The following is a 72,089-nucleotide window of genomic DNA, read 5'->3' on the forward strand; positions in this document are numbered from 1 at the left end:
CATGGGTTTTTCATTACAAAGTTATGATCATAAAATTGATAAGCCATCATACCACATCATGTTAAACCCCCTAACTATTTACCTCTTGTCCGATTTTTTTCTCGGTTGTCACTTCCCTACAGTAGCATGTCTTGGGATGTGTCTCTTGACCAAGGTACTGACAAAAAATCAGACCAAAGGTAAATAGTTAGGACCACCATATGGTGTTTACCTTGACGTAGTATGGTGACCAATTTTATGATCATAACTTTGTAACTAAAAACCCTTGTTTTTAATATACATGCACTTGCATAGATACTAAATTACTAGTGAAACTGAGAACCAGGGAATGTGCATTGATTTTATTTAGCCTTAAAGTGTATCTACAATCCCTCAATTTTTTGTGTATTTTAGCAGAGTTCCTAGAGTTCTTCTGCAGGAAGAATGGCCAGACTTCCATTTGGTAGTAGCACACCCATCCCTTTAATGCTGGTCTAGCACCCTGCTCTCCTGCTCGTCTTTCTGACTACTTTGCTGAGTTGGTTGACTACTGTTACAGCCATCTGTCCTTAGCCTGCATCCTCCAAATCCCACAATTCCCTGCACATGTGATTTCAATAAGGAATGGATTGTGGGTTATGTAGTTCCTGCATTTTGTCAGTGTTTTAGTCCCTCCTTCCCTGCCAGGATTTCAAATGATGCAGAAAGAGAAGAACTGTTAAAAAGATGGATTTCAGCAAATTCATACTTTTGAAGAAACAGGTAACGGTGATGGATATATTAGGAGTTTCTGTGTTATGTGGGACTCTTTATCAAATTTTGGTTTGGAAGCCGGAGTTCCCCTTTAAAGCTGAATGTTCCTGTCACACATAGAAAATAGACAGTAATTGGAAAAAGTCTTTATTTATGGTGAACTAACTGAAACCAACTGAATTGAAAAAAAGTGTGGGAAGGTGAACAATCCCTTTAACTCCTGCTTATTACTTTTTAAACAATGTTGCAAAAGTCTTAGTTTCCCCGCAAAGACAGGTCTGTTAATCAGTTGCCTTGTCTTACATTGTATCAACAGTGTGAGCCACTAGAGCAGAGAATAGAAAGGGACAGTCAAACACTGCTTTCAATAGCAATCCATATACTGTACAAACAACTTAAAAACCATACAACATTGTTAAAGAATATATATTGCAAAGTTCCTCAGAATTATTTTTCCTGTTAGGCAAAATTTTATTTTGGGGTTGACTTGCCCTTTAACACATGCCCTGGAGTTTGTTAAATATTTTGAAGCAAAAAACAGTTTGCGATTGCAAAATTTTATTACACACACACTGCGCATGTTTGCAAAAGCTGTTTGTTCATAAAGTTTGCAAGGAAGTCATTGAGGTCTGAAATCAGTAAAAAAAAGGATGCAAACAATGAAAAGCTTGGTTGCCAATGTTTGCAATGGTCTTCACAAATGTTTTTTCTACTAACAATACATATTACATTCCCCATATATCGTTTATTACATATGAAGGTATATGTTAGGTTTATGGCTCTTATGCATGAGGAGTCATCTACAAAATTCAGGGGGAAGGGTGCAAAGTGCAAAAAAAGACACGCTGTATTGCTTTTTGTACTTTTTCACCCTTCTCCCACCATGAACATCTGTAGCACCTATTTGGCTGTATTTAGACCAATACCCACTAGTGTGATAGAGCATAGGCTACATGTGACCCTCTTTCACCAGTATGACCTTTCGCAATATGGAAAAACACGTGTTGAGGTTGTTGAACTACAACTCACTACTGCCAAAGATATAAAATAACAGATTTGTTGGACGCCAGGGGTTCTTTGCAAACAGATGAAACAGGCTTTATTCAATAGAAAGCGCCACAGGGTTGGTAATACTCACAACCGAGGTAGATTACAGCACATGCTAGGTACTTTCACAGATTAGCAGATACAAGCATAGAAGGCACCATAGTAGAGATAGCATGGAGAGTTGATAGGATCACCTTCCTGGGTTTCAATACCTCCTGTGGACTGGATATTTATATATATTCATATTAAAGATTCACAGTGATTTTTCTGTATGTGAAATGGACCTTAGATTGTAAACCACAATGGGGCAGGGAGTGATCAGAATGATGTATAATCTCGATGAAGCAACCATGGAATTTCTTGGAGCTACATAAATAAAAACTATAATAAATAATAATACATTTGTTAAAGATCCTGAACTTGCTGAAATATAACTGTAACAGCTGGAATATATATTATTGTGTATTTCTGAGTCATTAGCATGCCTACATTAGGTCTTTTGCATTAAGCACTAAACCTGAGGATAATCCCAGGCATTTTGCCATTGAATATTTCAATCACCCACTTGCCCAGTGATGCCAAGTATTTAATATAGTAACTAACTCTCTCTTACACAGCACTCTGTATCTGTAGTATTATATATGATATATATTTGCAAATTGTCATTATACTAAAGTAATTTTATGATGAACTGCTCCTTTAAAAGTAAAATGGACAATAAAGATTGAGCAGAAGTAACACGTATAATCAAACATGTTTTCGAAATTGAGAGTTGATTTACTCAGCATAAAAAGATGATTAGATGAATGTAAACCTTATTTACAAATTGGACATATTTCTCTTTAAAGGAGAACTAACCCCAAATGAATATAGCTAAAAGTGCCATATTTTATATACTGAACTTATTGCACCAGCCTAAGGTTTTGACTTCTCAATAGCAGCAATGATCCAGAACTTCAAACTTGTCACAGGGTGTTACGATCTTGGAAAGAGTCTGCGACACTCACATGCTCAGTGGGCTCTGAGCAGCTGTCGAGAAGCTAAGTTTAGGGGTTGTCACAAATTATCAAGCAGAAAATGAGGTTGGACAATAATATAAGCTGATGCTACAGGTCTGATCATTAAATTCTGATACTAGTTGCACTTATTTCTGTGTTGCCATGAAGTAATTATCTGTATTAATTACTGATCAGCCTTATATTGTGACATTAATATTCTATGTGTATTGTATATTGTGTGTCAGTCCCTAAGCTCAGTAACTGACAGCAGCACAGAGTGTGTGCAGTAAATCAGCAGAAAATAAGTTTGGGATCACCTGGGGCATCTTTGGAGACACAGATCTTCCCTGTTTAAAGGGCTGTAGTTTCCTAGGGCTGGCACAGAAGCCCAAAGCATGACAAACAACATTTCTAGCCTACTTCTTTGGTTAAGCTTTAGTTCTCCTTTATAATAACTAAAAACAGCATGTACTGTACTGTATTACTGTATCAGTGGCTGACACTAAATACTGCTATATGCTGTTATACATACCCTGATGTGATTTTGTGCCATTTCAGGAAGTGGGCATACATAGCTTTCTCTGTTAACATTATATTGGTAAAGTTCCAATATACAGAATAACTGGGGAATCCATGATGATTCAGTGAGCCAAGAACACGTTACTTTTTATTTTACACATTTCAAAAGTTATAAATGTCAGCAGACTCATGGTACTTTCCAGAATACGGCATTCAAAGGCTTTTCATGTCTCTTACTTAGCCTGTATAACTGTATATAATAATTACAAATAATAAATGCATTTTCCAATCTACTTACAAGTAAGAGCTCTCATTTTCTTGGGGGGAATTCCTGGTTGTTTATCCTGTCATTCAAGAATTAATGTGTTCTGTTAAATACAATTTACAACATATTCTGGGGTCATTGAGGGCTAGACACAAGTACAGGAACACCATACACAATGCAGTAGCACCATGGCTACTACCCGATTGAAAAAGTGGACAGTAAGGATCTTGAAGCCTTGAGGAAGTCCTGTCAGATGAAACGCGTCGGCTGTGATGTCATCCGGGTGAGCCCAGCATTGCGTGCCACACTTACAATGCCGACTATCACCATCTAATTTGGCCGAGCAAAATCTTGAGCTGAGAAACCTATGGACTGACTGTTTATATGCTAATCCAAAGTGTACATATGTGAGTGCAATTTTTACTTATGAAATATATATTAAAAAAGGTTTTTACACAATATTAAGCACATCTCTTTAGGGCCTATCGATGTCCTTCAAATGTGGAGCAACCACATTCATGTATCAATTCTAGCAACTCATAAACGTTTGTGAGTATTTACTCTTACCCCATAGAAGGCGACAGAGTTTTTTAATGGATTGATTAAAGTAGACCCTGAAGTGAAGGGAATTAAGCACTTCCCCAAATAAATCTAACCTCACGGAAAGGGTGTAATGTAATACAAGGAATACTACAATATATACTCTATATTTTTCTCTGTATATCCCCAAGCTTATTTAGCGCGGGTTCATCCACAACAAAAAAAAATAAAGAATAACTGTCACTCATCTAAAGGAGAACAGATTATTTGAACCGGGAATGAATTACAGAGTCCCTTGATATTTTTCATACAATGCGGTAGCACCAAGACCTTGTACTGTGCAAATGCAAGTTCTTGAAAATGGAGGACACCTTACACCACAGGTCTTTGCTGCAATTAGTATTTATTTGTTACGTTACTACATGAACGCCACATATAATGAACAAGCAAATAAATAGCTCCGAAACACAAGCCACCACCACTGTGCAACATGGCCTCTTCATGGTACTCTTCAAGTACTTGGCCTGCAGCCTTGTGAGTGTTCATGAAACCACTCTACTATATTAAATGGGGGGGCATTATTCTCTATATAAATACCAGTGAGTAACGAAAGGGAGGTTCCTTTCAAGAACTTACTTCCACATGTCTGAATTGATACAGCAAATCTCAAGAAGGAGGCTGAAGGTTAAGAGTTCTCAATGGAACTATTCAACCAATTTTATCCAATAATTTAGGACTAACACAATGGAAACTGCTAAACTATAAACAACAGTGGCTCCAAAAAGAGGGTCAGCTCAATAACTGGGAATCCTTAGGGGCATATTTATAAACCTCAAATTTTTCTGGTTGAGTTTTTAAAGGGGAAAACTCACATTTCTAGAGATTTAATATACCCCAAAGCTGTTAAAAATCCAAAAATACTCCATCTAAAACTTTTCGAGGTCATGTAGAAGTCAATTTGCAGATGTCCCTGAAGATGCTTCTTGTGATCCGCGCTGGTTTTTGACCGATAATCAAATAATTTTGAGTTGTCAGAGTGACAATTCAATAAAGTCAAGTTTTCGGAGCGCCAATTCGAAAAAGTAGTACAATTCGAATTGCTGCACTATTTTGTCACAACATTTTTTCGCACTGACTTTTTCGAGAAGAATTATTGGTACATGCGTTAAATTCATGGATGGGAGTTAGGTTGACTTTGTTTTAATAAAACAATTAGATAAATTCAGGTCTTAGTAAATACCCCCCCCCCTTAGAGATGAAATGACTATTTTCCTATTTGTGGTTAATCATAATATTAATTGTGTTATCATGAGAGGAACAGTACACTGTTTTGCAGATGAACAACATTACCAACATAGATAGAAAAATCATCATGCTAGCAACTGCCATAGTGGTGATGTAGTCAGAGTTTGAACACCCTGGCTTCCTATAACATTTATTTAAAAGTAATCATTTTGAAATTCTGGAGTTCTGGATTTATTCATTCACAAGTTTATTTACAAGAAGCAGCATATTAAGAATGGTTGCTCCATGACAGGTAATAGTCTGTTTACAAATCATTTTTTCTTATCAGATCTATTGCTGATATAATGGGTTAGATCCCAGTGCCTCTCGTTCTCATTTCCAAGAAATGTGAAGAACAGGCCAAAGCATTAATCTTTCGCTGACATTTTATGTTCCTTTACATGTATGTATAAGTTCCTATATATTTATATATATTGTCAACATTAATTCTACTTTATGTCCAAGTAGTGCCCTTTCCTTTAGGCAGGCCACATGTGCTCCAAATGTGTTTTATGAATCTTTATTTAAGATTACACTTTAATCTCCAGGTCCTGATAGCCTTTGCCTAACTTCTTATAATATGGTAGAATCTACCCAGAACATGAACTGTATTTATTTAGGGTGAAGGTATGTGCATGAATTACAGTATGTCTCCTACAGTCCAGTTTCATGAATTATGTGCCTCTCCAACTGCAGCAGAATGAATAATGCAGATTAAGTTTTTTTCCTTTTCAAATGTATGGTGTTCCATTGCAAGGCCTGTGCATGTAATTATTAAGTCTACTTCATCTACTTCAGCTATACAATTAAATATTTAGAAGTGACTACAATGAAATTATGAGGAAATGAAGATTGGGGTGGTTTTGTTCTGAAGAAAAGGAGCTTACAAGTGGACATTTACAGGTAATAGACAGGTCACGGGGTACCTTATTCAAACTGAAAAGAACAAAGAAACAGAAGCCACCTCTTTAGACTTGAGGAACTGAACCATCGCCTGAAGCAGCACAAATGGTTCTTGACGGAGAGGGTAGTAAAGTTAAGGAATACCCTGCTAAGTGATTATAATTGCTTGCACCGGCCCAGGGTAATTGTGCAAATATTATCTTAGTATGGATACAGCCTTCTCAAAAGTCCAAGGCACAGAAATAAAAAAAAGAAAAATAGTAGTTAGATAAGGCTGCAGTATAGAGTGTCCAGTAGCACCCAACTTGGCTATATTCAAAGCAAAGAAGTGAGCCAGAAGAAAGCACTGTGTGATCAAGGAAAGCCTTATCAGCTAAAATGACAGAGGTTTGTCCATTTTGGAGCATGTGCAAGGTGATCCTCAGAACACACTGAGCAGAAACTTTGATTTCAAAACCCAACGAGCATACATACAACTGGAAACAATTAAAACTCTTCTTTAGTTTACCAAGCATAGCACAGTTTAAAAGAATTTGGAGGACCTTCGATTAATTATACCAAGAAAGTGTTCCTTCTTGGTGAAAATTCAGAGGTTTACTCTGTTAATTGATTTTCTCCACCTGACAGTTTTACGTCTGCACAGTAATTCTAAGCCATTACACGGTGCTTCTCAAGACCTATTAAATGCAGTAATGCATGTTTTAAAATCCCACAAAGAAAATACATGTAACTGTATGGCTTATGGAAACCCTGTTAAAAATATAGCCATATCCTCTGTATGACAAAGTGTTTTACATTAAACGAAAAATACAGCATGCCTTTGCTCAGCACATTCATCAATTAGTAAAGGGTGAGTTCTTGACATCAGCTTGTATCTCTTCCTTAAGGGATACAATGAAAAAAACATCAGTTTTTTGTGCTTAATACAATTGAACCAATGATTACCTTAATATATATGTATTTAAACATTCTAGATTTATGTAAAATATGCAGCTATAATAGATCCATTGGTTGTCGGCACTCACCTGCGCCATTCAGCAATTTCACCGGGTGCTAACCAAATTCAATATTAAGTCCAGAAATGAAAGGAAACACTCACGGCATAAAGGTTATTAGAAGTCATTTACTGAATCATATAGACAGTGATGTAGCAGAGATGCATGCCACGCCAATTGCGGGGACACTCGCAGCCTTAGGTTGCTCTGTGTGCCGATGCGCGTTGTTCTTCTGTTTGGTCAGGCTCAGGGGCCAATTGTCTGTGCCCAACATAGAGGTATTTTCATAAGCTCGCTGTTTGTACCAAGTTGTTACTGATCCTGCCTGTCCCTGGTTTTCGTCCTGTTGGCTGCCTGTCCTGATTATTGTCTGTTACTACTCTATTTTATTTTCCCTGGTATTGCTTGTTCTCTGATCAGTTACTGATCAGTGTGGTTCCCGTGCTTGCATAGAACTATCCCCTTGGTTCTCTTGTATTAAGACCTGGTGGCATCCAAGTAGTGGAGGGCTCCCCGAAGTGAAAGGCGGCTGTTATAGGTGGAAGTCCGAGCTGTGCGCAAGACCTTGGGGTTAGTCCTGGGATTTGGGATTCCAATCGTAACAGTGCCCTTACTCATTGCTTTTATAAATAAATCAGTTTCAATAGCTGATAACATTCTTCTTTATGGTCATCTCTTCCACCCTCTATAAATACTTCTTTTAGTCCTTTACATAGGTGAATACAATGATTTCTAAATTTTCTGATGTTTGCTGGTTCATGCCAACCAAACAATACACGTTCAAATGTTCAAAAGGTTTGCAAAAGGTACAGGATAGCTAACACATGACTGCATAGCTAGACACAGCTCAAACCACATCATCCAGTTCACCGATGGCTCATCAGCCACAAAGACGAGTCAGCGTACAGAGATGAGGTTCAGCAGCTGGCGTTCTGGTGCAGTGAGAACAACCTGTCACTGAATGTGGATAAAACGAAAGAGATGATCGTCGACTTCAGGAGAACTCGCCCTGCTCACACACCACTCAACATCAATGGCTCCACGGTGGAGACAGTAAAGAACACCAAATTCCTGGGAGCCCACATCTCTGATGACCTCATCTGGACCACCAACACTGCCTCCATCACCAAAAAGGCTCAGCAGCGTCTTCACTTCCTAAGAAGACGCTGCTGAGCCTTCCCACCCTCACAGTGTTCTACAGGGACACCATAGTGAGCGTCCTGATGAGCTGCATCTTCATCTGGTACAGTAGTGCCAGCGCTGCTGACCGGAAAAGTCTACAGCGGACTGTCAAAGCAGCTGGCAATATCACTGGAGTGGCTCTTCCATCACTGCAGGACACCTTCCACAAGCGCTGTGCAAGAAAGGCCTCCTGCATTGCACTGGACGGCACACACCCCTCACATGGTCTGTTCACGCTGCTCCCATCCGGCAGACGCTTTCGCAGCATTAAAGCCTGTACAAATGGGCTGCGCAAAAGCTTTTTCCCACAATCGATCAGACTTCTCAACTCACTGCCTGCCCTCGCACTAAATTCCAGACACACCTGAACTGTGAACATAAATTTGTGAACTGTTAATTTATTTGCACAATTCTAAAGGTTTACATATGTATATATCCAATTTCTGCCAATATATTGCACATTTTAAATGTTTATATATTTTTTGTGTATTCTAAGTGCCTTTTCGTTATATGTACTAGCTGGAGCCACGTCATCTAGTCTCACTGTGTATTCGTATACTGCTGAGATGACAATAAAGTTTACTTTGATACCATGTCCTATTTAAGTAATTGTAGTAATAATAACCACAGATGAGGAGCAAGAGATTAGAGAGAATGGTAAAGTAATTATAATGGTATTCAGTCTACTCTGCTTCTGTTTCACATACAAAAATAGTGATTGGTTGATTGGTACCTTGTTTTATTTGTTCAGAATTTTATCCTTGCCTCTATAATATAGTAGAGGTCTAATTATGGTTGGTCATTTAAAATAGTATTCTTACATTCTAAAAAGAATTGAGAAAAAAAGACTTGGAAGAATTCTTGCCTAAACCATAATTTTAAGATTCTTGAATTGAATGTTTTCATTTTATTTTAGTATATGTTTCAGCACAATTATTGTTCTTGTTTTAGTATATTCAAGCCTTTGATTCAGTACCAGCTTTAATGAGTGAGTTGTACACACTTTAGTAAAACACCTTCAAGAATCTGGATTCCAAAATTATAAAATTAAAAATATCCAAATTCTCTTAATAATTTGACATTTGTACTGGTAGCCTGAGAGGATAAGATAGGTAAGTCTGGTAATAAAAAAAGTGTGCAAGAGGAAGTCAGCTTTGTCCATGCAAAATTAATTTTGATTGGGGGTCAATGGCACCTAGTCATATTTATTTTAAAATGTTACCCTTTTAAGGTAAAGGGTAGTTTTGCTTTTAAACATGGTGAACCTCAAAGGGAGGTATTTTCCTTCTTCAATTAAACTATTCAAATACATGAAGAAATCTTTATTATTGTCAGAGTCAGAGCAACAAAAATATATTGATATGCACTAATTTTAAAGCAAATATACTATACATACTGTTGTTGTTTCAAGTGGGATAAAACACAGAAATCTGAGAGGAAATCTCTTTTTATTTATTTATCTATTACTGTTCAAGATGAAATACAGTATAGCTTGTTAATGAAATTCCTTCCAGGATACCCGAGTCGCTTATCAAGATTAATGGCATGATAATTTATTTTCTAATATCAAACTAATAAAACAAGAAAAATAGCAGATTTTTCACCATGCTCTGAAGCCTCTGCTCGGTGTGCGTGTTACTGAATGTAGTGCATTCAGTAAATCAGTAAACAAACAAGAATGGCATGGCAATCTTCTCTGGTGTTGTTAATTTGTTTTATGATCAATCTGTGAACTTTCTCAAATAATTATGTTTGATTTAAACAAGGTCTACACTCACAAGTCAACGTCCACACTGAATTTAGCATATAAGGTATGGGATCTGTTATACTGAAACATGTTATCCAGAAAGCTCTGAATTACGGGAAGGCTGTCTCCCATAGACTCAATTTAATCCAAATAATTCTAATTTTTAAAAATCATTTCCTTTTCTCTGTAATAATAAAATAGTGTATTGTACTTGATCCCAACTACAATATAATTACTCCTTATTGGAAGCAAAACCAGCGTATTGGGTTTATTTTATGTTTAAATAATCTAGTATATTTAAGGTATGAAGATCCAGATTACAGAAAGATCTGTTATCCATAAACCCCAGGTCCCAAGCATTCTGGATAACAGGTCCCATACCTGTATAACTATCTAGGCTAACTGGTTTACTAGGTTATAGCATAGGCTATGGCTGGTTGCTAGACAAGAACTTGATCTGAGATCATCTGAAACACATTGTGAAAAGACCTAGCTTTTAGCAATGTAACATTGTGCAAGATTATGCAAAATCTCTGTATATACCATATAAAGCTCTGTATTTTATTTTTTCCACCCGCTTTAAAGAAAAGGTAACTATCAGTGGTGAAGTTATTTTTAAATGGAATTGCAATAAAAAGCAATTGAAATTGTGATACAACTGGCTCTGCCTTCTGAAAAAATAAAGTAGAAGCCAAAGCTCCTCCAGTCAAGACTCCACTTCTAACCATGCCTTGCATTCTCCTTTACAGTCAATGTACTGGCATACTGCATTCAATAGCCATTTCATTTACAATGATTTCTAAAACCATTATTTTTAGGGGGTATATATATATATATATATATATATATATATATATATATATATATATATATATATATATATATATATATATATATATAAAGTTCAAGAGGACCCGCACTCCTTGGTTAGTGAAACAAAAATGTCTTTATTTTTCAAACTTGTGCATCCAACGTTTTGACCCACATTAGGGCCTTTATCAAGTACACTAATGTGGGTCGAAACGTTGGATGCACAAGTTTGAAAAATAAAGAAATTTTTGGTTCACTAACCAAGGAGTGCGGGTCCTCTTGAACTTTACATAAATACTTTGACCCTGCAACCACGTTTATTGAAGACTGGTTCAGAGTACAAGCGTCTGAAAGCTTTAAGGGAGCAGCGTTGGATGACCAGATATAAAATAAAATTAAGCTCCACAAAAAATTCCACAGACTCCAGTTGGAGATTGCTTTAAATCATACAGTGGAGCTGGCACGGGAGGGGGTACCTAGTCTCAGGGCTATTGATGCTCCAAAGGGGGTGGCCTTTGAGAGTCCAGTGACTATGCTGGCAAAGACCATAAATACAGCCCTGGATCCGTGTAGGAATGTTGCCTAGAATTACAGTAATAACATATGGTAAGACTCCAGACCAAATCTGCCTAAGTATTTTTTTCAAACATGTGGAACTAGATTTAAAATTTAAAAAAAAAAAAATAATAGCAGGAAAAATATTCTACATCTGTTAAGCAAACTATTACTACATCTACAACACTTTCTTTATTCTAGAAAATCCTAATCCCCTAATGCTAAGAAAAAGTTAATATTTCCCTGCTGTCCATCAAGGGGTAACTTTGTACATTATGGTGGAATGGACATGACTTAGGCTTGTGCAAGCAATCAGTCTCACAGTTTAATAGGGAGTTCTTGTTAGTAAAAGGGTTTTGCTTTCCAGTCAATGAACAATTATGCTCATGTCATCCTGTTTCCTGTAACCACTTGATTCTGGACAACTCAGCAAGTTATGGTTATTTCATTTACAAGCAAAAGCAGGATCCTCAAGTCATAAGCTCACCATTTGTAATTCAATAAAACCCATTGTGTCCCAAAAAGCAGACTGAGCAGTATGTGGGTGATCACTGTACAGACCATGAACACTCCAGGCAAATCCTGTCCATTACGCATTCACTACTGACTGAGAGCAGCATTAATTAAAAAAACGAAGGTTTAGGCTTCAGGTAGCATTGGAGGGGTTGGAGCTAGCAGTGTTGGTAACATATACCTGAGAGTATTCAGATTCAATCACATTTATTTTGTCTCAGACTGTGCCTGATCAAGATGAAGCTGGCAGCTGCAGTGCCACTTTTAGACCACCAGAGTAGCCCAGGTGGCAGCAATAATGGTAATTCTACACAAGCCAACTTTTTAGCTTGAGTGGTTTAGTAATTGGAGTGACCGGCCTAAAATTGCAGGGTATCCCAAAGCCATATTTAAAGATTGTGTCTCAAACTAAATATATTTCTGTGTGATGTATAATAGGGTTTACTATGGATTTTGTATTATACATAAGGTTTGAAATAGAAATTAAAAATTAATGTTCACTGCTCACTGGTATTAAGATATTATAATATACCACAAGGGAGACATCAGTATGAGAGTTTCAAATTTCAAATACTCAATTTTAAGACAGACACCTTTATAGTAGGCATTACCTAGAACAATCTTTAGTCTACAATGCCATCTAGTGGTAGAACTTGGATTCATTTTATGAATGGTCATGAGCAGGGAAAACAGCTTTTTGAAATCATATATGAAATTTTAAAAAGAATTATACTAGGCTAGTATTATAAATATGTAGATTATAAATGTAATATAATATTAATATTAATATGTAATATTATATTAATTAATATGTAATATTAATATGTAATATTATAAATATAGTATTATAAATATGTATTATAAATATTTTATGTATTATAAAATACTAGGCTAGTATTTTAAATATGTAGGGTTTAGACATCTCTAGGAATTTGTCCTGTTGCTATGTTGAGTGTATGTGTGTTTGGAGTTCCTTTTAAAGGCATATCATTAATCTAAACAGGTACAACCAAAGATAAACATAGATTTTGTCAAAGACAACCGACCTGGCCAGATTCAAATAAATGAAAAATACTTTCCATTATTTATTTTTTACGTTTTTTCCAAAATCTAAGTGTAAAGTTGAATGTTTGTGTCTGTGGTGTTTGAGTCTGGCAGCTCAGTAATTCAGGTGCAGACTCTGAACTGTTACAATTTTGCAACATTGAGTTGATACATTTCTCAGCAGCATCTCTGGAGTATTAGCGACAATTGTATCAAGTCTAACAGCTGCCTGTAATGAAACCCAGAGATTCTGCTCAGCAGGGACCATAATAAGAAATGTATCAATTAAATGTATCCATTTAGAACAGTTTACAGGATCGGCGACCCCCCCTCCCAGAGCTGCTTCAGAAGGAGAGAAATGACAATTTACACTTCAATATTAGAAAAACCGTCACACATAGAAAATAGAAAGTCATTGGAAAAAGTAGTTATTTCTGGTGATCTATCTGAAACCAACTAGTTGTTTGAAGGTGAACAACCCCTTTAAAACATTCAAGATTTTCAGCCTCATTGAAAATGAACGGGACAATGAGATTTTCACTGGCATGCAACTTTTTTTCCACAAAAAAATTAGCTTGGGAATATCTTGTTGCGATTTTTCTTGAATAAGCTAGCACTCAAGCAAAAACTGCACAAGTTTTGTCAGCATTTTTTTTCACAAACTACGATTTTGACAAATCTGCCCCTAAATTATATTGAAGATACTGAGATAATTTTTTTCCCTGAATTGCAGCTGGGACAATATGAAATTGAATTAGGAGATAAGTCTTTCTCATATAATTGAATCAGGCCCAATGTTCCACCACTTAGTTGCATATAATGTCTTGCTGCGCATTTACGCAGGCTGAATTTGAGAGCTGGAAGTTGTTTCCTCTTTAGTTTGTGCAAAAAACTGGCATATATTGTTTGTAGCAGCTGGTTAACTCCTGGGCATTGGTTATTTTGGTTTTGCTGTAAAAAATAGCAGCTGCTCAACACTACTGCATGGGTTAGACGGAGTATTCCTAAATTTGTGTAAATATTATAGCTGAATATTGCCTTTAGCTGCCACTCAGCCTTTATGAAAAGCATTCAGGCACTGGTGTTTCTCAATTAATTATTTGGGAGTTAAAAGCTTCCTTTCTGGTCTCACTATAGTTTTTAGTAAAGGGTAAGTGAACATGGGTCCACCACTTTGTTGCACATAATGCATTGTGTTGGTGGGAGCTTAATGAGTGAAATTGCTCCTATAGATTTTAAGTACAAAGGGTAAATGAACACGAACACAGTACTACCACTCAGACACACATAATGTATATTGTTGTTGTTGTTGTAGGGGTATAATGGTTTTTAAATTCACCTATCATTAGGACATAAATATACCTTGTTGTCTAATAAGGCAAATGGAGGATCTGTTCAGAAGTTTCTACGGCCAAGATGGCTTTTTTAAATGGTAGAAAAGGCACTTGTAAAGTGTATATGACAACAGCATCATACACAATGCACAGCATACACAATGCACAGCAGTCAAATGATGCTTACAGGAAGCTGGCCTACAGAACACTCTGCTCTACGTGGCTAGGCTGTGGGTATCTGCTGGCTATGTCTTATTTGGAGTGGCTTATCTGTAAAAATAAAATGTTTTATTTACATTATTTAACTTCTGTTTATAAAAATTGTACCTTTCTAATGTGCTCTCTTTTCTGATGACTATAAAAAAAATCATCTTTAGGTTAGGCTGCAGGGTAGCTGGGAAGAATCTTTGTTCCAACAAACGTTCAAAAGAGGACATTCTATTACTTAGTTAACATCAATGCAAAAAAGGATGCATTAAATCAATTTAATTCAAGAGATTTTTGCACTATTGGAATCCTTGATGTTTAGCTGAACTGAATCCAATTCTCACATATTTATGTATGCTATGTTGCTATTGTAACATTTGGATAGGTCAGGGTCTTCCTAAACCTTCCCTTGGGTTACTATACACTGGTTTCAGTACATAGGCAAGGGTTCCAACTCCCAGCAACTCCCGGTAGGCATGATCTAATTAGACTCTTTCTTTAGGTGGGGCCCCCACTTATGGTATGGAGGAAGGGATTACCACTTGGTATAAGTACACACAGTAGTCACTCTTGATCAAATAAACTTTGGGTGGCAGTGGTTCTTTAAAACAGCACTGTTGATGGTACACTTCTCAATACTCATAGACATATTCAAGATGGTACACACTATGAAGCAAGTAGTGGCAGCAGGTCATTTATACACAATATATTACTCACGGATACTGTCTGATCCTTTGTTAGTCAGCTTTGTGAATTGAGCAGCCTTTCCTGCCTTTGGGGCACATTCCCCATTGAAGGCGACCTCACAGATGGTTTTACACTGCAAGGATCTCTCTATCCCTGAGCTTAACCACTTGAGTCCCTAACCTGGTGGCAATGTCACCGCAGGCAGCTAACCCTTCACTAAACTCCTCGTTGGAGCCTTAGCTGCTGACTAACTTTCAAGAACTTATCTTTCACTCCTATAGTGACTAGTGATGGGCGAATTTGCGCCGTTTAGATTCGCCAAAAAATTCGCGAAACGGCAAAAAATTCGCGAATTTGCGCCGTTTAGATTCGCCAAAAAATTCGCGAAACGGCAAAAAATTCGCGAAACGGCGCCGGCGTCTCGTTTTTGACGCCGGCGCCCGTTTTTGACGCCGGCGCCCGTTTTTCCGACGCCGGCGCCCGTTTTTGACGCGAATTTTCGCGAATTTATTCGCTGGCGGCGAATCGCGCGAATTCGCGCCTGGCGAATAAATTCGCCCATCACTAATAGTGACCTATTACAGTTTCTGACCTGACACTGGCTTGCTCGTATACTGAGGCCTACCTCCACCTCAGGCCCTCCCAGCCACACACCGCCTCCTCCAGTGAGTGGGTGCACTAGAAAGAGACAGAACACATGGCCACATCCCTTTTATAACCTCTGGGGAACTACTCCTTCTCCCCTATGGGAAAAAAAGGCCCAGCCTAGCTGGTTAATACATTTCCTGGGGTATAGGAAAACTTTTACCTTTTTACATAGTGACATCTACTGGCCAGTCACTGAACTGCCAGCAGAATATTTTCACATAGGACAAAGGAAGCAGCATCCCTTGTGTAGCTAAGGACCCAGGTGTCTAAATTATGCCCAGGGGAACAAAGGACCTAAAGGTTAGAAAAACCTTTACCCTCCTACATTATAATACTGAATTGCTATACAAATGCTATCTTTGAATATTGAACAGGTATAGGACTTGTTATCCAGAATGCTCGGACCTGGGGTTTTCCCGATAAGGGGTCTTTTCATAATTTGGATCGCAATATCTCACGAAAAAGGGAGGTCGTGGCATGAAGAAGTATCCGGATTTTGGATCTGGTGTGGATCTGGGGCCACAGGAGCCAGGGGACCACTGGGTCCAACCCTGGTAATAAAGTTTACTGGAGAATTTGCCATGCATGCTTGTTACTCCAACCTGGTACTCACTCTGAAGTTATTTTTATAAAGAAGAAATACTTTTTTCATATTTTTGTTAAACTTTAGTAACTAGAATAGGATGAAAGTTTGGGAGTAAATTATACTTTGTTTAAAACAATATGTTTATTCTATGAATGGTATAAAGACCAACACTATGAAAATTACAAAATAATTATTGTTATTATTAAAATGATTTAGTAAAGCACTGTTATGAAAATAATAACACTGACACTGATGATCACATGATACTACTAATAAATAAGTCACTTGTGACCAGCCAGTATGCATGTTTCAGTATTACGTATGGTCACTCAGTTGGTAGCAGTAGTGCTACAAGTGCTCTTACTCCATTACTGGCAGTGTTTGTCCTTGTTCAGGTTCTTGTGTTTCTTACTGTATGATGCCCGAGAAAAGCAGAGAGCAGCATTCAGGTCACAATTACAGATGTGCATGTCACATTCACTGTTGTTCTCTGTGGAGGACACAAAAATTAACTGTGATTTTTGTATGTTTAAGAGCTAGATACTCCATTTGGTGTACTGGGTCATTTTGAAGAAAATATATTTCAAATGAAACACAAAATAATTTAATACTTCAAGTTTTAAAAACTTACAGAGCAAAAAAAGAACCACTCATTATGACATAAAACACATTTCTCGTTCATTCAGCCAGCAATCTATCATAACATATGTGTCTATGAAGATTCTCATTTATCCATGTCATGATATATACAGTATCTAGTAAAATTAAGTCAAAGGCAACTGGACAGGTTTTTTTTCCTTTAAAACATTCCACCGCTCATCCGAGTAGCTTTTTCAGCTCAACTGAATCGGTAGGGAATTCCCCAGCATTTAAACCATTGAGGGTAGTAAAGTCACAGATCGACAATCATACTTCAGTAAGGTGTTGGCTGTAACTCACAGATGTGTGATTTTCATTGAGGTAAGTGTGAATTGTTGTGAAGCTGCCGGGGTAAGGATGTCAAGGAATTAACAAATACTGATGAATGTGAGTGGGCTTCCTGTATATTGAAGTATATAGGAAACCCACTCACACTGATCAGTATTTGTTGTTTGATTCCCATCACCCTCTGGAACTTTACACAATTGGGCTGAAACTGTGGCAATCAGGGCAAAAGTGAAAGAGAAACAATACAAACATCTGAAAGGCGCTCTGAAAACTTGTGGTTACTCAGACTGGGCATTTATCAAAACAAAATCTAAGCCAAGCAAATAGACCAAACCAAGAAATAGAAGGTAGGAGCATAGTAGGCAAAGTTACATAGTCATCCCATATGTGGCCGGAACATCTGAAAAACTTAGGAGAATTTTCAAGAAACATCACATTCCTGTGTAACTCAGTTACACCCTAAAACAGCTGGTGCACCCCAAATACCCAATACCAAGCACACGAAGAGCAATGTGGCCTATGTTGTCCAGTGTAGTGAAGAGTGCTCTGATCTATATATTGGGGAGACACAACAATAGCTTTGCAAGAGAGTGGCCCAACATTGAAAGGCTAACTCCTCAGGACTAGACTCAGCAATCTATCTAGATCTCAAGGCAAATGCACACTCTTTTGAGGACAACAATGTGTACATTTTGGATAAAGAAGACAGATGGTTTGGAAACGGTGTGAAAGAGGCCATTTATGCCAAAGTGGAAAACCCATGCCTTGACCTAGGAGGGGGTCTGCAACACCGCTTGTCATCAACCTACAATGGTATCCTTACCCGATCGCTTTCACAACAGTTCACACTTCCAGTCATGTACATCGAAAGATTAGCACCTGCCTCAATTAAATTCATGGTACCATTGTGACTGGTTCACATAATCACACATCTATGAGTTTCAGCCAACACCCTACTGAAGTTCAATGGAACCATTGTGATTGGTTATCTGTGACTTTACTACTCTGATGGGTTTAAATGCCAGGAAGCTCCATGCCATTTGAAATGAAGAAGCAATTTGGATGGTTGGTGAAAAGTTTTCAAGGAAAAAAACTTTAAGGCTATGGGCACACGCTAAGATTCGGGGAGATTTAGTTGCCCATCGACAAGTAGACTCTTCTTCGGTCGACTAATCTCCCCGAAAAGCCTTCCAGCCAGCTGGATGATACGTGGATCACTGTGTTTTCCAAAGACTCCTCTGAAGAAGAGACGGGCAATTAATTCCCCCCTAATCTTAGCATGTGCCATTACCCGAAATGTCCAGTTGCCTTTGACTTAATTCTACTAGCTACTGTATATATCATAATATATGGACTAAAGCATCTTTAGTGTAGGGAGGTACGCCCTCATGTCTGCAACATGGCTTCTTTCACTGCTCCAAGAGCAATACAATTGACAAATACATTTTAAAACTTATTTAAGGTTTACTGGAAAGTTGTTTAGATTTTCGGTTTCTTTCACCATGCAAAAACGAGCCCTTGTAAATGTAGAATTTTTATAGTTAAAATGACAATGCAATGGCATATGAAGCCAGCCTAGCATTATTCACTACATGGTAAAGGTTGTATATCCTACCATTTTAAAATGTTGAATTGGTAGTTTCATTAGACCACATCCCAAGTGAACCCCAATTATGCACAGATGCAGGTAGCATGTCTCCAATACATCTAACCCCCTCACCTACTAAGGCTGATCTTGGGTTTACAGAAGAGGACTGTATTACATAAGTAGGAACAGTTGTGAGCTAAGGAAAACATAGGTGGAATTTAGTGGAAGGGGCAGAAACTGAAATAGAAAGATATTATTTTAATTTATACTAACAAGATTGCCATAACCTGCAGGAACTTGTCAGTATCACTTAAACATTATAGCTGAAAAACGTTCCCCCTCCCCCCCATATCCCTTTATAAGTTTAGTTTCCACCTAGGTATAAAAGCTAATAAACCATATAACTCTATTATGGAAAATAAAGAGAAAATATCAAATCTCGTAGGCTTCAATTTCTTTAAATGTAATCACTAAATTGGCTATGGCAGATTACATGGAGGCACATGTTTAATGTATATTAATGCTACAGGGTGTGCTTACTGTCACAAGAGATCATGTTGTTGTCAGTGCAGGTGTAAGAATAGGTCTCTGTGTATGGGTTTTGCAGGACTGGAATACAGTTCATGTGTTTGGCTTTGTCATAGCAGTTATCATGAATCTGACAGCATCTAAAGAAAAAATAGAGATTTAGTATGGACTAAGGACACATTTTAGAAAAGTAAAGAAAATAACTGTTCTAACTGTAAAATAAACCCCAACATCAACAAGAAATGTGGTTCAGGATTTGAACCTTTCTTAATCTGCATTGCAAAACCTCATCTGCTGTTTTCTATTTTTATGAACAAGTGGATACATATACAATTCCCCTGCTACAGGTCTAATAAATCTCTAAGGTGCACTGCCAAGCAATGGTTTCTATGAACCCATGCATTCATCCTTCAAAATACTAACCCAGTACAGAATTTGGAGTTTTCTAGGTTCGTTTTGTGTTTGGTTTTATGATGATGGGGAGGTCCAATTTTCCATTTAACTGTGTATATGATAAAGCATATGTGATCTCTACTCTGTCTTAAAACCACCATTAAAAGTCAACAAATCCTTTTCCTCGTAGCCCTATATATAATAAAGGGGTATAAAAATATAATAGCTGGTTTATAAAAGGTTACCACATTTCTGAAATAAAAAATGTGGCCTGGACATTATGGTGGTGGTTAGGAAATGGATGGGCCAAGGCAGTAAGGAGAAGGGGCCACAGACAAAAGGAAGCTGATCAGGTCGGGATTTGGCAGATAGAGGTGTGATCAAAGGCAGCTGGGAAAATCTGAAAGAAGAGGGGGGCTGATCAAGGTCTGAAGTGGGGGGGGCTGGTATTTTACCAACTAGGCCACTTTAATACCAACCAGGTGGAGACCTTAGCTCTTACCACTTACTTAAATTACCTGCAGCCTGCAATTCTTCTTTTTGTTGCTTTTGAGCTACATCTCAACCTGTGCTCCCCCTCCCTTCTATTGCTGGTTTCTACATTCATAGTGGGAGCAGGCTGCCAGCCAGTGTATATGCTTTAGGCTATTTAGTACAAAAACAGGGATTGCTTAATTCTGTGCCAAATTAAATGCAGTGGTTGGGGCAAAACTGATTAACTAAATGCAATGTTTCAGTTAACTTACTTGTCAAGTTCATCCACAGGAGTACCAGATCCCCCTAGTCCACAGTAGCAGCCATAATTATTAAATTCAAGCAGTGGTCGGCTTCCAGGGATTGCACATTTGATTATATTGCTGAACTGAGCAAGATTCCTTGACTGTCGGTGAGTCAAGGCACTGGAGACTAAAGCAAAAAAATGTACTGCAGAGAGAAAATTAACGAGGGATGTAAAGTGTTTTCCTAATACTGAAGTATGAAAAATATTTTTTTCCCAGAAGGGCTGAATTATTCAAAAACTCTTGTATGGAAATGTTTATAAAAGGAAATGCAGGGGTTAGTTTTTTTGTGCATGCAATGGGTGCTAATATGCAATGGACTATGTAGTAACATAGTAGCATAGTAATAGGTGTATTGTACAATAATCTTTTCTTGATGGAAATTAAATTAATCTATACTTTATGCCAATTTTTTATGAATGTAACAGACATCTAGTTTTTTTTCAGGCCTTACCAGTCAGGAGCAGAGCCAAGACTGTCCTGGATCTCATGATCTTAGTATAAGAGGTGCCTCTCAGGATTCATTAAACTTATACCAAGCTGCTTGCTTTTATACATACTGTACCTAGAGATCAGGGTGTGTGCAGGCAAGGAAATCCAAGTCACAGATGTAAGTGGATACACCCGGCAGGCGTTATCAGGACAACATTAGGTACCTCTTGCCAGAAATTTTGCAATTGTTTCTGTTTATCCAGAAAGAGCAATGAGGTCAGGGTGTAGCTGACAAATGTTTGCAAAAGTAATTTTTTTTTTGGCCAATCTGCAAAAAATATCTGTTTATCATACATTATAATACATAGTTCAGTATCCTGTGAATTTTATTATAGTATTGATTACTCTTTGACATTAAAAAGTGACAAAAGTAACATTAGGCCTCAAGAAGTCAGGAGCAAAGTACAAATTTTTCACTTTGAATGTAGCATCACAAGTTGCACAGGCAACACAGTCCACTAAAATGGAGCTCAAACAGATAACTATGCTCTGAATATAGCATTGTTAGTGCTGAATTCAGAAGGATTGGTGGGTGGCACATGGTTTTTACAGTTCCTTTAGCCCCTTCACCTTTCTGTAACTAGGTAACCAAGCAGCAGTTACTGTCGTTATTATTGATGCTCTACTGCAGTTACAATACAAATTTCTCAATGTTCAATGTGGTCTGATAGCAAGTGTCTGCGGAAGAGGCCCTGGAAATTGGTACCACATAAAGTGGTCCTATGCTGAGATCCAGGACTATTGGATACAAGTTTTCACCTTCATTTCTAAAGTTATGGTACTGCCAATTGAACCTACCTCATCTGCTGCATTACTGGGGCTAACCACGGGAATTGTCTTCTCCAAGAAAAGCAGAGTGTTTCTCCAGACTCTTTTATATTATGCAAAAAAAATTACTTTACTCAAATGGAATAGACCGGCTGCACCTACCATAGAGGCATGTAAAGCACTGGTCAACACAGCTTTACCATTTTATAAAGAAGCTTATATAGCCTGGGGATGTCAGGACAAATTTATAGACATTTGGCTACTCTGGATATTAAACTCTGACACTAACAGTCCCAAGGTACTCTAGTCAAACAGTGTATTAACCAATGTTGTTGGAACTATAAAGTGACTATTCCTTCCCCTCTACTTCTCACACTTTGCTTCTAATTTGAATGGAGTTTTGTGCATACAACCAAATGTTTATGTTTTGAATCAAAATAAAAGCATTTAAAAAAAAGAAAGTGTGTTGGTCTTAGGCCAGTCAGAAGAGAGCCCTTTAATCTTCTGGTAATTTCTATATGGCTGTGAAACCATGTTGTTTGGAGCAATTGGTTTCTGTTAAATCTTTTTGCTATGAAATAATTTAACTCTGTCACTCCTGTTAGCTATTTTCTCTTCAGTTATGGGCATACGGAGCTGTAAGCTCAAACTTGTGCCCCTTCTCCATTTATCTGTTCTGCTTCCACATGCGTACCCCTCACACACAAATGTGTGGAGCTGAGGTCAGTCCGAAGATACCTTCTTTTGTGTATTTGTGACATATGCTTCCGCTACACTGCATTTGAGTGCACACAGGCGGAAGTGGCTCAGATACTCAGGCTGAGAGCAGTAGAGCCCACAACTCCATGTGCCCATAACCTTAGGATGCACAGGTCCTGCATCAGCAAGCTAGGATTGTATAAGCCATGGAGGACCGAGAAAGCAGAATGTACCAGGAAAGAAAAAGAGAGGAAAGGGATACAAAAAACCATCAGAGGATAACTAGGAAAGAGGTAAAAAAAAGGTGCTATGCTGTACTATAAACCCCTATTATTATAAAACGGGTATTATTTCCATTTAGTGGATCAAATGCAGGGCCGTTCCTGCCATGAGGCAAGGTGAGCACCTTACCTCAGGCGGCAGTGAACGGCCAGTTACAAGAGGCAGCAAAAAGCTGCCTCCAGTAACTCTAAGAGCCGAATTTCCGTTTTTTAAACCAGAAATTCGGCTTTGCTAGCGCAGAAAGCGCAGTACACGCTCATTGCACTAGCGATACCGCCCCTTTTGACCTGCTCCGATGCTAAACGTTTAAGCGCAGAGCGGGAGAGGGGTGGCATCGGGGTTACTGCCTCAGGCGGCAGCAGCCCACGGATCGCCCCTGATCAAATGCATAATAAAAAGAGATTTACTCTAAACTAAAGAGCAGTTCTTTACTTTTTAAATTATATCGCTCTGTATTGTGAGATTCCCCATGTTCACTAACTTCCTTGTCTACACCACTGTATAATGTAATAATATGTTCCACTCCCACAATTTGAATATTCTCATGAAATGTACATTGTACTTATGCATGAAAAATGTCTCTTGTTACAGATCCTTTTGCATAATGATTTGGAAGACAGGTGAGTTTCTAATGAAACCAGAAGTTCTTTTGAGAAGGAGCCAAATGTTTTTGTGAAGTCTAGAGATAAACAACTATAGTTCTGATTATTGCCCAGTATGTTTCGGGGGTTATTTACAAAAATCTGAATTTATCTCATAATCTTAATAAAAAAAAGCTCAACCAAGCCCCCATGCCTGATTTTAGCTTATTTATTAATGAAAAAAACAATTGATTTAATCGGATTGTGAAAAAACTCTATAAAATCAAGTGAAAATCTATTGATTTTTTTTTAGAGTTTTTGCCTGAAAACCCCGAAAAGGTTGGATTTTCGGGCTGTACCCAGCACATACTACGATAACTTCAAATTGGGATAGGTGCCTCTACCATTGACTTATACAGAACCACGCAGGTCTGAGATGGTGGATTTTTGGATTCAGATTTCAAATTCCAGTTTTGTCCTAAAAAGCCTGACCAGAAAAATTTGAGATTTAATAAACAACCTCCTTAGAGGCTCAACATTCATTTGACACTCTCATTCATGTCAGTATTAAATTTTAAATAATCAGTAATAACAATAGATTGACAATTATTCACAGTATTAACATACCATTTATTATGTAAATGTTCTGAAAATGTTTTCACTGAAGAAGACCTGATTTGTAGGCAATTGGTTTTACCTGTTGTGTATGTTTAAATTAAAATATCATGCTTTCTTGAAAAGATGCAGCATTTTCAAGTCCATATTGCCTAACTATTATGTGTGCAGTTGTAAATGACTCCATGGCATTTCTGCTTCTTCTAATCAAATAAAATTAAACATATAGGAACAAGAAACGCTGAGCTCTTAAAACACCTTCATGGTTACTCCAAATCTGTCTATGGTTGCATTTTTTTTTTCTTTGTGACTTCAAATTAGGTTTGTTTGCGGGGCACCAGCTTCATTTTGAATTGTTTGGGGGCTTGAGTTAGACCAAACACTGGAGAGAGGTCAGGAGGGCACATAGGATCCGGTAAGTAGAATTCAAAGTGTTGTAGCATAGCTGTAAAGAAGAGAAATATCTCCATACGAGCAAGATTTTCCCCAAGACAAACCCGAGGCCCTGGGACAAAATATAAGGTAATGGTGAGAAAACAATACACAATCACATATCAGTTTGTCAAATGCATGCCATCATCAATATACCTAAGGGATCATTACAACCACGTGTACAGTGTGAAAAGTGTAGCTTGAATGCCATATTTTTACCCAAAATACAGTGGTTAACTTGTCGTTATAGTGTCATTGTGGTTGGCAGGGGGTGTTGCATCTGACTCAGTCATGATTGATGCAATTGCACAGAAAATTTCTGCTAGATATCATCTCCAGTGCTTGGGGTAAGAGCACAGCTGCACTGCAGAGATTAATGCAGGCCACTGTGGGAACCCTGGACCTACCACCTGGCCTGAAGGTAGCAGTAGCTCTAGGGTCCCCCTGCGTCACTAGGTGCAACTGTGTTTAATTTGGAACAAGAGATAGGAGGAAGGCAGTGGTGCTGAGTGCTGCTATACTGAAGTGCAAGAAGAGCATGTTGACACAAGTAATGTTATGTATTGGATTTTTTGTGCAGCTGACTGGGGCCCTTTTAGTATTTCCTTATTGCTATACACCATGTGTAATAGTCTTGAAAGTGGTGGAGTTTTAGGGTGAAAAATGGAAATTGTGACTTGGACTTATGTGAGGAAAAGCATTTATTGTTATTTATGCATTTTCTGGCAAAAAGACAGCAGTCCTGTCTGGGCAGGATAGAAATCAGAAAAAGTGTATCACAGAATATGTAGCAGGAGCTCTGGCTTCGGACCTGAGGTAAGTGATTATAATAACTGGAGGATGCAACAACAAATTGGCACCCACCCTTTCCTGCTTTTTCTAAATCCAATCTTTGTATCTATAATCCATTCTTTGTATCGAGTCAATGTATAAGCAATTTACAACCATTCACATCTCTCCCTGTTCAGTATTAGTTCCCTAACATTTGGACAGACACAAACATGTACCCACACAAGGTGCAGTTTCATCACAATCCAGTAAAGCTATGTATTTGTTTGTATTGTGGGAGGAAACTAGTCTGTTCAAAAATAAATGACATATCTACATACATCTTTGAAATATGAACCTCTAACATAATGAAAAAAAAACTGTATTATAAAAGCTTGGGTAAAATGTAACTGGATTATTAAAAAGGAGGTAATTATGTGATGTCATTATTCCTGTAAAGCAAGCATGCCACAATAAAATAATTAATTTTTGCTTTATTTTCTGTAAATGTTCAGAAATACTTGTTAGCAAATGTAATGTCGCACAGGGAATTATAAACACTTGCCTTAGGCTCAAATGAAAGAGCAGGATTGCTAAAGAGGCATTTGCTTGCTATCATATATTATGAAAAGAATGCTAACTGCTGGTAATATTATAACATTTATGTACAATGTAGATTAGGTTGAAAAATAACACATATCCATCAACCTTTTTTGTCTAAGTGAGCCAGTCTCTGTAGTAGTTATGTTATAGTTAAGTTTAAAGTATATAGTACTTAATATGTTTTTTGGCAGTATCTTGTGTTTGCAAATATTTAGGTTTTAATCAAAGGAATTTTTTTGGTCTAATTTTTTTGGACCAAAAAAATACCAAAATACATGAAAGGACTGTTTCCCAGTAAAGGGGTTGTACACCTTTAAATTAACCTTTAGTATGATGTAGATAGTGATATTCTGAGACAATTTGCAATTGTTTTTAATTTTTCATTATTTGTGTTTTTTTAATTATTTAGATTTTTATACAGCAGCTCTCCAATTTGCGATGTAAGCAATCTAGTTTCTAGGGTCCAAATTACCATAGCAACTATGCATTGATTTGAATAATAGACTAGAAAATTAATAGGAGAGGGCATGAATAGAAAAATTAGTAATAACAATTAGTGACAGAAGTATCAAAAGTTTAGTTGAATTTGCGAATGAAAAAATGTTGAGCTATTTCTTTGTGTACTTCGACTAGGGAATAGTACAAATTCGATTTGAATTTGAAAAAAATTCCAAAATTCGAATATCAAAATTTATCATGTACTGTCTCTTTAAAAATTTGACTTCAACCATTTGACATCTAAAACCTGCCAAATTGCTGTTTTAGCCTATGGGGGGACCTCCTAGAACAAATTTGGAGTCAATTGGTGGACTTTGAAAAATCAAAGTTTTTTTCGGGAAAAACTTTGATTCGTACGATGTGAATTCGGCTGAATACGGACCTATTCAAACAAAACTGACCAATTTGACCAAAAAAAACTTCGACTTAATTTCGGTCTTTTTGAATTCGAATTTCAAAGTTTTTTCAATCCAAAGTTTGACCCTTGATAAATATTAGTGATAGCAATACATATGTAACCTCTTTTGTTTTAAGATGGGGTCTAAAAGGCAATAGGAAAGTTGCTTACCATTAGCCACTATATAACATACTAAAAGTTAATTTAAAAGCGAGCCACCCCTTTTTTTATTATTAAAAAGTTTCAGATTTTACCAGGAAGGTGTCACTATGCCTTTGAAGATAATTTGACATTACATTTCTATTAGTAGATTGCATCATTGGTCTTTGGAGGAAACCAGAAGATTATATGATAGTATTGCTACAATTTTTGGGTTGAGGAGCTCAATTTTATTTTTAAAATATGAATGCAATAAAGGGTGTCCTATTTTCTCTACTATCATAAATTAGAGATATCTGTATATCTGGGCTGTAGTTATTGAGGGTTTTTATATTTGCATAAGACAGTGTTCTTTCAATGCAGTTCTTGAAAATAAACAACATACAGGACAACAAGTTTGTGGAGAGAAATGGTTCCTTGCAAACCCCCAGTATATCTTTAACGATATCATCAAATTTTGAGTCTGCTAGTACTGTATAAAGGGGCTTTGTTCAACATAAGAAGTGAAAGTATGAATAACACTGGGTAATCAGTGAGTTCAATGGATTCCAGGTGTATCCTGCCTCAGCCTGTCTATAAGGTGGTTCAGTTAATGACTATTTTATTTGTTGACTCATGGAAATGCCTTAACCTGGGGCAAACTACAAATGTCTATAGTTATAGCCCTTAATTATTATATTGTGACACCAGATGACAACAGCTAAATGACAATAACCTGAAACTATACCTTAATAGGAAAATATATTTGGTATAATTGGGTGTAATATACAGGTTGCTGTTGGTCTTGAGCTGAGGGCCTTGTTTTCTGAGTTTTGCTGGCATTGTCTCTGTGCTACTAAAGCTAGCAATATAGCCTTTACCTTGCCTGTTAACTTTAGCTTGCTTACTCCCACCTTTAAATAACAATTATATTAAGGGGGAGGTAAAGGTTATAGAATTAATAAGGGATAATAAAAACACAAGGAATCCCAGACATCCAATATGCAATTGGTGATCCTGATAATGATTCCGCTGCAATAGTTCTTAGGGGTGCTGCCACTTCAAAATGGGTGGTCTAACCGAATAGTGTGTATAAAATAAATCACCAGAAGGACACACTTCCCTAGTGTAATCCTTTAAAATAAGTTCATATGGCCCAACTTGTTTCATCACTCGCTATGACTTCCTCAGGGAGAAACAATCATTGTTTTCCCCTGAGGAAGTCACAGCTAGTGATAAAATTTTTTTTTAAAAGTTTTACACTAGGGGAGTGCAGCCTTCTTCTGATTAATTCTGCCTTTGCCTTGTTTGTTTTATTTAGCCTAGTTTCCTGCCTTATTATCTACCTGTGCTCCAATAAAACTTATTTCAGTTTGCAAGCATGGATCCTGCCTCAGCTTTGTTTCATCTCTTTGGTCCCTATTTCAAACACTGTTGCCCCTGGTCATTACACTAAGATATTTCCATGACTTACATTTGCACAATATGGTTAAAGCTGTCTCAGGGACACTTGGGGATTTACAGAATTTTCTGATCTGGAAATCTTAACCTAAGAACCTGAACCTAGTGTGCAAGTGTTCCTGCTATGTATTATTCTATGGCATATTTGCACACATTTTGAGCACTAGGGATCACGGAGTCACTGGATCTGTACATTTAAATAGTAAGTTCTGTCATAATTTAGATGCTCTAGAACAGTGGTTTCTCAACTGTGGGCCACGGGTCAGTGTGTTGAATATTCTAGCCTGAATACCAGTAACTGAGATTGGGGGATAATGTATATTTGGTATCCTTGAAGATTATTAGGGTGAGATTAGATATTCTTAAAAAGATGGCTGAATGTTTAGGACCTCAATGGAGACTTGAACCAATTTGTTAATCTCTGAAGAATGTCATGTTACTAAAATCTTGTACAAACCATGAAATGTAATATAAATAATATTACAATGACTGTGCTCTTCAAGAGCATTTTCATAAGCAGAGTGTGCATGCTATTCTTTATAGCACAGACCTACACCCAAGGAAGTCTGGCTCTATCCTCAAACACTGTCAGAGAAGCTGCTGACTAACTCGGTCTGACAGGGCCAAGTCGGCAGCTTAAATTTGTTTATGACAAGCTTTACTTACACATTAATATGCATGTTACTGAAGCACTAGCCAGCTCAATTGATAGAAATGCATCCTAGATATTCCCTAGGAACAATTCAGCAGGATTTTTCCAGTACATCAGTCCTTTAACCACCAGCTATGTCCACAGGAAAAAGGCATGTTGTGTATTTCCACTGCAATATGTAAAAATTGCAAATATGCACTTTTATATTACGTTATTCAATATAGTAATAAAGGTTGAATACATCTTGTGATTTTCTTCATGCTATTTATAGTTACTTTTATTCATTTTAATATATATTTTTAACCAAGTCCATAACTTGCTAGTATTTTTTTCACAGCTTCTGCATTCTGCAGCGAAAAGATTCTTGGAAAATGGCTGTAAATTGTTGTGAAGACTCCTGCTAACAATAGAACTAGTGCTCTCAGCATTGTAATTACTGAATTCTACAATACCATGCAGTAGATTATCTCTTAAGGTAACAATGTGACCTGAACAGTCTATGGGGAGAGAATGTTTACAGGCAGCTAGCCATCTTCCAAGGAAATTTCAACACCCTCATAAAACAAAGAAGCTTTTAATTTACAGTTTTATTAAAATTTAGAAAAGGATTATTAGGAATTGTACGTTTAATCCTTTGCCAAACTTTAATTTAACTAAAAACTCTGGATCCATGCAGTTAATAAGATGACTGATAAAAGGAGGGTTTACCTGCAGAGAAAGGTAGGAAGTATTCAGTTTTCAGAAGCTCCCCATCCTCGTTCAAGAAGTTTTCTGGATTAAACTCATGTGGGTATTTCCAGTGTGTCTCATCATAATGAACTGAAGACAAGTCTGTGATTATGAATGTTCCCTGGAAAGAGATATAGAGATAACTAGTCAGTCTTTTCACTTAAATCTTATCAAATGGGCAAAAGGTGAAAGAACATCCATATTAATGAATTTAAAATAGGATCACTTCTATTATATTAAAAATTATGACTTTTTCATCGGGACACTTTTTTTTCTAAAATTCAGGTTATAAAAATGAATTAACTTAATTTTTCTCTCTTTAATGTTAAAGGACAAGTACAGTAAGCATATACTTCACTGGAGAAGGTGGGGAGCACTCCCCATTGGGTATAATTGTTCTTACAGTATCCTTAAACAGTTTAGAGAGTCAGCAGCTTGGCCTACATGGCTTATATTAGAAAACACAGTTTGAAACACAGAATTTAAACATATATGTAACAAATACATTTTGTAAATGCAGTGTACTTAAGTTAAGGCATAGTATTTTGTGTTTTGATCTATGGTAGCACCCACCTTTGGAATGGTAAAATCATTTAGCTGCACATCTTTTATAGTTGCATGGGGTACTCCCAAAGGTACAACTGAGGCAAAGCGCTGCACCTCTTGCAGAACAGCCTGTGTATATGCCATGCTCTCTCTGTCTTCATAGTCCAGGTGATCTCTTGTGCCAAGAACTCTGTCAATTTCCTCACGACACTTCTCTGGAACAAATGTAAATAAATCTTATCAAGCAGTTCAGCCATGGAGACTACATGCCCTGACAATTGAACGTTTGTTGAAGAATTACCGTATTTTGACCTCCACAAGATTCAACTGTTTGAACTAAAAGGTAATTTGCTAAGATAATTGCATACTGAGGTATCTTTTCATACACCTTCTACTGGAAGCAGATCAGTGACATGATCAAAATGGCAGCAATGCCAATGCTTCCATGTCACTTATTCAAACTAGCCCATTTTACCTAGGCAGTCCTGGTTTGGCAAATCAGTTTGCTCACATCCAAATTAAAAATAACATAATATGAATAGATTGTACCTTGGATTTCTGGGAACATTATCATGTAAAGGAGACACCACTGCAGGCTGGCAGATGTGGTTTCTGTCCCAGCCACAAACAGATCTGTCACACAATATAACAGACTTTCCTGACTGAATGTAGTCTTGCTGCTATCATCTGCTTGTTCCTGAATGTAAATGAGAAAGGAATAAAACAAAACAGGTGTAATTTCTTCTTAGTGTGGAACCTCTGCAACCCATTGTCTCCCCTACTGTTTTAAGTCAAATCCCATATGGGCCCGTTTACTAACAATAACATTTCATTTTTTTCCATAAATCTCAAAAAAGTGGTGGTTTTACTATTTTTTTAAAAAAAAGCTCTAAGAAATCGAGGTTTTCGAGATATTCCTTTTTTAGTGCATCATTCAGTGTACATTTCTTTTTGTACTTTTTTTATTCTGAACTTTTAATAAATGTCATGACATTTACAAAAACCTCAAACCTCTAAAATCCGACTTTTTATAAATAGTTCTCCCATATTGTTATGTTTTGGGTATCCGAGGATGAGTAGAGTATAACAGTGCTTTATTAGCAGAGTCATGCAGGCATTACACAACAGTAACTTTCACTTTTAAGATGACAGGAAGTATGCACAGTAACTCATGTAGACAGTGACACCTGCAGGCCATTTGTATAAACACCACAAATTCCCCCTATAGTAGGAAAGCATTTGGACAACTATAATAAACAACAACAATGCATCTTAAAGCAATAATATACATTCTTCACATCACATAGTCATTGGTCCATGCAGGTAGTTTTCTGATTCTCTCAATATGCCTTATAGTTTCACTTTTGTCAGGCAGTTGACATCAGGAGTAGGAAAGTCCTTCATCAAATGGAGCTTCTCCAAAGTCATATCTAACAGGAGCAAGACAACTTGCATTCCATATGTGTCCATCAGACAGTTCATCTGTGTATGGTCCTCGCTGGTGTCTCACTTCAAGTGGTGTAGTAAATTTAGATTGTCCTTGTTTCAGTGTTCCTGGTTTCTTAATTCTGACTAAAGATCCAGGCTGAAAGTGCACTTCTCTTGCACAATATTTTCTGTCAGTATTGCATTTGGCTTGTTGATGTTTCACAATGTCAGCAGTAGATGATTTTGTAGGCACAGTACTTCGTGGAAGTTTGATGTCTGCAACATGTAACTTAGTGCACATCTGTCTGCCATGTAATAATTGGGTTGTTGCATGGCACGTTGCTCTGTAGTTATGTAGGAACTCTGTTGTAAATACTTTCCAAGATTCCCCAGTAAGATTTGCTGTCTGTAATGCTTCTTTCAGACTTCGGTTGAATCGCTCGATTTCTCCATTTGCTTGTGGGTAATACACTGAAGATTTCCTATGCACAATATTCCTCTCTCTCAAAAAATTCAAACTCATATGAGACAAACTGTGGTCCGTTGTCTGATATTAACTCCTTTGGATTACATTCTCTGCCGAAGACTGTAGACAGAAATGTTATTACTGTAGCTGATGTTATATGAGAAACAGATGCAATTTCAGGCCATTTACTGTAATAGTCTATCAAGGTTATAGCAAATCTACAATCTATAGGAGCATCTGCAAAAGGACCGACAATATCAAAAGCAAGTTTTTCCCATGCTGAATCAGGGAATGGTACTGGCTGAAGTGGTGGCGTATGTTTGATAGCTGTTTTGTCATGATCCTGAAAAGTAACTCAAGAATGAATGGCAGTTACCACATCAGCATCCAGTATAGTTCTTGTAGTCTTTGTTTTGTACGTACAATTTCTTGATGACTCTCATGTGCAAGTTTATGAGCTTTTCTCGCAAGGTCTCTGGTACCAGTAAATGATGAGCTCCACAGACAACATAGCCATCTACTAAGGACAGTTTGTGTCTAATCCTGTAGTAAGGTTGAAGATCAGGACTGAGTTTCTTCTCAGCATTTTGCCATTTTTAAGATGTCCCGTAGTTTTACTTGAATTGGACATGTGAGGCAAGCTTGCTTAAAATCAGCAGCTGTAACTGCAGATGATAGTAAATCAGTCAATGCTACAACTTCTATGTCCTCATCCAGTGTATCAGAAGCTGCAGGTAAAGGTAAACGTGACAAACAATCAGCAGTAAAATTTTTCAAGCCTGGTTTGTATTGCATTTTGTAGTTGAAATTCAGTAGCCTTGCTGACCATCTAGCTATACGCATTCCAGCTCTTCCTAGTCCCTTTGTTGTAAGCAGTGTAGTTAAAGGTCTATGATCAGTGCATCAAGGTAAATTCTCTACCCCATAGGTAGGTTCTCCATTTTTCTGTTGCCCAAACACATGCTAGAGCTTCTTTTTCAACAGTGGAATACTTACGCTCTGTCTCTGTAAGTGTTCTTGATGCAAATGCAACAGTTTTCTCTGTATGATCAGCATGGATCTATGTGAGAACTGCACCAAAACCATAGTCTGAAGCATCTGTAGTAACTATAGTGGGTAGTGCAGGATCAAATAAAGCTAGCGCTGGACTGTTCACGATTAGCTGTTTCACTATTTGGTCTCTTAGCATTTCATCTGTTAGTTTCCCAAAGTCACAGGTAACAACCAGCTCTCTCAAAGCTACTACAAATTGTTCTGTGGATTCGCCATTACGCTGTCCACGTTGGCGGAATTTATATCTTCAGCAACCACATTTACTCTTGGCAGGAAAAAGTTCTTTATAGCAGTAAGAGCAGTTTCATAAGTATCATCAGGTAATGGTGATGTATAAAATATACGCTGTCCCTCTGCTCCCAGGCAGTGAATAAGTAAAGTGCGCTTTCTAGCAGCAGAAATCTCCCCTTGGTCAGCAGCAATAATGTAATTTTCAAACATACGGATCCAAGCATTAAAAGGTATAGTACGCTCACCAGGGTTTGTAAGAAAAGCTGCAGGCTTCTGCAGAGGTAGAAGAGACATCCTTGTCACCATTTGTTATGTTTTGGGTATCCGAGGATGAGTAGAGTGAGTATAACAGTGCTTTATTAGCAGAGTCAGGCAGGCATTACACAACAGTAACTTTCACTTTTAAGCTGACAGGAAGTATGCACAGTAACTCATGTAGACAGTGACACCTGCAGGCCATTTGTATAAACACCACACATATGTAATTGAATGCACAGTCTGTAGATGCAGTAGTCAATAGCAACCAAAAAGATGGTTGCTTTTAAACAGGTGAACAGTAAATGCTGAATTCATCACACTCTCGCGTTTTCGGCGCAGATCCTGGACATCACTCGGACAACAGTGTTAGATGCAAAATTCAGGCTTTATTTCATCATACACAAAGGTAAGGGTTTAGGCGGTGGGTATGCACGCTGACTTACGCGTTTCTTGCCGGATCCACCGGCACTTCCTCAGAGTCAGTGAGTATCACATGACTCTAGACTTAAATAGCAACAGTGACTGACATCAGTGCTCAAAAATACAGGTGCATTCAAATTCCATTAGTGATTAATACTTATTATTCATATATCGTTTGAAATAGTGGTAACACGATTAAAAAATTAAAAGTTTAAAAATTACTTGACATAACCATGCTTTTCATATTATTTATACAATAAACTGAAACAAACAGCAATGGAAATGTATGTCATATTGTGGTAATTAATTTAAATAGTCAAATCAAATATTTGTTATATAAACGTGTTTTTTACAAAGCCTTATATTAAACAAACCATTGTGTTCGTATCTGTACTTTAAAGTGAGCGTATAAAATCATTAAATAGATGTAAATGAGAAAATTCTTTAAAATCATATGTATTCTCTTTAGAGGACTGGTTATGAATTCATGTTCAATTATATCAATTCATGTATCGTTTTAATCAGTGTATATTGTAACATTCTTTTTTTTGTTTATAACCAGTTGCAACTTTTTAACCATTGCTTTTTGTCAAATGTCATCTTTTGAGCAGGAACAATATAGTAAAAATTATTATTTTTGGTTATATTTTAAATTGATCAATTCAGTATTCAATTTCAATTAATTCATTCATTTTCATATATCAATTTCAATTTATGTACTGATCTGATTATGCTTATTGTATATAATTTTTGCAAATTGATAACACAGACATGCTCTTATATTATTTAACCTTTTATATATAATTAATTTGATTAATTCATCTCTCCTATCCTATTTGCTATGTCATATGTCATTTGGTTTTCAATCTTTAATCGTCTAAATTAAATACTTTATCAACTTATGTCAATTGAAAATGCTATATGTCATTAGGATTATATAAAAAATGGTTGTAGATATTGGAAAAACTTCAATTTCATAATTTTGTCTCATTCCATAGAAAATTTCTTCACATACTGATGTAACTGAATAGTAATGGCTGTGATAGGAAATATAAATAAATATTGATGTTAAATGAAATTGCAAGACATGTAATCATCTTAAGAAATACTTTATATCTGCTTCTTTGTTAAGACCCTTTGGTTTGACAATGTTCAATGTCAAAATCCAATAAAATTCTCTCTTAGATAGTATACCCTCTATGTCTCCTTTTCTCTTACCAAGTCTGATCGCCTCTATCACTTGGAAGGTTACATAATGTTCCATCGCTTTGTGTTTATCTATTACATGTTCGGCTACTGCAGATGAAATGTATCTCCTATTAATGCACGCTAAATGCTCTAAAACTCGGTCTTTGAATCTCCTATTAGTTTTACCTACATACTGTTGTCCACACTTACATGTGGCTAAATATATCACATTCATGGTTCTACAGTTGGCATACATCCTGTTCTTATAAGATTTTTGTGTATTCGTACTTTTGAACTGATCTGATCTATTAATGAAACGACAGCATTTACATACATTGGCTCCACATTTGTAAGTACCCAGGATCTTCATCCAATTCACATTACCCTCTTTGTTAATATCTGGTAACATACTTGGTGCTAGTTTATCTCTTAAATTAAGACTACGTCTGTATACTATCTGTGGTTTCTTCTGAAGAAACCACAGATAGTATACAGACGTAGTCTTAATTTAAGAGATAAACTAGCACCAAGTATGTTACCAGATATTAACAAAGAGGGCAGAGCCGGACTGGGAGTAAAAAGCAGCCCGGGCAAAAAAAATCAAAGCAGCCCACATGTAAACACACAATGCTCTTGGTGTCCACCTTGTAGGTCTGATCACCCTCCATGTATGAAGATAAAAATGATCCTCAAAATAACTGCAACGCTAGAGAAAAGTCGCCATTGTTCGACGCCCGAACAAAACTTTGCATTTTAGTGAATTAGAGTATTTGTAGTGCATTTGCCCTTGGCAAAGTGGCGCGATGGGTGCGAAGCTGACGCTGGCGAAAATTCGCCCGTTAGTAAATTTGCCCCATAGTCTGAAAAATTTGGGCTTTTTGGGAAGGAAGGCTGGAAAAAAACTACAATTTGTATTTTTTTATGTTTGTCCCTGATATGATTCAGAAAAATCTGGACTTTGATAAATAAGGCCCATAGTGTTCTGTCATAGGTGGAGGAGTTCCCAATTATTTTAATGGAAAGTGAGCACATGCAAACAAAAGCTTTTACCACAATGGTCAGAATGATTCATGTGACATGCCCAAGTGTTTCCTAAACATATGTCCATACAGCATTACTCCAGTTGTTGGGGAACTACTTTACATGATTCTAATCTAAAGCAATATATAACTATAGCGGAAACTCTGCAATGTACAGAAGTTACTTATGTAGATCTGAATGGTAATTCATTTGGTGAAACACCCAGGAAAATGCACAGCAGGAGATTAAGAAAATCGCAAAGAGTTGCAGTCAATAGAAGGAATGCAAATAGCGTTAGATCTGCCTATTTGCCCGATGGCCCAAACAAGAGGAATTGAAAGTAGGAAGATCTGTCAATGCCTCCTGTACATGTTGAGAAGAAGAGGTGCCAGTAGATTAGGTTGTACTTTCTTGACAAACTGACTGAGATCTGGTGGGAATTCAGAAAAGTCTGTACAAGCTGCTTTATGAATCACCCACAGATGCAGCGATATTTGGGTGCTCAAGCCAAATTTGATCAAATGGCTAAAATATATCCTTGCATGTATGGAAATCTTTAGAAAACAATAGGACTGCACCCCTTTTAGGCACAGACAGCACAGCTCATCTTGTTGTCTTAAAACCATGTTCTTATATATACTTTAGTTATATTAATCAATATAACAGCTTCCAATAATAAGCTAGATTTAATGACACACACATCCCCCCCCCCTCTCTCTCACACCCTCTACCTCTCCCCGGAGCTTCTTATTCCAAAGAACGAGGACACAAACTCTCTTTTGCTGATTAGCTTCTCAACCCGTCTGCTGGAAAAATGCGGGGGCGTGGTGTCACGGCCAGTCATAGGAGGAGGGAGGAATGAAGGGGCTGCTTAGTACGTCTGTGTAGGGAGAAGCACAGGGACAGCGTGCAGTCTCTACCAGCCCGCGATAATCACTACAGTTCTTCACAAACAAGAAGCAGCCCATTTTAACTGTAAATGCAGCGGCCCTTCGGGCAATTACCCGATCCCACAGATTCCCAGTCCGGGCCTGAAAGAGGGTAATGTGAATTGGATGAAGATCCTGGGTACTTACAAATGTGGAGCCAATGTATGTAAATGCTGTCGTTTCATTAATAGATCAGATCAGTTCAAAAGTACGAATACACAAAAATCTTATAAGAACAGGATGTATGCCAACTGTAGAACCATTAATGTGATATATTTAGCCACATGTAAGTGTGGACAACAGTATGTAGGTAAAACTACTAGGAGATTCAAAGACTGAGTTTTAGAGCATTTAGCGTGCATTAATAGGAGAGACATTTCATCTGCAGCAGCCGAACATGTAATAGATAAACACCAAGCGATGGAACATTATGTAACCTTCCAAGTGATAGAGGCGATCAGACTTGGTAAGAGAAAAGGAGACATAGAGGGTATACTATCTAAGAGAGAATTTTATTGGATTTTGACATTGAACACTGTCAAACCAAAGGGTCTTAACAAAGAAGCAGATATAAAGTATTTCTTAAGATGATTACATGTCTTGCAATTTCATTTAACATCAATATTTATTTATATTTCCTATCACAGCCATTACTATTCAGTTACATCAGTATGTGAAGACATTTTCTATGGAATGAGACAAAATTATGAAATTGAAGTTTTTCCAATATCTACAACCATTTTTTATATAATCCTAATGACATATAGCATTTTCAATTGACATAAGTTGATAAAGTATTTAATTTAGACGATTAAAGATTGAAAACCAAATGACATATGACATAGCAAATAGGAAAGGAGAGATGAATTAATCAAATTAATTATATATAAAAGGTTAAATAATATAAGAGCCTGTCTGTGTTATCAATTTGCAAAAATTATATACAATAAGCATAATCAGATCAGTACATAAATTGAAATTGATATATGAAAATGAATGAATTAATTGAAATTGAATACTGAATTGATCAATTTAAAATATAACCAAAAATAATAATTTTTACTATATTGTTCCTGCTCAAAAGATGACATTAGACAAAAAGCAATGGTTAAAAAGTTGCAACTGGTTATAAACAAAAAAAAGAATGTTACAATATACACTGATTAAAACGATACATGAATTGATATAATTGAACATGAATTCATAACCAGTCCTCTAAAGAGAATACATATGGTTTTAAAGAATTTTCTCATTTACATCTATTTAATGATTTTATACGCTCACTTTAAAGTACAGATACGAACACAATGGTTTGTTTAATATAAGGCTTTGTAAAAAACACGTTTATATAACAAATATTTGATTTGACTATTTAAATTAATCACCACAATATGACATACATTTCCATTGCTGTTTGTTTCAGTTTATTGTATAAATAATATGAAAAGCATGGTTATGTCAAGTAATTTTTAAACTTTTAATTTTTTAATCGTGTTACCACTATTTCAAACGATATATGAATAATAAGTATTAATCACTAATGGAATTTGAATGCACCTGTATTTTTGAGCACTGATGTCAGTCACTGTTGCTATTTAAGTCTAGAGTTATGTGATACTCACTGACTCTGAAGAAGTGCCGGTGGATCCGGCAAGAAACGCGTAAGTCAGCGTGCATACCCACCGCCTAAACCCTTACCTGTGTGTATGATGAAATAAAGCCTGAATTTTGCATCTAACACTGTTGTCCAAGTGATGTCCAGGATCTGCGCCGAAAACGCGAGAGTGTGATGAATTCTGTAGTGGATACCTGTACGAAGTAACCAGCGTCTCGTAAAGGCTGCGACTGGATAGACACAGCTGATCCGGGTGAGCTCCGATGGGAACCGCATCTTTTTCTTTTTTCGTTGAACAGTAAATGCTACCCGCTGACTGGATGCTGTAGGTACACCGTACACATGGCACTTTTATTACATAACCCAAATTAGCATGCCTCTGCTAAAGCTCTCACATTTCCTCTTATCACACATACTGCATCAAGAAATTGCAAATTCAGTTGTTTGATTTAATTAGCTATAATTGAACATTGACTCAGAAAGCATTAATTCTTGCACTGATAACATTCAGAAATAATGATGCTGTGAATCCATGTTCCACATATGGATTTTACTTGCAGGATCGTTATGCAAACATAGGGGCTCATGGGAGTAGCAGATAGGAGTATTTACATAGTATTGTAAATATCTGTAAAGTTGGTTGCAGGACAACAATTAAGGCAGTCTCACAGGCTTATGTATCAATCAAAATCAATTATATGTAAATGTTAGAACTCCATTTCTCTGCTTTATTTACTATATTTATGTATATTAGCTAAAGTTAAAAAATCTGCAGCAACTATGTGTGCTAGTCACTCTAAGAGGGTATTTACTAAAACTTGAATATATCTCTTTTTTATTAAAACAAAGTTGACCTAACTCCCATCCACGAATTGAACTCATTTATCAATAATTCTTCTCAAAAAAGTCGGTGAGAAAAAACATTGCAACAAATTCTTGCATCAGTTCTCGACTTTATTGAATTGTCGACATGCCAACTCGAATTTATCAGATTATTTAACCAGCGTGGATCATGATGTCAAGAAACAACTTCAGGGACATCTGCCATTGACCTCTACATGACCTCCACAGGAGTATTTTTGGATTCAGATTTTTAGCAGCTTTGGAGTATAATAAATCTCTAAAAAAAAAATTCCTCTAAAAATTTGAGTTTTCCCATTTAAAAACTCAACCAGAAAAATCTTATCCTGACTAGAAGAATCTCTGCCCTTTTATGTTTTAGACTGTTTGGTGGCCAAAGTCGCACATCACTGTTACGTAAATCAGTAAATTAATCATGCAGTTTACATAAATATAGACATAGTGTTTGGCCAATTCATATGTTCCAAAGCCCAACTGGCTATCTGCCAATACATTTATAAAACTAAAAATGCAACTATTAGGAAGGCAGCAGCTCTGCACTTCAAGAAAAAAGTTTAGCTGGCATTAATGTTTTAACACAAATTACTTGTCAGGTTGGCCCAAATGGAGGCTCATGAGCTGGACTTTGACTTCCAAGGGTGTTTTGGTCCATGGGTGCTTAAAGTGTCTATAGTCTTATTTTAAACATATCTAGCCATTAAAACCATAATATATGGTGAAATCCACACCAAATGCAATTATTTAAGCAAACAGACTTTTATTAATAAAATACCCAGTAACTCAATTAGCATGCCATGTACAGGATACCATGGTGGCTCTTGGTTTAAAGTTGACGACAGAGCTTAGCAACTCTATCTGTGCTAATGAAATTACTTGCATGCTTTAAAAACACAGATCATGGCAGTTATATATTCTGTGACATAATGTGGTAAACTGCAATTAATTTTCTTAATATACGAAAAGAAGATAGATGACATTAGTGCATAATGGGGAGTAGTGGCCTACTACATTTTTTTTTCAAATTGCAACAACTGTTCATTTTTTTATAAGCTTATACAATACACTGCACATGTATGAACATATATATTGCATCTATATACCAAGCCTTATAAACATGTTGTACCTTGTTCAACTCCTCCAGGTAATAGTCAATAAAGTCTCTTGGCTCTCCAGGTACTCTGGTTTTTTTGTGCTCCTCCAAAATGCTTCTTAGGAATTTAAAAATGATCTCCAAATTTTGCAAAATTTTCCTGTGTGGTAGTGGCAGGTAATGGATAAAGCCAAAAGTATTATAAAGCTGGAAACAAAAAGGGTATAAATAATGAAAATGAATCAGGCATTCTCAAAAGCAGAAATGCAGTACGTATTATTAACGTTCGTTCACAATCCTTATATGGTTTTCGGGTTAGACTTCACTTCGAAAACAGAAGTAACAAACTGAATGTGTGAACTTCCTTTCATATATAGATACATTTTACTTATATAATTATATTGTTGATCCTATTTTTATGGTCACCAAGTAATACTGTTCTAGTGACCCCAAACGCATGGTTGCAATGAACACCCCTCCTCTCCAAAAGCATATACTGTAGCAATGGACACCAGCAAAGTCATATTAACAGACATGCTCTTCTGGCAATCTGCTTTTTATAATTGGACACTGGAAGTTGTAAAAAGGCAAAATGAAACAAAATTTTTTTTCCTTTAGCCTATCATCCTCAATCTAACAGAGCCGCAGAACGAGTCAATCAAGTACTAGAACAATTTTTAAGATGCCATATCAGAACGACTGGGCTGATCTCCTTCCTTGGGCCAAATTTGCCACAATAATTCTCTACATGCCTCTTCAGAGAGATTTTTTTTTTGTGAATAGGGTCAACATCCTTTGGCATTCCCTCAAGATTTTCTTCTCACCAATGTACCTGCGACCAATGATCAAGTTACCCACACGCCTGCAATCTGGCAAGCTATAAGATTTGGAGTTCTTTTGCCGATAAGAAACGTTCTTCTCCTCCTCAGTACTCTCATGGGGATAAAGTTTGGCTCTCTACCAAGAACATTCACCTCAAAATTCCATCTCCTAAATTGGGCCCAAAATACATTGGTCCTTTCCCTATAATTGAACACATCAATCCGGTGGCTGTTCGGCTTCAATTACTGTCAGAGATGTGGATTCCAGACGTGTTTCATCTATCCCTCATCAAACCTCCATGTTCGGTCAGTCAGTCATCTTCTCTTGCCCCCGTAATTATGGATAGTCATCAAGAGTATGAAGTGGAGAAGATCTTGGATTCTTGTATTTCCAGAGGTTCCCTACGATACTGGAGAGGTCATCGGCCTAAGGAATGCTCCTGGATTAAACATTCGGACATCAATGCTCCACTTCTTATACAGAGATTCCATAAGCATTTCCCTTCAAAGTCTAGTCTCCTTCCTTCTTCAGTGCCGTCGGCAAGATGGCGAGGCCCAGGGGATACACAAGGCACGGTGTAACGTTCTGACGCCAATGCGTCAAAACGTGCGCGGTGTCATGAAACTTGCACGTTGAAATGTGCAGCGTCAACGCGAAACGTCTTCACAAAATTGGCCTTTAAAAAATGCCAGAGCCCTACAGACTTTGCCCGATTATAGGTTCTACCATGTGTGTTCCTGGGTGTGCTATATTACTAATTCTATTGATTTCTGATCTTGACCTAGGCCTGTTTCATTGAACTCTTGCTGCTGGATACGAACGTCGGCAGAAGAATGCTTGTTTTACAAAAACGGTACGGAATTTCGAAATAAAGTATATTGCAAAGATGCTTCTTTTAAGGTGGAAAAGAGGTATTTGCAATATTATTTTTTGACTTTACATCCCCTTTAACACTTGTTCTGGAGTTTTGTTACATATTCTGTGCATGTTCACAAACATTGCTCGCAAGTCGTACTTGGTCAAAAAAGGACACAAACATGGTCGCTAACTGTAAGAAGCACCCATCCGTGCTCCTTCCTTCTTCATTAATAATTCCTGCTCATTTTGCATTAGCTGCCACTTTGCTCAGCGGGAATGCCAACAACCCTCTAGAAAGAAGTAGAAGAAGTAGTTCTCTGCCTTCAACCAAGTGGTGAAGAATGAGCTCATGTATGAGACAATTGCGACCAAAAATAATGAATGAATACCTTAAAGTTACTAATTTTGCTCTATAATAGAAAAAAATTAGCATTCTTTATTTCTGACTTTGGATCCCCTTTAGAGCAATCTCACTGGAGATTTGTCATTAGTCATTTTCCTGAAATTTAGCATGTAATTTGTTGAAGAAGAGGTATTTGCAATATTATTTTTTGACTTTACATCCCCTTAAACACTAAATCTGACATATTTATACTTGGTAATAAGTATATATTTTTGTTAATAATTCCTGCTTATTTTGCATTAGCTGCCACTTTGCTCAGCGGGAATGCCAACAACCCTCTAGAAAGAAGACTGGAGTAGTTCTCTGCTTTTAACCAAGTCATGAAGAATGAGCTCATGTATGAGACAATTGTGACAAAAAATAATGAATGAATACCTTAAAGTTGATAATTTTGCTCTACAATGGAAAAATTTGCATTCTTTATTTCTGACTTTGGATCCCCTTTAGAGCAATGTCACAGGAGGAGATTTGCCATTTCCTGCAATTTAGCCAAATCACTGCATGTTTTACATGTATCGATCAGAAGGTAATATACAAAGTCTGTTCTTTTAGTTTCTCTATATTTATAGATCTTGCAAGAGGGTTATTCTTTTCATTTCTGTTTTCATAGTAATTTTAGTCATAACATAGTATAACAAAAGGTTATTCTATTAGATTCCACGCTTTTCTATTGAAATTTACAATATACTGTATCATCACCTTTCAACACATTGTGATGTTTTTAATAATGTTCCCTGTCTGTCTAGCCATCAGGCAGCATTGAGTAATGAATGAAACCTAAGGAAAAAAATCTCATAATTTCTCATATCTCTCTTTTTATTCTCCAGTTAACTCCATTCTATCCAGACTTTTTGTTCTCTTATATTAACTTGTAATTAATTCCTCATAGGGTTACTTAGCCTCTTTAAAACATCTAGGGCAAGTTAAATACCAAGGCCACAGCCCCGGTTACCCTGTCCTGCCTTATCTTTGTGGTGTCCCAGGCTCTAGAAAAAAATCAGGTAGCTAGTTTACGGGACATCTCCACCATCTATTTTTTCCAATTTCTATTATCTAATTTTATGGATTGTGACTACATCTTTTAACCCACTACCATGTTTGGTCATTTTTAATTACTTTTTAATTAACCAATCAATTTTTCAGGCTTATTACTTTAAATTATTGCACCGTTCTTTAAATAATGAATTTTTTTTGTCTATCTATGGATGAATTTAAAGGGATCCTGTCATCAGAAAACATGTTTTTTTCAAAACGCATCAGTTAATAGTGCTACTCCAGCAGACTTATCCACTGAAATCCATTTTTCAAAAGAGCAAACAGATTTTTTTATATTCAATTTTGAAATCTGACATGGGGCAAGACATTTTGTCAATTTCCCAGGCAGCTGTTATCTTGTGTTAGGGAGCTGCCATCTGGTTACCTTCACATTGTTCTTTTGTTTGGCTGCTGGGGGGGAAGGGAGGGGGGTGATATCACTCCAACCTGCAGTACAGTAATACTATCTCACAGATGAATTGAATTAATTTGGTTTTTCAATTTTTCAATTTCAATTTATTCAGGAAAAGTTAATGTTACTATAACGGCACTAGCACTTTAAATTCTTTTTTTAGTACATTTTCTTACGAATTATTGTTATCAAATAAGTAAGGTGCATCACCTATTAGAATTTTCCTGTAAACTTTAGAATCATAACTATTGGTGGGGTTTCTTTTTCCTTTTCTTGTATAAAATTTTTTATAAGTAATAGTATGTATTGAATCTGCAGGGGTCAGCAATTAAAACTGCAAAGAAATGAAATCTAAGTATAATCCTATTATCCAGAAAGATCTAAATTATGGAAAGACCATCTCCCATAGACTCCATTTTATCCAAGTATTCCAAATTTTTAAAAATTATTTCATTTTTCTCTGTAATAATAAACTAGTACCATGCACTGGATCCAAAGTAAGATATAATTAATCCTTATTAGAAGCAAAAACTGTCTTGTGGGTTTATTTAATGTTTACATAATCTTTTAGTAGACTTATGGTAAGATGATCCATATTGCAGAAAGATTCGTTATCCGGAAGACCCCAGGTCCTAAGCATTCTGGATAACAGGTCACACACCTGTATTTATGGAGGTTACAGAAAATTCATTCATGTAAAGAGTAATATTAATATTATACTAATGATGGCTCGACTCCGTTTCTTTTATATTAACAAAAGGCAACAGTCGCTATAAATGTAATATTCTCTTTGAATATTCTTTATTTATTTATTAACTGAAACATAAAAGAAAGATGCAGAAGAGAAAAGAAAAAGAGAGGGTGGGGAAATGTAATATTCTCATGTCTTGTTACAATTGTACTTTAGCGATAATTGCTCCATGAAAGTAGCGTATATGCTCAACCTTTGTCTCCGATGACCCGGGTGTCCACAGACCCCAGGTCCCTCGCTTCTGGGTTTGCAATGTTGTATTTCAAAGGGAAAAGCACTCACCAAATCGGACGGGTGGCACAGGTGTGTCGCCCCAAACCCGTAGCTAAGGTGCGCTGTACTTGAAGATAACAAATCGGGATGCACTCCATGAGTCCACTAGTATAAAATCAAAGGTTATATTTCAGCAGGTTAAAAACATACACATGCCTATAACTACATATCGTAGATATGAAAGCATCAGGATTTTGTATGTTTTTAACCTGCTGAAAGTGGACTCACGGAGTGCTTGCTGATTTCTTCTTTTCATATATTTATAGTTGTTTGCTATTCACTTTAAGTGGATACAAATTTGAATGTGTTTTTTAGTAAATGTAAAAATGTAAAAGTAAGTTTCAGTAGAAAAAAATTGAATCAGTGAATTTGGGGTTAAAAAGCCCAAACTCGAATTAATCGAGTTTTCCGAAGATAAAAATTCAAATTGTTCGAATTAATTGAGTTTTCGATCGAAACCCACTTAAAAAGAACATCATGAAGGCCATTGACATCTTCAAATGGTTCAAGGGAACTGCCATTGACTTTTACATGACCTCGACAGGTTTTAGCTGGAGTATTTTCAGATTCGTGCTATATCCTACTTCAGGGTATAATAAATCTCGGAAAATTTGAGTTTTTTTAATAAAACCCTGAAAAATTATAGGTTTTTTAATAAAACCCTGAAAAATTAGAGTTTCTTCTTTTTTTAAACCCAAAAATTTCAGTTTTGACTGAAAACTACCCTCGAAAGACTCTAAATAATTTTTTGGGAAAACACAACCCCACCTTCGATAAACAACCCCCTCTGACTCTGCAAGGTTAGGTGCAATTTAATCTGGGTTTTTTAACATGGTACACTAAATTACTGAAAGGTCAGGTATTTTCATGTTAGATAAGTATGACCAACTATTTACTGTATGTATTTGATCGATTATCCAGAATTGGCGGCACCTAAGATGAAGATCTTAGGTGCCGCCAATTCTGGATAATCGATCAAATACATACAGTATATAGTTGGTTATACTTATCTAACATGAAAATACCTGACTGCTACAGATAAACAGTATAGCCTACTGTATATACCTAGCTATTTATCCCTAAATGTTGTGCTGCATGGAATGATTCTGATTTAGTTTTTCTGGGTAAGCATGGCGGATACTGTTTGAAATGTGTGGAGCTGTTTATGAATTGTACAATGTAGGCTTGTTTCTGGAATTTTCCAAGTACGCTCTGTGGCAGAGGGTAATCATATTTCATATAAGTCTCTATAATATTCTGCTGGAGTCAATTTGTGTTTTGATATCACATGTTGTAGCTTAATGGGTACAGTATATCAGACACAGAGCACAAGGTTAAACATTGTACATTGTTCCCTTGCAGTGTTTTTTTTTGTATTTGACACAAGCCCCTCCAGTAGGATGAAGTAATGGGTGATGCAATAAAGTTTTTACTAAACTTATTTTGATTAAAGTCCATGAGGAGTAGGAATTGTTTACATTTCTATTTTTTGGACTATAAAAATGAAGACCAGCTGCAAATGTTCCTACAATTTGTAGAATATCACTGTCAATGCCATTTTAAAATGTTATTGTAAAATTAACTTTGCTATAAAAAATTTTATTTTTTAAAAAAGATTTTAAAAAGATTCCTACCTGTGCCCAGATACTCGAGACCAACTTCATATTTTCATGTACATACTTTAGTACATTGCGTAATGTGGAATCATGGTAGTCATAGCGCCTCCCAAAAACAATTGAGCAGATAATGTTGGATACAGCATTATCAAGAATGAAGTGTGGCACCAAGAGAGAATCTATAAATTAAAAAAATAACAAAAAAACAGAGAATGTAACAAAACTGCTCCACAACAGTTTATATTACAGGAGTTATTTAAGGATGTACTACCAAAATGGCATAGAAAGACTGCCTCCATATGTTACTTTTCTCATTAACAGCTAGTACCATAACAGCAATACAATAATTATGGGAATTAAGTAATCGATGTTAGCACAAAATGGTAAATGAGTATGAACCTTTTTTTTTTTTTTACTTCCGTTGGTAACAAATACATAAGAAAGAGAAGAAAATGCAGTTCCCTCCATTGTGGTGTGCACTTAAACTTTATCTAAGGACTAAATTACACAGGAGATTTTGATCAGGTTTTATGGGTCAGATTTTATCTGATTTGCCCCCCCCTGTAGCTATAATGTAAAATCAGATCAAATAAAATCAGATGGTGTGGTTTGTTCATGCATCTGTATCTGAAATCCAAAATAGTGGATTTGGTGCATCCCTAGTATAAGTGGGTCCGACAAGTTATCTTGTCGGATGAAGATTCGGCATGCATTGTTTGCATCCAATAAGTGTGTTTTGTGTCAGAAAAATTTTGTATCAGTGCTTATTTATTTTGACCACTGTGACTACATCTAACATATAGGATGCGTTCTGTCGATCCTACAAAATCTCACGTGTAGTTTAGCCCTTAACCTAATGCCATGTACTACATACACTAGTGATTGTATCTTTAGATACAAAATAATGTACTCCCTACGGCAGTGTCAGACTGGGACACCAAGGGCCCACCAAAAAACGTTAGCCAAGGGCCCACCAAAAAACTTTAGACCAGGGCCTCATTCTCTGTACAATTTTCTTCCTCTCCTCACTCAACCTCTATTCTCCTAGTCTCTTTTCTTTACATACTATAATCTATTATTCTATCTATTTAACCTCTTTGTTCTCATAGAAATAAGGAATGGCTATGAAATAGGACAAGTGTTTAGCAGCATGAGGGCCCACTGACACCTGGGCCCACCAGGAGTTTTCCTGGGCCAGTCTGACACGGCCCAATGGTAATTTCTAAGGTTAATAGAAGTCACAAAAAAATTCCATGCCAAGGTAAGTGCATGAGGCTGTAGATGATGGAACTCCAAGGTGATGTCTAATAGCCTTTTACATTTTCATAGTTGATCACTAATTGCTGAGGAGCCGTCTGTGTCCATTTCCTTCTATACAAAAATCAGCACACACCCACATAAATGTCATCTTAAGATAAATATAATCTACCCCATAAATCATCCTTAATGACCAGTATTTATGTTATTTATATGTTAAAGGAAAACTATACATTAAAGAGTAAATACTTAACCTGCAGATAATGTATATCCTAATAAGTGCCCTATTAAAGAATCTTACCAAATTTGCATATACATATCAGTAAATATTGCCCTTGTACATCTTTCCCCTTGAGCCACCATTTTGTGATGTTCCAAGTTCTCACCCAAGTTCTCACCTGAAAGTACTGTGGTAATAAAAGAGCTGTGTTGGGTGGGGCCTAGATCTTAAAATGGCAGCTTTTGGATAATCCGATGGTACATACTATTGTAAAAGTATTTTCTTTATGAAAAGTCTTTATTTGTATGAAACAATGTTTTACATTTAGGCTGTTATATGTGATTTGTTCTTATAGAGACCTGCAATGTTTAGAAGTATTGTTTCTTTTTATAGAATAGGAGGATTTAAACATAAGTTGATCTCTATTTGGATACTTGCATTATCCACTAAAAAGATGCAAAACCAGGTAAATGATAGTTTGCCACTGTCTGAGTTGATCTGTTCCAAGGTTGCCTCAAGGGACTTGTGCTGGCATTGATAGCAAAGTGGTACTTTGAATTTCATCTTGTGCATATTTTAGTTGTCATCTGAAATGTGATGTTTGCTTCTCAAACATGTCAATTCAGCTGCTTACTAACAGAAACATATATAAGTATAAGGGGCTCATTTGACTTTTTTTCCACAAATCTCTAAAATGTATGATTTTCCCAGTTCTTTTAAAAAAACTCCAAAAAATTGAGATTTATTAAGTGCAAAAACCAGACTTCACTGAATCAGCATTCTGTAGTTGGGCTAGCTTTTTTTGAAAAACAATGGCTAAGGCTATATTAATCAGTATAGTTTAAACAATGAATCTTTCAGACATAGACACCAGCGATTTTCATTAATCATTTAGTTTATATGGGCAATAATATACCCCCTGTTGTAAATTAAAAGAATATTGCAGGTCACCAAGGCGTTTCATGACCATATAAAAGTAGGAAGCTGCAGACCTATTTAAGACCAAGATTTAAGCTGCAGTTTTGCCCCGTTCAGAGTTTCAGACCGAGTTGGCAGCTACAGTACAGTATCTTCCCATGTATGGACCCACCCCAACTGCCTCTCCTATATCTATCCAGTATGTTTGAAAATCTCGCTGGGTGGGAACCACATTGGCACACTTATGTGGTCCTTTCCTGTTGGGCCTGTATCAGCCTGTCTCAGGCACCCAAACAGCCAAATGATTGGATCAGTCCTTTGTGGCCCAGAATGTAGGTTGCCAAATTGGCCATCTTAATGTGTATGGCAAGCTTAAAATCAAGCCAAGCATACCGTTGGCCACTCACCAACCAATTAGGCAATGGAAGCAAAAGCATGAATGGCTACTATGCCTACTGCACTAGTACAAATTATGCATTTTGTTGATAAAAGAAAAATCTACTGTACCTTTGTGATTCTTGAACTCATGAATAAGGTTCTGACTTTCCTCTAGAATCTTCTCTTGCATGGACTTCTTTCCTAGGCCAAAAGTCCGTAGTGTGGACAGGGTGAATCGTCTGTGCTCCTTCCAAGAAAGGCCATAGGCAGCTGCCACCAAACCTAGAAAAGTGAATCAATAAGAAGTGGGAGATTGAGTATGCTATCTTAGACAATTTTGTTGCAGATAGTAGAAGGTGAAGAAGAGTAGGTGATCTCTTTTACAGGATTATTTAGTAGCTTTTAAAACACAAGCTTTCAGGACTACTGAAAGCAGGGACCTAATTAGTCCCCTTGCATTTTATAATCTACTAAATTGGCCAATAAAAGAGATCACCTACTCTGTATTTTCTAATTTTCTAATTGTATCTAGCTTACAGTTTACTTGATCTCACTTTTTCTCTTTACATTCTATTCAGAGATAATAAGCTTCATTTAATGGCAGTGGGGCAGCACAGCTAGATCATACACAACCTTTCAGGAACTGAAACACCCTTACTTCTGACTAACTTTTCTTGAACCTATTAATGTACATGATAATTATAAGGGTTTCTTTGTTTTGTAAAGCTAATTCTCATGTAGATAGTTTGAATGGTTTATTGTACAGGAATATGAATGGGATCATACCCTCTCATTAACTGAGATGAAGCAGATCTATAAAGTGAAACAACTATGACAGCAGGAGTGATACATTCATTTTAATTCTCTGAATCGATGACACGAATCACCATTTTAAATGAAATAATAAAAGATACATTTTACATTTTCAGTTAGCGGTGCCTTGCAAAAGTATTCAGACCCTTAACTTTGTCATCTGTGGTTCGCCAGTTATTTGAAGGTTTATTAAGGGATCTCATTCAGAATTATGTTCTGGAGAATGGCATTACAAGCAGTAGTTAGCATTGTTTTATGAAGGATAGTCCATGTCAGACAAATTTGATTGCTTTTTTTATGATTAGGTGGCTATACATGGGCAAATTTGGTGTGAAATTAGCAATTTTAGGATGTTCAGATAAAATAGTCTACTTTCATTACATTGATGAAGTGCAAATTTTAATAAAATGTATGATTGTTCTAACCATAATATCCCAACAGACAAACAGACAGGTATTAAAATTTCAGTCATGAAGTTTGTCAGTGGATGGGACAATAAGATAATCATTGTTAAACAAACGTTCACTGTGCATGCCTTTGTTTTGAAGGGTTGGCTAACTACTGTGGTATTTTGGTTTTAGTAATGTTGTTTGCACATGCATAGGAAACTGGCTACTGGCTATTGGATCAGGTAAATAGGGTGGTTGTTAATGGTACATTCTATACTTGGAGTTGGATCTTGATAAACTGGAATCTGGGCAGCTTAGTGGCAGATGAGATTCAGTGTCAATAAATGTAAGGTTGTGCACCTGGAATGTAAATATATGCAGACCATTTATCCAATTTAACCAAATTCATAATGTAGAAGGACCATGGGGTCCTTGTAGATAATAAGCCAGTCCGAGTCCAAATAGGTACAGCTAAGTTGGTTAAGGGTATAGAAGGTCTTGGTTCTGAAAAAAGCCTGATCAATTTGGGGTTGTTTATACTGGAGCAGAGATGCTCAAGGGGTGATATTTAACTATCTATAAATGCATAAGGGGACCATATAATAATCACTCTACTGCTTTGTTTACCAGTAAGTGCTTCCAGCAGAAACAAAGGCGTCTGATTTGAAGACTGGAAGTTCATCTTAATAATCGGAAAGGGATTTTTACAGTGAGAGCTATGAAGGAATTATCTCCCTGAATCAGTTGTACTGGCAGATAGATCAGATAGCTTTAAGAAGGGGTTGCATGGCTTTTTAGCAAGTGCGAAAATACAGGGTTTTTGAAAATTGCTGTTAGTACCAGGTTGATCTAGGAACTGGTCAGATTGCCATCATGGTGTCAGGATGAATTTTTTTCCCCACTCCACTCTGAGACAAATTGGAGAGGCTTCCGATGGGCTTTCTGCCTTCCTCTGGATTAGCTAGCAGTTAGGCAGGTTTTATGAAGCAGAACTCAATGGATGTGTCTTTTATTATAACCAGTTCTCCCGCTAACTAACACACCTTTCACTGGAAGTCAAAATTAGTTTTTTTAATGACATTGTTTTGTAGTAGAAACAAGTCTTAGGGTGATGGCACACTGAAAGCTTTGTTGTCATCATGTACACGTCATCGAATTACCTGAACAATCTGGTGTGAATTGGCTTGGAATTTTAACCAAAAATTACAGAAAGAACCCTGTCTGCAATCACACTTAAGAAAAATTTAAAAACCTAAAATATTCTCTTTGCATAAATTCTGCATTTACATAGGTTAGAAAGTAATTGAGCTAACAAGGACAGAATAACCTTGCAACTAACCTGCAACAGTCATTAAATAAAACATGCATGTGCCATTATAGGACATTCACCTTTTTGCTTAGAATTACTTTGGCCTTGTGTTTGCGATTATTGTCCTGTTGAAAATTGATCTTTCACTCAGATGTTAGATTTTAGCAGACAGAAACAGCAATTCTCTATATTTTGCACCATCCGTTCTTTATTATGTTTTAATAAGATGCTCAGTTGCTGTGTGACATTCAAGGTCTCAGTGTCTTCAAAACTAAGCAAAGCACAGTGCACCAGTTCTCAGCATGGACTTTAGCCTATAAAAACCACCTGAGATAAATCAACAAACAGACACCATAACCGCTATTTGTGTGCCAACAGGACTCACCCGTATGAGGTTTACTTCAAATACACTGAAAAAGCAAGCGGTCATTGAAGAAGACCATGGTCTGGCTGCGGTCTGCACTAAAAGATCTGTCTGTCACACTCATGTCAGATTTCAGATGTGGTAAAGAGCTGTGAAAGGCTCAAAAACGTTGCTGTGAATGTTGCCCTGCTACTAAAAAATAAAGGATTTTTAACTAAACTCTGGAGTGCTGCCCATTCTGGGTTTCTGCAAGAGATTCCAGATGTGGTTTCACATGGTTCTATATGAGTAATATATTGTTTTGTGCCACCCACCCAGGGTATTGCTATGCAGAGCACTTAATATAGTTGATGGTTGCACTTTAAGGGGTCTATTTAAAGTTTTTTAGGGGGAAAAAAGAAACTCAAATTTTTCTAGATGTATTATATTATCCGAATCCGGAAAAACTCCAGCTAAAACGTGTTAAAGACAATTGCAGATGTCCAGAGCAGCCAGGCACCCTAGGCAACCTAGGCAACTGCCGGCTGAGAGAGCATGAGCAAATTGGCACTCATGTGCATGTGCGAATTGGCGCTCGCATGCGCGAATCAGAGCGCGCATTTACGAAAGCTAAAAATAGGGAGAAATAACACAGAGAGTTGGGGATAGAGGGGATTAGACTGGGGGTAGGCGAGAGAGACGGAACGTGCCTGCCGCTCCCTCAGGCACGTGCCTACCCCTAGTTCCAGCCCTACAGATGTCCCTTTTACAATTTGAAGATTGTTTCTTGCCTTCATGATCTGAGGGTTTCAGGCTAGTTTTCGTTCGATAATCCAAAAAAGTCTAGTTTTTCGGGCATCAAATCTAAAAAGTCTTACGATTTAAGCATCAAGTGGAAAAAGTTGCATAATTTGATTTGATGCACAGATAATTAAATTCATGGATGGTAGTTTGTTGGACTTGCTTTAATTTAAAAGTGGGGAAAATTGATGTCTTAGTAAATACCCCCCTTATTGTCCAACAGGCTACATTGTTGTTGGCCTTCATGGCTTTGCACTCAAGTCTTCTTCTTTAAACTGATAAGTATTGAGGGATTACCTTTCTGGGAGGTAGCTCTTCTTTATGACAATTCATCCAACAGTCTTTGCTGGGATATCCAAACACTTGGATAATGTTTTGTACCCTTCTTTGTACCCTTCTCCTAATCTATACATTTGTAATATTTGATCACTAATGTCTTTGAACACACAGGGGCACATTTACTAAGGGTCGAATATCGAGGGTTAATTAACCCTCGATATTCGACCATCAAAGTAAAATCCCTCGACTTCGAATATCAAAGTCGAAGGATTTATCGTATTTACTTCGAGGGCAAAATCATTCGAACAATTCGAAGGATTTTAATCCATCAATCGAACGATTTTCCTTCGATCAGAAATTGCTTAGAAAGCTTATGGGGAAGGTCCCCATAGGCTAACATTGGTGCTCGGTAGGTTGTAGGTGGCGAAGTAGGTAGTCAAAGTTTTTTTAAAGAGACAGTACTTCGACTATCGAATGGTCGAATAATCAAACGATTTTTAATTCGAAGTCGTAGTTGAAGGTCGAAGTAGCCAATTCGATGGTCGAAGTAGCCAAAAAAAACCTTTGAAATTCAAAGTTTTTTCATTCTAATCCTTCACTCAAGCTTAGTAAATGTGCACTGTATTCTTCATTTTTTTCTGAAAAAATCTGAGGAATTTTTATTTAATATTACTTCATTCTTATGTATTATTGATATTATTTCTATATTACCTCATTACAATTTGCTCAGATAAATGTACTTTTATTTTACATTTCATTTGATTTTGTTAGAAGGCAGAGATATTTCTAAAACTCTTTTGCACCATATCACAAACCTTTGTTAATGGAAATAAGATTTGTCATTCTGTTTTGTGGCCTATCTGCAAATTCTGTGCCTTGGGTCACAAGAACTTCTTTAAGACTTTTAAATCCACGAACCACAACTGCAGGGGTTACTCCTAGGTAAATGCTGTATACTGGTCCATATGCTTCAGAAAGCTGAAAAAAAACAAAGCATATTTATATAGCCTAAATGAAGATGGGGTAAAATCCAAAGAAGGGAAGCACGGTTAGGTTTTTAGGGCCATGGCCAGAGTGGAGATTTTTATGTAGGGAAAGGCTATAGAACAACTCCATTCTCCTATCCAAGAAAAGGTGTTGCTTTCTCTACATTTCCTTGTGACAGCTGAAACATTCTGTATGTATGTACATAATGTTACACATTGAACAGTTAAGCCCTGATAACAAGATTGTATATATTGAGGATGATGATGTTATTCTTTAACTAGCAGCCCAGAACAATGTTTCGTATTATAGAGGCCAGTGCTTGGACTGTACAGTGATTTATAAGGTGCAGCAAAAAACTGTGAACCTTCCAATGACATCACCAATTATGTTGCTGATGTTTAGTTCTCCTGTTTAATTCTCCTGCTCACTCCCATAGCTACCAAGGCTAGCTATATCAGATAGAGCCATATTAAAAGATGTAGTGGCCCATGGGGGTCCTTCTTGGAACCACAAGAAATTCACCTAATTTTCCTTTGCATTGGCCAGTAGCTCTCATCTGACATTCTGCAATGTCAGAAGTACAGTGGTTGAAATGTCTAGTGTTTGTAGAGTTCGACTGAATGATGTTTAAAATAAAAATATATTTCCCAACCCTCTACCCCCAGGACCATGGGTCTTAGGAATAAAGTATAAAACAGGGTTTATTGCCTCAAAGTGAGAACATTGCCTGGTTAAACTAAGACTAAGGAGGTTATTTACTGAAATACAATTTTATCTCATTTAAATTAAAAAAAAAACACAACCAAAGTCTCATACCCAATTTTACCTTATTTATCATTTAAAAAACTTGGTTTGGGAAAAAAACCCAAATCATTTGGGTTTAATGCCCGAAACACTTGAATTTTTTGTGATATTGTTCGAAACCCCCACATTTTTCTGATTCTTCAGGCCACGATGAAATGGGACCTCAACAGGTTTTAGATGGAGTATTTTTGGATTCAGACTTTTAGCAGCCTCAGAGCATAATAAATCTAAAACAATTCAAGTTTTTTTTCCTATAAAAATTAGTTCTTTCTAGTGAAAAAAAAATAGAATTTTTTCGAGTTTTTTTCATTTGGACTTAACCCCTTAATGTAGCGTAGAGACCCCATGAATTCAGTGTATTTCCACACAGGCAGCATTAGCTGTTTAGCTGCCTCAGATGGTCCTTTTGTTCACCCAGGTAGTGATTTCATTTCCCTGGGGATTGTTTTATTTTATACTGGCCTAAGGAATGCCCAGTAGAAGGCGGTATGTTCTAATATAAAAGGGTCAAGCACTTTGAGAACAGGGTCTTTCCTGGGACCTCACTTCATTGGGAAATGAATACAGGCCCAGTGTTCCAGTTGGGTTAAATGGTAGATAAGGTTAGCCAGTTTATATGTATAGTTGCTCTAGGAGCTAAAGGGAGGCTCAGGGAAGGTAGTGAGCACCCTTACACTCCGAGAAGTAGAGGTGTTATGACCCTGTGGTGTTCACCCGCTAGTACAGGGATCTTCAGTGGGTGAGTTGAGGACTAGATAGGGTGCCAAGATACAAAACCCCAAATAGAGTATCCCAGAGATTAAAGGCATTCCCAGTGAATAATCTGCACACAGGAGTGAGGTAATCCATATTGTGTACTTATCTTGTTTTTGGGAAGAAATATCACATGCTATGTTGGTCTACCTCAAAGAAGTGACTTAATTCCGTTTATTAAGTTTATTCAACATTTATAAACAAGTTTATTGCTGCAAGAAAAACTCTGTGATCTGGATCCTTTATTACCAAGAGAAAGGTACAAGGTATCGAGAGTTGCTGGGAGTCACACTGGCAGCAGGGGCTTAGGGACATTGAGAGAACTACTGTCTTTGTGTTTTACCACTGCTGTGCATGATAGCTTCCACGAGTTCCTGATCACTCATTAGCATTATAATTCTTTATTTATATAACACTGACATATTCCACAAAGCTAGACAAATATTGAACAGTACATCATTCACATGTGTCCCACCCCTCTGTAACAGTGGACGTTACAACCTAAAGTAAATTTATTGGTTACTGACTTCTGCCTACTGTCCTGACCCTTGATCACAATTCCAGTTTATCATTTGTGTACTTTTACTGCTTTGTCCATCTGATTATGTGTCTACTTGTTGCCACAGTTACTGTATGTCCAGTGGAATAACTATAGGCAGAAGGCAGCAGAAGGCAGCAGAGCCCGCAGTTGTGGGGAGGTGGGGCTAGGAGTCCTCGGTTCTGCTTCCTCTGTAGTTGTTAGAAAGTCCCCTACCCTGCCTGCCATGAGTGGGGTGGGGAGCGAGGGGATGTGAGATGGTTAGCCTGTTTAGCGGGTGCAGCCCTTAGAGGATGCTGTGCAGGCTGGGCCCCTTCAACAATTCTTTTATGGGGAGGCCCAGTGCATTGTAGTTATGCCACTGGAGCTCTTATTCACAATCAATAGATTGCAGCAAGCATTATGTCTTTCTCTGGGTGTCTGTATCCCAGTGTGTTACAGCCTCTCACTGAGTGGAATGCATAGATATACATAATGCATTATGTGTACATAATATACTGATACTAGCATGTAATGGAAATACATTATATTCCTCTTCCACAACTCCACAATCAGTGAGGTGGAATTAACTATGAAATGAAACTCTTCATTAATTATTACTGTGCAGTAATAACAAAAACAACATATTTCCACAACAAGCCGTAGTTATCGAGTTCATATTAAAATCAGTTATATAGTGTCCTTGTAAATAGGCTTTCTCCTTACCCCTGTAATCATACCAAGGAATGATTCCTGCATATGAGAAATACTTCCGAAACCAGTAGTCACAGTCAGATCAGTCACACTGCAATATCAATCTGACGGGCCCCTCCCAACAACACCAAGTATCGTCCCAACCACACCTGATACCTTGGGTGGAAAAGGCTGCAGCTTGTTTATTAAAAACACATAAATAACAACCAAAATAAACTAAAGCATTTAGTGTAGGGCAATACACCATCACATTCATCAAATATTTAACTATTAACTTATTTAGCCGCTGAAGGCTGCAAAGAATTGTAGCCAATAGCGAGGGGCCCGCCTGCTGTCCTTCATAGGCGCAGCTTTCCTCCGTAAATCATGCCCCTTTCCCCGGGCCCTTTCCATCACTTTGGCCCCAGGCCTAACCCCATGTTACACCCTACATTTACCACTCTCACCGGCTCCCCCTTAGGGAAGTTCGTTTCGCTGCGGCATTATGCTAACACTCCCATTCCCCCCTTACCCAACTACCCCTTCATTCTGGGGAGGGCGGGAGGTAAAAGAGCATGCTCCCTTCCAGTAGCGTTCATAGAGGGGGGCGGGCCCTGGTGCGTGACGCGCAGCCGGGCCCCGCCCCCCTCCGTACGGCCAAATTTTTTTTACTGCCGGGGGGCCCTGAGGGGGTGCGGGCCCTGGCCCCTGCTCCCCCGGTAGTTCTGCCACTGCTCCCTTCACTTCCTTCCTCTTTTAACCCCTCGTGTCTCCACCCACCCAGGTATTACAACCCCCATAATACTTAATGTCCTCTTCCGGTTCCCTCATTCCTAGCCCTGTCATGGCCCTGTCATTTGCAGTTCCTGGCTCACTCCCTGGGCATTCTTTACATATGCATTGTGCAGATCTGTGTAGAAACTCCTGTAGCTGCACATTTAGGGAAGCACAGGAATAAATAAGCTAATTTAATGAGGGCTGCAGCAAGCATTTATCATTAGAAGCAAATTTAAAAGCAGAGCTGGAATTTATGCATTGCCACTCTGCTTGTGAAATTCACAATGTGTACAGTTCAAAGAAGCATTCACTCACCTTCTGTAGATCCTTGACAAAACTAGAAAAGCTTATCTGCAACAGGTTTCCTATAATGGGTAGAGCTAGAGGACCAGGAGGGAACTTATTTGGCCGAGATTTCTTCCAGTACCAGAAGCCTAATAGGGCCAAACAGAACACGACTGCGGTGCTGAACTCCATGACTTCTGTTTGTACACAAGCTCCTGTGCTCAACTTCTTTCCACAGCGGCAGTCACAAAGTACAACCCAGATTCCCTACCCCCTTCCCTACACAGGAATCTTACTGAGAATCTCTTCCGACATATGAGGCCTATACATTCTAGACTGTGCATTATCCTAAGCACTTTATTATGCATTAAAGCTGAAAAGACAAACACATTTCAACAGAGATCAGTGAAGACAAAGCACTTCATGTAAGAATGTCTGCTAAGTACATTGCATCTACATTGCATAAATGCAGTTGCATGTAGCAACCAATCAGCAAATAGTTTTTCATGGCTGTTAGAAAATAAGCCCTCTGAACCCCTTCCCAGTTTCTGGAAAATGTTAGAAATTAAATTTAAGATAACCCCTTACCTCAACTATATACTGTACAGAAGGAGCAGTGATAAGTCACCCTGAGTGTTCATCCTTCCTTTCACCCTACCCCATATCTTGTAAACCATAGGAGTATTCATAAGAAGTTTGCCACTAACTGTGCATAAACCTCCTCATGCAACATCCCCCTGTTAGGTGTGTGTTCGGAGTGGCAAGGTAAAATTATAAAAGATACAGTTTTGCAACTACATTTTTGTGAATCTGCACTAGAATATTGCCAAGTGTTTTGGTTGCCTGAAAAACAAGTCCAGGGAGGGGCAAGTGCCCCCTTGCCCCTATCTGTGGATGCCCATGCAGTTGTATGCAAATACTCCTGGAAAAGAAATTATTATACTAAGTTACTATACATAGTTAGCACTAACACAAATGTATTTAATGTAGTATCCCTTATCTAGAAATCTGTTATCCAGAAAGCTCCAAATTACATCAATTTTACGCAAATAATTCAAATTTTTTAAAATAATTTCAAAACCATTCTTTTGGGTTTAAAAAGTAAATTAAAAATACTTAAAGGGATACTGTCATGGGAAAAAAAAAATTTCTAAATGAATCAGTTAATAGTGCTGCGCCAGCAGAATTCTGCACTGAAATCCATTTCTCAAAAGAGCAAACAGATTTTTTTATATTCAGTTTTGAAATCTGACATGTGGCTACACATATTGTCAATTTCCCAGCTGCACCAAGTCATGTGACTTGTGCTCTGATAAAATTCAATAACTCTTTACTGCTGTACTGTAAGTTAGAGTGATATCTCCCTTTTTCCACCCAGCAGCCAAACAAAAGAACAATGGGAAGGTAACCAGATAGCAGCTCCCTAACACAAGATAATAGCTGCCTGGTAGATCTAAGAACAGCACACAATAGTAAAAACCCATGTCCCACTGAGAAACATTCAGTTACATTGAGAAGGGAAAAACAGCAGCCTGCCAGAAAGCATTTCTCTCCTAAAGTGCAGGCACAAGTCACATGACTGGGGGCAGCTGGGAAATTGACAACATTTCTAGCCCCATGTCAGATTTCAAAATTGAATATACAAAAATCTGTTTGCTCTTTTGAGAAATGGATTTCAGTGCAGAATTCTGCTTGGAGTAGCACTATTAACTGATGCGTTTTGAAAAAACATGTTTTCCGATGACAGGATCCCTTTAAGGTATGGAGATCCAAATCATGGAAAGGTTTCTTAACCTGGAAAATCTCAGGTCCCAAGCACTTAATGGATTTAATACCTGTATTTTCATACTTTTATATTGCAGTGATTGGTTATGCACATATCTCATTAGATGCAAGGTCATGTTTAAATATATATGGGCACCCATGGGCCTGTGCCTAGGACAGCAGCTTTAGAGCTTTATTTAAAAACCTCTAACCTCTTGAGAAAGTCAAAGTTTTAGAAGTAAAAGGAGCTTGGCGGCAGTTGGGAATGGAAGGCCCGCCATTCTGCTTACCCATCTGAGGTTTAAATGCATGCGGGCTTTCAGCAAGGTGCGGTGTGGAAATATTTAGAGATACAAATGCTGCATCAGACTGGCACTCTTAGATGGCATTTCTAGATGCAGATCCACCTCTCAGCCAGGTCGTTGGAGATTTGGCTGAGAGGTGGATCTGCACCTAGGAGTGGGAGCAAACTAAGTTTTGTTTGCATATTAACAGCATAAGCTGAGACTGAACATTACTTTATTTTCAGTTTTTACTATTCATTGCATACACTACAAAAAATCATATCCTTGCCTCAAGGATTAGCTGGAGGACACAAGATACACATGTACTGCTGGAACATACAGAATCGTGAACTTACAACAGTAAAGGACTGTTTACCTACTTTACTTAGGTCTCTCTTTTTTTGTATGGTAATGCTGATACATAAGCAGCTCTTTTCTTCATGGGGAAAGATACAGCTCTCTGTGCTCCAAGCGGAGTCCAGCGAACTTTAAAGGAACAGTTCAGTGTGAAAATTAAAACTGGATCAATAGACAGGTGGTGCAAAATAAAAAAATGTTTCTAATATAGTTAGCCAAAAAAATGTCATCTATAAAGGCTGGAGTGACTGGATGTCTAACAGAACAGAACACAACTTCCTGCTTTTCATCTCTCTGAGTAAGTCAGTGACTTTAAGGAAGGCCACATGGGACATAACTGTCCAGTGAGTTTGTAATTGATCCTTGGCATGCAGCTCATATTCAAAAGCAAACAGTTATGCTTGCTCTGGTCCTACCTCAAGTCACTGATTGGTTACTGCCTGATAACCAATCAGTGGAAATCAAGAGAGCTGCAAATCAGGAAGTAGTGTTATGTTAGACATCCAGTAACTCCAGCATTTATAGATAGCATTTTTTGGCTAACTAAATATATTAGAAACATTTTTTTATTTTGCACAGCCTAGCTATTTACCCAGTTTTTTTTTTCTATGGAACAATTCCTTTAATGTGAGGATGGTAGAAAGGACATTCGAATGTTCACAGTAGAACAAGTAACAGATACAACATACTACTGCAATGGAAACAGGCAAATAATGTGTAAAACTCAATATGAATGAAGCAGATACATGTAATCTAAGAAGAAAAAAACACTGAGCTCTTTAACCAAATACTTAAAAAAAACAGTCAAAATACCGGTAATAACTACCGACTACACAAATAGTTCTTGAACTCCCATCCACCACCCTTCTTAAGTCAAGCTTTCTAGTTATATAGTATAATTAGTAGAAGGACCTTATTCGTACTACAGCTTTACATTTTGTATTAAAAATGTTAAAAATACTTAACGTGTATACGGAAAACATAGAATCTACATAGATTCTCTGAAATGAAGGTTAGAATCAAGTCATGGCCTCTGGATTGTTACAGTGTTTCTTTCTGCAATACAAGGAATACCAATAACAAAGCCTAGCTGTTTCTGAACCCAGTCTAGTGTTTACAGACAGTTGGTTTAATCATTCACATTGATGCCAGATGTACAGAGTGTTTGAATATATGTACTCAGCATATGTACTCAAGTAATATCAATACTGTCTGCATTTAAGGAGATCGTAAATGCACCAGTATAGTTTAGTACAATATGGGCATACTTTATGCAAAGAAATACACAACAAAGTGTCTGTAGGCACACCAACAATTCCAAAGCTTGTCAGGCTAGAGGAGTCATTTCTCACTGAAAGAAGAATGATGGCCTTAACCCTGTACAAGTGTCAGAAATGACCCCATGTCCTACTGTATCTCCCCAAAATAATGACACTATTTTACTATACCATACCACATTTATTGAAAAGTTTACTCTTTTTTTTATAAAGAATGATTTTGTTTATCTAATTTAAGTAATTCAAAAAACAACTGTTTTTTCCAGTTGTTTTTTGAATTACTTATATTAAATATACCATGACCTGGATGAATGAAAATCTTCATAGTCACATGATTTTGTTTCCATTCTGTTTCTTTTACTGTTTATAGCCTATTAACCAAGCAGATCACATCCACTGCCACCCCAATGCTTCTGCTTGCTTTTGCTTGCTTTCACATAGAAACCAATAATATTTGTCTGTCGCAATATTTTGCACATAAAACCATGCTGGAACAAAATCATAATATTGAGATTTTAAAAAGATTTACAGTACTTTATCCCTTATTACGCCTCCAGAAAATATATGTCCTAATGGTGAGGTCAACCTAACAGATTTATAGGTTGAAAACAGGGCCACATCACTCAGCGTGTTTCTATGAGAAATCAATCTACTTCCTTGTGCCCGACAGTGTGCACTACAGGTACAGTATCGGCATAGTGCACAGGATTTCAATACAGCACAAAATTTCTTGTTGGCCTTGTGTGCTTAATCGGGCCCATGAAGTGGGACCCTAAAAGTTTCTCTGCAGGGGGACTCCACAAACTCTAGTTATGCCACTCTTCTGTACTGCCATGTAGTAATTATCTGTATTAATTACTAATCAGCCTTATATTGTGACATTTATATTCTGTGACTACAGTACTGTAAATTTGGAGTTGGTCCATAAGCTCAGTAAGTGACAGCAGCACAGAGCATGTGCAGTGAAATCAACAGAAAAGAAGATATGGAGCTACTAGGACATCTTCAGAGACACAGATCTTCCCTGCTAGAGGGCTATGGTTGCTTTTGGCTGTTACAGAGGCCCAAAACATATGTACAACATTTTCAGCTTATATATTTAGTTAACCTTTAGTTCTCTTTTAAAAGTCCTTCATTTAAACAAAAGCCAGAAAGCACACTCTCTAGAAAAAGAACACTGCCCAGGACTCCAAAAATTATAGAACAGGCTCTTTGCACACAAACACTACAAATTACACATACTGTAACTTTTTAAGCTCCTCCAAGTAGCAATCAATATAATCTTGTAGTTTCCCAGGCACCAAGGTTTCTTTATGCCCTTCTATCACCTTACCCAAGAATCCAAAAACAATGTCTACATTTTGGAATATCTGCTTGTGTGGTAGAGGAAGATATTGGATAAAGCTAAAGGCATTACACAGCTAAAAGGAACAGCATTTTAAAAACTATGGTTAAAGGAAAACTATACCCCCCAAACAATGTAGGTCTCTATTAAAAGATACTGAGTAAAACAGCTCATGTGTAAAAACCCTGCTTCATGTAAATGAACCATTATCATAATAATATACTTTTTTAGTAGTATGTGCCATTGGGTAATCATAAATAGAAAATTGCCATTTTAAAAAATAAGGGCCGCCCCCTGAGATCGTACGATTCACTGTGCACACATACAAGTTACACAAGAAAAACAATTTTAAAATACATATAGAAGCAGAGAGTTGCAAAACAACATGTTACTATGTGGCCACCAGTAGGTAGTATTTACCCTGACGGTGCTCTATGGCCATATAGTATGACTAAAAGTTACAAATTATTTGTCTTTATAGGAGATACTCTAAGAAATGGCATTTCTCAAATGTTTAAACTTTCAATATAAAAGACTTCAAATGATAGATCTCATAAATGTATAACCAATAAACATTACTAATTAGGCATACTATTCAGTAGGTAAGGAATCTGTCTATAGTTGGAAGACCTATTATTCTTTATTTTGTTAGTTATAGGTGAATATACCTTCTATGTTTTGTGTGTTTGTATAAATAGGTTTCTTACCTGAGCCCTAAATCCAGCAATCAACTTCATATTTTCATGAACAAGGTTACGTTTATTTTGAAAAGAGGTGTCATTCATTGTAGTCATAACGTCTCCCAAACAAAACAAAGCAGATAATGTTGCACGCAGAATTGTCAAGGACAGAGTGCGAATCAAATAAGATATATGAAGAACAATGAGCCATGTTTAGCACCCTACACTGAATTAAGTGACATGAAAATAAAGAAAAGAAGGAGAACTACATTTATTTAAAAGGTGTCAGTATCTTAATCTTGCACAGTGCTCTATTTTACATACTGTAGATTTTATTTTTAAAAAATGTTTTCTACCTTTATACATTTCATTTTCTTTATATTGCCCAAACCTCTTATTTAGCATGTTTAATGGGGAGGAGTGAAACAGAATTACCATATGCTATGTTTGTAAGCACTTAGATGTAGTGTGCCCACATAAGTAGACGTTGCCCATATGACCAAGGAACACTGGAGTATTGGGAGTTGCAACACACAATATTTATTCAGCTGTTGTACACACATCTAAACCCAGACAGGTCACATTCTTTACACAGTTGGTACACATCATCCAAACTGAATTGTACACTTGGGGGCATATTTATCAAGGGTCGAATTGAAAAACTGTCAAATTCGACTAGGGCGTTTTGAGATTTTTTTTTTTGAGATTTATCATACTCTGGCCACCTAAAACCTGCCGAATTGTTGTTTAAGTCAATGGGAGACGTCCAGGGATCAATATGGAGTTGTTTGTAACCTTCCTGACACTCAAGGTTTTTTTGGAGAAAAAAACTCGAATACAGTTCTTTAAATGTAAATATGCCGTAAGGCATATTCTAGATGGGGCCTTACAAGTGCTCTATACAGTGGAAGAATGACGCTCTCCTCCCTTGACTCTATGCCCCTTTTAACATAGCTCAAGACCTTATTTGCCCTTGATGCTGCCGACTGGCATTGCTTGCTACAGCCAAGTTTATCATCTACAAGGACTCAATGGTCCTTTTCCATAATGGATTTGCCTAGCGCAGTCCCATTAAGGGTATAAGTGGCTTGGATATTTTTACATCCCAGGTGCATGACCTTACATTTATCAACATTGAATCTCATTTGCCACTTAGCTGCCCAGATTGCCAGTCTTTTCCTCTATTAGCAGAAACCACATTCTATGTCAGCATGACACTAAACACCATCCTTTCTATCAACATAAACAAACAACTTATGCCTCTGTTCAACTATGGTCTCATTATATAGAACTAGGTGAACCTTCAATCAATACATACTGTTATTGAAAATGAATATTCTCTTCTAATTGGTTCTTGTGGGAAACCACCCTAACCCACCTTAAAGCATAATCATTAACTGATTCTGTAAGTCTTTTGCCCATAAATAAAGGATCTGTTAATCTATATGCCAGAACAGAACAAAGAGATACTCTCGTGTCTTGTGTCTGCTCTCTGCAATTGCATTCTTTTATCTTCCTGCAGCTGACATCTATTTTGTACCTTGACCTTGACACTCGTATGCTCATTATCATTATATACAAGCCACAGTAAAAGTAGGTTGCTACCTTGCCTTAGCCAAAACCACGAAGTGTGGACACTGTGAATCGTCTGTGTTCTTTCCATGCTTGTCTATAGTGAGCAACCACCGAACCAGCCAAAGATGTGGATAACATAAGGGTTAAGGGGGTATTATTACTTCAAACGTGCACCCAAACTGTAGTGGATGTTAAATAATTATTTCTTACAATAAGATTTGTTAATTTTTTCCATATGTTCTTGTACAAATAATTGGTTTATTAGTTTGTTCTTCCTGTTGATACAGATTGACCATGCTGGTTGCTGGCTTTGCATTTTTAAGTCTCTGGCTCATGCCTGTAAGACCTGGTGAAACCCCTCATTACATCAAAGTAAGGGTCAGTTTATCAAAAAGTGTAATAGAGCTTGTCCACCAGAGGTAAAATTCTATTTTAATTTCTATGGATTTTTTAGGGTCTGTAGAGAAAGTGAATATTTTTAGGAGAGAGAGAAAGTGAGTTCAATCTTAAATAAATATGTTTCTAAAAGACATTAGAGAGCAGTGGAAAAGTTAATCTTTTTTGCACTAGCACCAAGCTAATAAAAGGTCATTATTTGGCAAACACTAAAGAGTGTATTTATCAATATCTGAATTTGAATAATGTTAAAGGCTTTTTCTACTTCAAATATATTCTAACTGGGGATTGTTATAAAAGTCGGTAATGGAAAACTATGCCCAATGTGACAACATATGCCTTTGCGCAAACAAATTTTCCTTTGCCCAAATTTAATATAGCATTTACTGTTTAGCATCTACTGTTTAGCTGTTTAGACGTTGTGCCAGCACAGTTCGCCATCTACAAGCAATTCTTGTGCAATGCGCAATTAAAATTTGCAATGCAATAACAATCTAATGAAGAATATTACATTGCGAATTGCTTTTATCTTTGTGAGCTTTATTGCATTACCCCTTCGAGTTTTAAAAAATTTGAATATTTGCGGATTTATTATCTAAATATAGTACATTTAGTTGAATAAAATTGTGAAAAATAACTCAAATACCTCAAATTTGTATGATTTTCAATGGGTCAAATCATTCAAAAAACTTTGTATTTGCCATAGACAGATTCCTTTCACTTTTGACATGACCTTGGCAACTTTTAGAGGCTGAAGCTTTACCTTTTTTCACATTTTCAACATTAGGGCTGCCCTCAATATTTGTTGTACACTTACTTGATCACTTACACAAAAAAATTACCATCATACAGACAATTATTTCATACAGTTTAATTAACATAATGAACATACCAAGCAACTAAACTGCATAGAGAAAGAAATAAAAAGTATAATGGGGCTGCTTTACCTTTCCTTTTGGATATTGTTGTATGATTCTGTTTTGAGGTCTGTATGCAATATCTGTACCTTTGTTTTTTGGGGATTTTTTTTAAAGATTTTTATTATTTTTATTATTTTTATTAACTTTTCAATTTGTATATAGATTAGATGTTAGAAGGACAAGGAAACAAAGAGAAAAGAAGAAGAGAGACGGGTTTTCATAGTGCACATTCTTGAATAATACATGACTTATGGCAAAACATCAATGGCTCTTATTCTCAATTGACCGAACCACTTAATGCATCATTCAGCCAGCGATCCCAGACTTTACCAAATTTTTCCGGGCATCCCCGGGCCATATACACCAGTTTTTGTCTTGGAAGAGTGTCATCTATAAGTTTTATCCAAAACTCCATGGCTCCATTGCTTTCCATGTAAGGATAATTGCTTTCTTGGCATAGTGGAGCAGCTGGTGGAGGCATAGCCTGTCCCCAAAGACTTATCCATAAAGGTGAGTATTGAAGTCCAGGAGCGTTGTATCTTTGGGCACTCCCAGAACACATGTAAATAGTTGTCATGTTCTATATTACACTTAACACGTACATCTGGATACACCTGATATATTCGTGCCAGCCTGTGTGGTGTATAATAAACCCTATTCAAAAACTTTGTGTGGATGTATCGGTCTTTTATTGAAATGTTAATTTCAGGTATCTGTTCGAGTACTTCTTTCCAGGAACCCTCATCCAACTCAGGCACATCCTGAGCCCATTTACCCCTGATGTGCCTTATCAGATTAAAGTCCCCCTGCAGGAGGATGGTATAGAACCAACTGACCGGCTTAGAGAGTTCAGGTCTGCGCAAATAGCGTTCAATGGTAGATTCCTCAGGGGTTCTGTGGGAAATTGGGCCATGAATGCATGCCTGAGCTGCAAATATCTAAACAACATACAATTCTGTAACTCAAACTGGACAAACTGCTTGAGGTTTTCCGAGGACACTGTATCATTAAGGCATTTCACCCTTGCATGAGCCCACATGCTGACATTCGATATAGCCCTGAAATGGGTGAGGTTATTATTACCCCAAAGTGGGGTCCATTTTGACCATTTGCCTCCCTTCCTATACTCCACAGTCACTGTTCTAGAGAATATTTGGATCACAGATTTCATATTGGGAGTTAAGGGGTACATAGAGGGGAGCCCTCTCTGGAGCTAATTTGCCAGAGCCTCAAAGGAGGAGATCACTGCTGCATCAAGTACAGTGATTGATTATTAGGATCAGGGTTCAGCCACCACCAGGCATTAACCAGCTGACTAGCATATAAATACAGTAGAAAGTTAGAGAGCTAAGCCACCACCAGGCATTAACCAGCTGACTAGCATATAAATACAGTAGAAAGTTAGAGAGCTAATCCTCCCCTAGTCAGCATCTGCATTTCTGCATTTCTGACACAAGCATCCAACTCTTTTAATCACTGCCTACTGGGTATGATGCGCGCATTATGGAATGCGTAAAGAAATTTTGGTTAAAAAAAAATAATTTTTATTAGATTAACATGGCCTGGTAGGGATATCGGAAGGTTAAGCCAATTCTGTGCTTTCTGATTTAGAGCCCCAACCACAGGGGAAAGATTCAATTCTGTGTACTTCAGCGGGTCCTTGTCAATTACTATGCCTAGGTATGTAAAAGAGGATACCCATTGCAATTGCATTCCCTGGGGTAGGGCTCTGCTATAATCATCATCAATTAGAAACTGCACTGACTTCGCACCGTTGACCCGGAGGCCAGAATGATCTCCAAACCTCATAACTTCTCCTAGGAGCTCTACAAGGGCTCCTCTGGCAAAGGCTTTACTGGTGTCCCAAACTACCTGCTCCTGTGCAGTCCCTTCATTCAGTCCCCAGTATTCCCTCTATTGTTTAGTAAATGTCTCACTAACAAAGTCATCCTTAATCCACCTTGGGAGCAGTTTCCATTGCCGTATCCCCCTCCCATCCCCTGTTCTAAGAACTAATCGGAGTGGGGTGTGATCAGAGCACACTCTTGGGGTAAAAAATACAGAGTCTACTCTCTGCAGTGCCTGGGGAGAGGCCAGAGCCAGATCTATGTGGGAGAGTGCTGACGTTTTTACTGTATAGCACAAATATTGCCGTTCAGTAGGATGAGACCATCTCCATGTGTCTGTTAGATGTGTGGCCCCCAGCCAGTTACCTAGAGCCCCGAGTCCCCTTTAGATGGTCATAGTCACCTGTTGCAGATCAAGTTCACCCAGGGGAGGGGAGTAGATGTTTACTAGAATCATGGTGTGTGTACCTAAACCAATAACTAGCCCATCAGCGTTCACTGATTTCAAATTTAACTGTATTGACAGTCTCAGTGCTGTTTAATTAGCAGTAAAGGGTCTGTTCCATCAGACAAGGTAAAGTATGATGACCCTGGGTGTGAGGGTATACAAAAAAGGAGTGTGGGCCGTATACAGCCTATTTTGTTATTATGATGTGATAAGCTTGTTTTGTGTCCAATAGTGTTCCAAGTGTCCCTGGAATCCAAAATGTAACTGATGGGCTGTCCCTACACTGTATTAGCCTGTATGGCTGTGATCATTTCTTTAAAGGGGGTTCCCTGAAGCATATTAATTATGGTACCCCTTGGTCAGGCTGAATTTTCTCGTTGACATGGTTGGCGCGGCAGGCTGCACTGTGACCAAGGGGGGCTATGTTGCTGTGATCTTGGACGGTTATCCAGGCAGTGTTGGACAGAGTCTGGTTGGTCAAAAAGCTGTATTTTACCACCATCTGTGATCTGTAGTTTGGCCAGGAAGATCATACAGTAGGCAATCCCCATGTCTCATAGGCATCTTCTGACTCCAATGAACATGTTGCGCTGGCGTTGCAGGGCCGCTGAGTAGTCGGGACAGAATGATACTCGAGCCCCTTGGTAGTATATGTCGCCTTTGCCCCTTGCAGCTTTTAATGCCCCATCTCTGTCACGGTAGTTTAGCAGCTTTATGAGAAAAGGTTGTGGAGGAGCTCTGGGAGAGGGGGGCACGTGTGGGTACCCTATGGGCCCTCTCTGCCACAAACTGCTGTGAAAATATTTCAGCTCCAAGCATTTCTCTCAGCCACTGCTCTGCAAAAAGTTCAGGATTTTACCCTTCGCTTTTCTCTGGTAGACCAACCACTCTGACATTTGAGCTCCTTTGGCAATTTTCCATGTCCTCCATACAGTCAGTAGCTTGTTTCATCAGTTTATGCAGCTGGGTGATCTCATTAGGTAGCGGGGCTGTAAGGTCCTTCAGGGCCCCCACCCTCTACTTCACAGCTCCTGTACACTCCCGGATAGCCTGTTCATCCTGCTTCAGCAACACCTCAATTTTGGTGGTAAGGGTTGCCGTCAGCGAAGCCTGGCAGGAGGTTAAAGCTGTAAGGACATCCTGCATAGTCGATGCAGCGTTACTCTGTGCCTCATCCCCCGTCTGGTGGTGCTGCTCTTGGGGAGAGGGGGAGGTGTGGTCACCATCTTGGCTCATGCCACTGGCGTGAAGCTCAGGCTTTGGTGTGGCCTCTAAGTGTGACCGCTGATTATTCCTCCCCACTGCAGTTCTCTGTACTGCTGGGGTACTTGCACTGCCTGCATTGCCGACCTCCGGTTCAGCCTGTTGTTTCTGAGGAGGTGAAGAAGTGCAGGCACCATCTTGCCTGGAGCCTCGCGCATACTGCTCTAACTTGGCTGCAGTTTCTGAGTGAACCCACTGGCTGTACTGGCAGTGTGTAAATCCCAAATATATGCTGTATACTGGGCCATATGATTCAGAGAACTAACACAGAGAGATAGGAATGAGACAAAATGCACTGTGTAGCGTGTCATGCTTCTACTCAGCATACTGAAAAAAATGAATGACTATAATAGTTTTGCATTCCAATAAGTTCCAAGAAACTTTACTGTACTTCAGTTGTGGACCCAGACAGAGGGGGTATCTTAATCTGTGTTTGCATAATCCACTCAAGTTTAGATGGGTTTGGATACTTTTTTTAAACTACTGTAGTTATACTGCAGCTGATTTGAGCAAACTAGCAAACTTTTTGCCCATTACAGTTATTATTATTATTATTTTTATGTATTTATATAGCGCCAACATATTGCGCAGCACTGTAAAGTAAATGTGATTATACAACTAAATCACATGAATTATATACATAGAACATATGGAGTTACATACATCACAATCAATACAGGTACAAAAGGCGAGGAAGGCCCTATGCATAGGCATACATTCTAAAGGGAAGGGAGTAATACACAAGGTGTGGGAGTGGGCAAGATCGAATTAAGTGGGTGAGAAATGTGGTACTGTACGTGGTGTTGCGTTTGGTAGTTAAGCAGAGTGAGGGTAGGCTTCTCGAAAGAAGTGGGTTTTAAGAGATTTCTTGAAAGCAGAAAGGTTGGGAGAAAGTCGGACAGACTGTGGGAGAGAGTTTCAGAGGAGGGGTGCAGCCCTTGCAAAGTCTTGAATGCGAGCATGTGAGGAGGTAATGAGAGAAGAGTTGAGTAGCAGGTCAGTAGAGGAGCGTAGTAAGCAGTTGGGTGAGTATATAGAGATGAGTTCAGAGATGTAGGGTGGGGCAGAGTTATGAAGTGTCATTAATTTGAATTTGATTCTGAAGGTAACGGAAGCCAGTGCAGGGATTGACAGAATGGCGAGGCAGAGGAGGAGCGGTTGCTGTGTTCATTATGGACTGGAGAGGTGACAGTCTTTGGAGGGGAAGGC

At 37.6% G+C, this 72,089-nt stretch overlaps 2 protein-coding genes across 3 annotated transcripts; both read right to left on the reverse strand.

Moving 5' to 3' along the window:
• Positions 1-16,722: 16,722 nt before the first annotated feature.
• On the reverse strand, positions 16,723-22,901 carry pla2g1bl.L (phospholipase A2 group IB like L homeolog). Of its 2 annotated transcripts, none has more exons than XM_041590133.1 (4): positions 21,266-22,901; positions 20,779-20,938; positions 19,652-19,779; positions 16,723-17,086 (listed from the first exon to the last, which is right to left on the reverse strand). In XM_041590133.1, the coding sequence occupies exons 1-4, from the start codon at positions 21,300-21,302 to the stop codon at positions 16,965-16,967; spliced, it is 447 nt and encodes a 148-aa protein (XP_041446067.1). In that variant the 5' UTR covers positions 21,303-22,901; the 3' UTR covers positions 16,723-16,964. The 2 variants fall into 2 exon arrangements, with proteins under 2 accessions (XP_041446067.1, XP_018112550.1); XM_018257061.2 differs by having other exon boundaries at positions 20,779-20,956; positions 21,266-22,891.
• A 1,331-nt stretch (positions 22,902-24,232) lies between these two features.
• On the reverse strand, positions 24,233-58,970 carry LOC108713997 (cytochrome P450 2J6). Its single transcript, XM_018257805.2, has 9 exons — positions 58,755-58,970; positions 54,724-54,886; positions 50,104-50,256; positions 47,220-47,380; positions 41,065-41,238; positions 31,022-31,169; positions 30,500-30,687; positions 29,906-30,047; positions 24,233-24,753 (listed from the first exon to the last, which is right to left on the reverse strand). The coding sequence occupies exons 1-9, from the start codon at positions 58,914-58,916 to the stop codon at positions 24,566-24,568; spliced, it is 1,479 nt and encodes a 492-aa protein (XP_018113294.1). The 5' UTR covers positions 58,917-58,970; the 3' UTR covers positions 24,233-24,565.
• Positions 58,971-72,089: the final 13,119 nt, after the last annotated feature.

This window comes from Xenopus laevis, chromosome 4L, assembly GCF_017654675.1.
Source record: "Xenopus laevis strain J_2021 chromosome 4L, Xenopus_laevis_v10.1, whole genome shotgun sequence".
NCBI lineage: Eukaryota > Metazoa > Chordata > Amphibia > Anura > Pipidae > Xenopus > Xenopus laevis.

Excerpts from the sequence above, each read along its gene's own strand:
- LOC108713997 (XM_018257805.2), bottom strand. The coding sequence starts at position 58,916 with ATGGAGTTCAGCACCGCAGTCGTGTTCTGTTTGGCCCTATTAGGCTTC. Across the intron at positions 50,257-54,723 it reads TCTTATTTCCATTAACAAAG|GTTTGGTGGCAGCTGCCTAT; the intron begins GTTTGTGATATG and ends TCACTTTTCTAG. Across the intron at positions 24,754-29,905 it reads CTTCCTACCTTTCTCTGCAG|GGCCTCGGGTTTGTCTTGGG; the intron begins GTAAACCCTCCT and ends ATTTTGTCCCAG.
- pla2g1bl.L (XM_018257061.2), bottom strand. The coding sequence starts at position 21,302 with ATGAGATCCAGGACAGTCTTGGCTCTGCTCCTGACTG. Across the intron at positions 19,780-20,778 it reads CCTGTGGATGAACTTGACAA|ATGCTGTCAGATTCATGATA; the intron begins GTAAGTTAACTG and ends TTTTTTCTTTAG. Across the intron at positions 17,087-19,651 it reads CAACATGATCTCTTGTGACA|AGAACAACAGTGAATGTGAC; the intron begins GTAAGCACACCC and ends TGTCCTCCACAG.